The following is a 72,089-nucleotide window of genomic DNA, read 5'->3' on the forward strand; positions in this document are numbered from 1 at the left end:
TCAGCTTTACAAAATCAAAAGATCTTTCTTACAGAAGAGATTAATTTCTATTTTTAAAGGTTTATACAAGTATACATACCATTTATAGTTTTTGATATGGAGCCAACTGGGAATATGATGTTTCCCTCTTACATTACGATGGTTAGTTTTTTCCCCCAATAAAAAATTATTTATCAAAAGCAAGCCCTTTACTTTTGAGGTGGGATTTGTTTGCAAAAACCAAAGTCAATGTTGAAACCAACAGGGTCTATAATCAAGATATTTCTTTCTATTAATCTTGCCTTGAACTAACAAAGTGTGCAAACACTACAGTCAGTTCCTCACAGAACTCAATAGGTGTACAATTCACCAAGCACAGTTAGCGCACCCATGGGGGTTTGCAGGGGGGCAAATGCCTGAATATGTAAGCTGATGACCTCATGCAAATGCAGTAACTTACACAGTTGTGTGAAATTTTGGGATCCAAATATATATACAGGGTGCATTAAAAGGATAATATTTCCCCCTTCACTTGTTAACGTTTTACATCATGAACAGTGGTGGGATTCAAATAATTTAACAACCGGTTCTGTGCCCTAATAACCAGCTGGGTAGGCATGGCTCAGTGGTCATGTGACTGTGTGTGCATGGCCAACATCACTCAGGTCAATGGGCACTTCATCTTAGCTGTTACAATGTAATAAGGGTTAACCAGAGATGCAGTTTCTGTAAGCAGAGCAATAAAGATTAGGCTAGAAGCAACACCAGAATGTTTCCTTCCTGCCTTCCGTACAGCATTAGCCCTGTAAAGTGGAAAAAACCAAAATTGAGATTTCTTCCAACAACCAGTTCTCCAAACTGCCTAGAAAGTTAACAACCACTTCTTCCGAATAGGTGCGAACTGGCTGAATCCCACCACTGATCATGATGGTTGCTGCTGATGTGACTTAAAGCTCAATTAGTTTTTCAGTTCTCACACTCAAACTAGTTAAAAATTCAAGATTACCATAATAAACCCATTTTTAAACTTGAATGATATCAGAGAAAAAAAAGGTGGTGGAAATTTTAACTTGCATTCATAAAATAAAGAGTGCAAATAATCATGAAGTAGTCAGGCTTCCTTAACCAAATCAACATTAGTTAATGGTTGAAATCAAAACTTTCTTCTTGAAGTAATTTCTACAATTCTGCTAGTTATTAGGAAATAGGAACTGCATCAAAACTAAGCAGTGTTGTCAAGTCTGTCCTGCCTGGCTCATGAATGCAATAATAGAAAACCCAAGACTCCCTTTTTTCTATCACAGCAAAACAGGCAGTCCTTGACTTACAACAGTTCATTTAGTGTCCCACACTGAAAAAAGTGACTTATGACCATTTTTCACATTTATGACTGTTTCAGCATCCCAGTGATCACATTTTACATTCAGATGCTTGACAATAGGCTCATATTTATGATGGTTGCAATGTCCTGGGGTCATGTGATCATTTTTTGCAACCTTCTGACAAGCAAAGTCAATGGGGGAGCCAGATTTACTATGTTACTAACTTAACTGCACTCATTCACTTAACAACTGTGGCAAGTTGTAAAATGGGGCAAAATTCACTTAACAAATATCGCACTTGGCAACATAAACTCTGGGCTCAATTGAGGTCGTAAGTTGAGGACTACCTGTACATCAGATAGAAGACTTGAAACCAACATTAGTCTTAGATCTCACTTGGAAAGATCCAATGTTGCAGCATTTTTCATTAACAGAATGAAAAGTGGACATTCTGTCAACGTGTTAATTGCAAGACAAGAAAAGACGTTGCTTCTCAAAATAGAAGATATTCTATTCCTCTGACACATCACTGGACTAAGGGAGTAATAGATGCCTAGCAAAAACATATCACATATAAAGTTTGTTTGGAGCCATGTTAGCACAGTGGTTAGAAAGCAGTATGGCAGGCTACTTCTGCTGACTTCCTGCTGCCAGAATTTGGCAGTTTGTCTCACCAGGCTCAAGATTGACAGCCTTCCAACCTTCTGAGGTTGGTAAAATGAGGACCCAGATTGTTGGAGCCAATATGCTGACTCTGTAAACCATTTAGAGGGGCCTGTAAAGCAGTGTAAAGCGATATATAAGTCTAAGCGCTATTGCTGTTGCTATTATTTTATCCAACCTATACTTTATATACTGTATGAGCTAGTATTTGGAGCAATGTTTCTCAATCTTGGCAACTTTAAGATATATGGATTTCAATTTCCAGAATTCCCCAGGCAGGATGGGTTAATGCTGAAGATCTATCAATGTATTATAACCCTGAGCAACTCAGGATTGCACTCAGAAACTATAAAGGTCAGCAAAAATAATTATTTTATTTTTCCAGGATTGAGTCACTGTAAACAGATAAAACGGGTACAAAACAAATATATTCTTTCTCATCTGAGCAAATATAGAACACTGTTTTTCCTTAAAAAGAGGAGAAAAATCAAATAAATCAATTGTAGCACTTTTGGGGTGCTTAACATTTTTGTGAGAAAATGTCACTTGATAAAACTGGACAATTGATGTTTTACACATGCTATCAAAATATTATTAAGTATTAAGTTTAATAATTCAGTGGCGTGTATAATAAGAATAGGAATTATGTGCATGACTAACAATTTCCTTGGAATAAGGCAGGGATGGTAAAATACATTTTAATATGCATCATAATGGAATTTATAATGCATTTGTTCTGAGTTTTCTAGGTCAAATGGAATGTTTCTCCAGCTTATTGCAGCAATTAATGCTATATTATTGGGTATTTAGCACTCCCTGCAGGACAAAAGAAGTATTCCAAATAATTCTTATTACCTGTCATGCAAATAAACATGGGACATATTAAATAACATTCTGAAAACGTAATGCTTGGTATATTTTTAACAATTGCTTATAAATTTAATTTTATATTCTAATTTATGTAAAATTCTTTGTATAAATATTAGTGACAACTAAGGAAGACATGCTTCTCTTATTAATTAATCAGTATCAAATGTAATGAAAATAATAAAGACCCTAAATTCAAAAAGTATATTTTGTTGAGTGTAATATTTGGCAAGAACAAAGGACTCTGCATAATGTTTTAATCAATTAAGTTACATAAAACAGAAGCAAAGCACTGGAGTATACCTATTCAAGAGTTCCACATCCTGCAGCATTACAGATGCCTTACTCTGAATGGGTAAATTCAGGCACAGAGATGTTAAGTTCCACATTCTGATCAATATATATACAGTACACTCAGCATATTTAACATTTTTTGTGAAATATAAACAGATGGTATCTTCTAGACCTCAGAGCTTTCAGCGTATGTTTAAGAAAGATTTATCAAGCATGTAGGGCAAAACTAGAATATTAAAATACAAGCCATTCTGTACTACTGACTTTATAAAGCTATTTATTTGAGATTGGCTATTTGTGAGTATAAAAACTTACAGTGAAAAGCCCTCATATCATTTTTTTTGTAAATAAATAGCTTCTTTTCAACATGTCTCCTACTGACATCCGTAAACTAAACAAACAAAAAACAAAACCTAACCAGGTTTTTTTTAAAAAAAAATGTGAGCAGCCTGAAAATAAAAAGGCTGAAAAACACTTTTTCATAGTCGGGAGAATGTATTTTGTTTAAAGCTTCTTCAATCCACTTGAGAATATATTTCAAAGGAATACCTAGAAACATTTACGAAGTGATGCCTCTTGGCAGCTGAGGGTTTTTTTGACAATATGGTACAAAAACAATTTGGCTTTCAGTGATAGCTAATTGGTCTAAAGTGCATCCTTCGATAATAATTTGGAAGAAATATTTCAGATCTTGTACAAACTCTGCATCTACTATTCAGAAAAGCAATCTTTTTTCCCAGGCTTCTGTAGAGACCTGCAACAAAATGGCTATTTTAAAGGATTGATTCATCAACATTAATGTGATTCTTAAAGCAGCCACATTGCTTTTTAGGCTCACATGCAATAATTAAATAAACTGAGTTACTTTAAAAAACAGCAGAAAGATACTATAATGGCTTAAGGTTTGAATCATTTCTGTAATTTGCACAGCCCTAGTAAAGAATACTCAGTAAGTCAATAAGTCAGTAAATAAATAAACAAATAAGGAGTTAAGTATCTACCACAATGTACTGTATTAAGGAAAAGCATTGTGACTTTGAATGCAGGGCTTGGAATTATACTTTAGTTCAACAGTTCCCAAGCTGTGTGCGGTTAGCAAACTCACAGGGGCATCATGGAATATTTTAAATTTTTGCTCCATTTCTTTGTAAAGTTGGGGTTTGCAATGTCCAATCTTTGTGGAGCTGATTTTTTGGCAGTTGCTATGAAAAAAAAGCAGGTATTGTGTGAAAATCAATGTAGAACACAAAATGAGGGTGTAGGTGTCCAATCTGATTTCACGATTTGAGAAATTGTGTGTACAAACATACACAGACTCTTTTACTAATTAATTGTGGTTATTTAAGAATACTTTTTAAAAGTGCTTGGAATTTAGGTGTATTTTTCCCCCAATGTCTATTAAGTTGTTAGGACATAAAATCTTACTACTTGAACCTAACTACTTAATAAATGAAATTGTTAAAACATTTCCTTTGGTCTACAGCTGCCATGAAAAAATTACTGAAACACTAATGGCCCTTGTAAATCAAGAAAGATTAAAAATCTCTGGTTTAGTTGATGATATTTAAGCAGAATATATTTCTATCAAACAGTTACTGCCACTGCAAGGTGAGGGGTGGTGTGGTGTTGGGAATGAAATAATCACTAAATTGTTGCAACAATCTTTCTTGAAATTCATGAGGAGAAAAAAGGCACTACATCTTCTCAAATGCCAGAATTCATATTTCTTATCAAGGTAAGTATACTCAAACAACTTTAACAACACTTAACAGCAACAGTTATAAATGTATACATTTGTGACTAGGACAATACAAGCTTATATCCTCTCAACTGTTGAGAAAACTGTAACAGTATTTGCAATTCCTTTTATTTCTAGTCAATAAAGAGGTCAAGGTAGCTTAAACCAGTATTAATGTTTTTAGAATAACTTAAAGCAATTCATCCATTAAAAGGATGCACAGATATTTTATACATTTTCTACAAAACCATACATTGGCAATTAACATTAAGAAACATTATTTCACTAAGCTTTCAGTTGTACTGAAAATCTACTAAAAAACCAAACAATTCAGAAAGAAAGTTGAAAATTTGAGATAATTTTAAAACATAAATTAAAAGTACAGATCAAATTGAACAAGTTCACTTTTTAAGATCTATATGCATGCACAAAAATCCAATATGGAAAATGACTAACAATTTGTTACTTCATTTTAAAAACATTTTGCTGTATTTCCAGATGCTTTAGCCCAGCTGATATTCCTAACACACTTATTTATATGACTCATTGATTCCAATGTGTTCACTAGTGACTGTATTTTAGAAATATAATTGTCTCATGAATTAAGAGGAATTTATCACAGAATGAATACATTAACAGGGAAGGCATCGTGCTAGATTTTAGATATCTGGAGTATCTGAGTAATTCCCTAAATACAAAGTATATATTTCTGCTCCCAATGCCCCAGTTTGATTAGTCTCCAAGACAACCATTCAGAAAGTTCACACCGGAATCTGTCTCATAAGCCATTCAACTAACAAATGATAACTTCCCTTTCTGAAAAGGATCTTTACATAACAATATCTGCTTCCATCTCTAGCGTCATCAAAGTGTGTCCTGCTATCTCTTCAAAGTCTCCTTGAGCATGTCAGTTTGGAACTGAGAACTTTATATAGTTCAGCTTTGATAAGTTGGAGAATAGTCCGGCCGCCTAGTTTTAATAATTTTTGGCTTTGGTTTCTTGACTACTTTCCTTGTTTCTTCTGACTCAATATCCTCATTGCTTTCACAAACATGGACCACCACACTAGGAGTAGTTTCAGTTGCAGCATGAAGTTCATATTGAGCCCCTAAAATGTATTTAAAAACAGTAAGTGTTAATAATATACTTAATAGCACATACAATTTCCCAATTGAATTTATTGCATATCGCCATTGATTAAAACAGCCACAACATGATGAGGTGTTTAATACCTAGCTGCTTGCCTTTCTGAATCCAGAATGCTGCTCCCAGATTTCCAATAGAGAATTCAGAAATATCTAACATCTTCTCAATTTTGATAGAACAAAATATTCTCTTTTATTATTTGAGTTAAGAATTGCACTAGAACTGACTGAATTAGTTTTATTTATCATATGAATGTCATTCCCCCCTTTATATTTATTTTACTTTAATCAAAGTAAATCTATCTGGTTTCTTACTACATTATAACTGGTGCATAATAGGCCAAAAAAAGTTACGGATTCCATTGCTAGTTCCTGATTGTTTCAGTCACAAAAATGGGCTGTTTTTGGGAGGTTTGCAGAGTGCAAAAACATTTTTTCCCCTTTTAGAAAGCTCTTTAACTGATTGATGAGATTTAGATTTATCAAGTGCTGTGCCAGCAGAAACAAAGTCTTAGGTGCTGCAAATTGTCAGTGATTTCCTTCTCCAGCACATGGATAAATACACCTGGAAACACCTACCTACCTACTCTCTCTCTCCCTACGTACCCACTGTATTTCTCTCTCTCTCTATCCCTCTATCTACCTACCTCCTTTTTAAAAAAAAATTGCCTCTTCAAAACCTTGGTGCGTCTTATACTCCGAAAAATACGGTAAATTTTAAAGGAGTATTTATTTATTTACCTTACAACTATTATTGTGGGCTCAATTACAGTTGTAAGTCAAGGACTACTTGTATACAACTTCTTTAAGCATGTATTTTAATGGATAATAGAGCAACTTCTTAAGCAGCCTTTTTTTCCAGACTCACATGGAAGTCTAGAATAAAGTTCCATATTTTATGAGCATACATTTTATACACACACACACACACACACACACACACACACACATTTAAATAAATTAAATAGGAAAAAAATAACACGAATATGAGTTATTAAGAATTCAGATTTAAAATGTCTTACCTGGTCCTAATTTGGAAATTGCATATAAAAGATCATAATTAATAGCAGGTCTAGCATCATCTGCTTGTTCCCAACCAACAGGAGGAGAAGTTGGAGGAGAAATCAGGAATTGTTTATCTGGATCAGGTGGTGCTAAGTGTGTCCTTCCAATATGCAATCTCTATAAAGTTATAAAAAAATGCATTCCTATGTTTATTATGACCATTATATGAAATTAAATGAAAAAGATGGCATTCATATAGTTCAGCTTTTTTGCACATCACCTCACTTCTATTTATAAAAAGAGCTGGATCATATTTTAGGCTTTTGTACAAGTTTGAAAGAGCAATGCCACTGCTTTAAGGAATCTACTCATTAAAGTGACTCTTACAGCAGTGGCAACTATCTCTTTGTGTGAAAAACTAGAAAAGATCAGGCTCATATAATGTGCTGGGTTACTCATGGATTGAGTACAATAAATACTCAAGACATAAAAAAAATAGAATCTTCACAATATTAAGACCAAGAATAGAGCATCATAGCTTCAGTTAAAAACCTGACTAATTAAATAAAACTTCAAAAATATAAAAGGTTTGAGCAGTGGTGGTTTGTCAATTTTTTTACTACTGGTTTGGGTGCACTCTTGCGTGCACACGATTGATGCTTATGCACATGCACAGAAGTGTCCGGGCGAGTGGGCGGAGCCTTCCAATGCTACTACTACAGCTTTGCCTGATCCAGGCCGAATTGGGAGCAACCTACCTCTGGGTTTGAGCGTTGACACTAAATCATAGTTAATGAGAAAAGGCTGTGTGGGTTTTATGCAAATACTTTGAATTTGGCTTGGTAACAAGACAGGCAGTTAGTCCACTTCCTTTAAGCAGATTTATATGTTCAAGCAACGTCCTGTCCTTTAGTCTTTGGTACTCAGCTCTGGCATCTGGACCAACTTTATAGGCCTCTTCATGTAAAAGCTCACTGTAATAATCTCATTTTCAGGTTAACAGCTCACAGATCAATCTGGCCAAGTCTAAAACTAAATCTTGGTGATGTTCTGAAAAAGTTACACTTTTCCACTTGTCCCTTCGTGGCTACTGTGTTTCCCCGAAATTACGACATGTCCTGATAATAAGGCCATGCCACATTTTTCTGGTGGGCAAAAATATAAGCCCTCCCCCAAAAATAAGCCCCCTGGACAACCCCCCACCTCCAGCCAGCAGAGCGCCACTCACCAATCTAGTGGTATCCTAAAGGTGCCAAGCTGTGGGAACCGGGGGGGAGGCAAAGGTGATTGCGTTGCTTGGCACCTTCGGGATACCATTAGGTTGGTGAGCGGCTCTGTGCCCAGCTGAAGAGGGGGGTTGCCGGGCGGCTGTTCTCTTGTGAGCGGGCTCCTGAAGAAGCCTGGCACAGCCTCATGAGCGAAAGGCTGTGTTGCGCTGTCGGAGCAGCGCAACACAGCAGCCATGAAGCGACCACTCTCATAAGCAGCCACCTGGCAAAACCCCTTTCCAGCCGGGCACAGCGCCATTCACTGACCTAGGGGTTTCACCAAGCCACATGAGCACCTGTTCGCTGCCGCCCGGCTCCCGTGGCTTGGTGCCTTCAAAATGCCAGTGAATGGCGCTCTGCATGGCTGGAGAGGGGGAGGGGTTGCACGAGTGGCTGTTCTGCTCTCACTCACGTGCCTCCCAGCCTCACGATGCCCTGGCCCAGCTCTCTCCGCCGAGCCAGGGCACCTCCGCTGCCGCTGCCGGTGGCAGCAGCGGAGGTGCCCTGGCTCTGCAGAGAGAGCTGGGCCAGGGCATTGTGAGGTTGGGAGACACATGAGTGAGAGCTGAACAGCCGCTCACACAACCCCCCTCTCCAGCTGGGCAATGGAAAGGGGGTTGCTGGGTGGCTGCTCGTGAGCGTGGTCGTTTCATGGTTGCTGTGTTGCGATGCTGCCATGAGGCCATGAGGCTGTGCCCGGCTATTTGGGAGCCCATTCAGAAGAGAGCAGCTGCCCAGCAACCCCAAAACAATAAACCCTCATAATAAGGCCTAAGCCATATTTTGTGAGTTAAAAATAAGACCCTGTCTTATTTTTGGGGAAACACGGTAATGATTACTCCAAGAGCAATCACAAGCTCAGAAGGAATGAAACCCTGTCAAGAATGGACAACCTCTTTAATTTCATAGTACCTTTGTCTTGTTTTCATTCAGCACCAGCTTACTGGCTCTCACTCAACCTACCAGTGCATCCAGATGCTGATCAAATGTGTTTACATAATCAAGAGAAGCAGAGCTGGGCATCCTCATGATAACTCACTCCAAATCTCAAAAAAAGATGTTGATCTTGGCCAACTATTTCATACAGATATTAAATATTATTAAGAATAAAATGTGACCACACAGAAATTTACAGTTTAATTGTCCTGTGGCTGTAAATATAATCATCCAATATTATCTTCATATTGAATAATTTTGTTGAAAGAACTAGGCAAGAGCAAAAATAAATGAACTCTACAATCAGAGAAGACAAATGCTAGAACAATATTATCCTTGAAACATGACTTTATAGGTACAAACGGTACATTGTGACCTGAGTTCACAATCTACATAGCTGTTCTAGAAGAATGTCATAATAATCACTGAGGTTGAGGAAAATCAGTAAGAATGGCAGACATTACAGGTCAAGATGGCAAAGACTGATTCAGCTCCACAACCAGCCTGCATGCTAAGGTTGCTGGTTATGTTATTTGTACAAGACACTTGTCCTCTCCCATAGCAAGCATGGAAACCCAGTTGATCTTGCTATTAGCAGTTAGTAATGGAAATTACAGATCAGTATCTTATGTGTGCTTATTTAGAGGACAATTCAAACTAGAAAAACAATTCCAAAAGTAAGATAACTGATAGCTTCTGATAAAGCATTTTGAAATAGATCATCAGTACCAACAGACAAGAACATATCAATTTCATAACTCATTTTGGTTATAGCACATTTCTATTTTAAAAAGCATTCTAGATTACATGTTCCCTTAGCAACTCATGCAATACTTTGACTACTCAGACCCTCTCACTTCACAGCATAGGTGACTTTTGTTTCCCGTTATTTGTAAATGGAGTCTAAACAATATTATCTGTAGTGAATATTTTTGCAAATGTACAAATTGTCCTTTGGTAGATTTTTTGTTATATTCCTATTTATTTGAGCTTTTAACCATGCATAATTTATTTTTATTTATTGCCTCTGTTCTTATATTTTAATATTGATTTTATTACTTTATTGCTTGTGTTACCTAAAGAATATGTCCTGTTAAGTAGTCTACCGTATTTTTCAGAGTATAAGATGCACCGGAGTATAAGACACACCAAGGTTTTGAAGAGGCAAATTTTTTAAAAAGTTTTTGCACTCTGCAACCCCCCCCCCAAAATGGCCAATTTTTTGTGAAAATGGGCCAATCCCCCCCCAAAAGGCATGAATAGCCTTTAGGGGGCTTGCAGAGTGCTCCGGGAGTGGAGGTGGGAAAAACAAGCAAAAAACGGCCCGTTTTTTATATTAAAAAAAAAGGCATGGATAGCCTTTAGGAAGCTTATAGAGTTCTCCTGGGGGCTGGGGTAAAATTGAGCAAAACCAGGCCATTTTCCACTCATTTCTGCCCTCCCCAGCCCCCAGGAGCTCTCTAAAAGCTTCCTAGAGGCTCTGGACGGCCATTTTGGTGAAGGGGAGGGGTTTTGGGAGGCAAAAAATGCTGTATTCAGTGTATAAGATGCACCCAGATTTTCAGCCTCTTTTTTGAGGGAAAAAGGTGCATCTCATACTCCAAAAAATATGGTATATAAAAATTAAAACATTCAGGTATACTTATGTCCTAATTTAAATCCTGAGATGGAGTGAGTAAGATAATACCCTGATATCAAGCTCAATTTTCCTATTCTTTTTAGACATACATTTAGGGATCAACTGTGATAATTCCGCATCTCCCAGAATCCATAATTTATTAAGTAATTTTTAATTGCCAGGTTTTATTTCAATTCCTGAAGTAGGCGGCCAAACACCAAATCTACACAGAGTTTAGCTCTCAACTGGTGGTCTGGAAGCTCTACTTATAAAAGTCTCTATTAATATCACTAGAGAATCAATAGATAAGTGGAAAAGCTTTTTAGAAAAGCAGACCACACAACATGTGCCTTTTTTCTGAAGAATCTCTGAATGTTTTAAAATATCAGCTAACCAAATAAACCGTACATATGATAGATGAATAGATACATGCAAAGTAGATAGAAATAGTGAAACTTATGTTATAAATAATGTAAGTTTCACTGATTTCTAGCTCATATATTGAGTAGACATGATGTATTCTAATTGCAGAACACTAGAGGAATGGAAAACTAAGCAAAAAATAAAAATATAAGAACTGGTTAAAAAGCTTTTAAAGTATAACTGGTTACCTTGTCTTACCTGAGCAAAATATAGTTTAATTTCCTTTCCAAGAAATTCTGTCTTGTGTAACCGAATTTTAACCTCAGCTGCTGATAAAGGATTGCTGAAGTTTAGCCTTATTCTTTTAAAACTCTTGAAATAATGAAAGGTGACATCTTTGTCAAATGTTCTAAACAGAGCTTCAAATCTGCCCTGAAAAATAAACATGTCAACAGTTAACAAGAATACAGCATTTATGCCTATCACTTATTGATCTATAAACAAAGACAGAAGTATTTCAAGACAGTTTCGCTTTCTGAAGTAAGTACAATTCATAAATAATGCATCTACAAACCAAAACACAAGCACATTTTCTGCATACTTGGGCTCTTATGCCTCTAAAGTTTTGAGTACAGCTACCAAGACCTTGCCCAATTGTTGTTACTGAGTTATAATTTTTAATGGTTAATAACTGCATGGTACTTTAATTAAATAGAAATCCAGATAAAAACAAATGTAATGATCCAGTTCTCTCTCTCACTGTTAAAATCTCTTTTTAACCCTTTTGTTGTCATGTGCCGAAAACGTGTGCACACAATTATATGCAATGCGCGTGTAGCCCCTCACACTCCCCCACCCCGTGCATGCACATTCAACACCCTGTGCTCCCCCACCCCGCACATGTGCACACGACCACTGCGCATGCACAGGACTCGAAAACCAGTTGGCCGGCGGTAGGCACGTGTGCATGCATGGTGGAGTTGAGTTAGGGCAATGGCTCGTGTGCCCACAGAGGGGGCTCTGTGTGCCACCTGTGGCACGCATGCCATAGGTTCGTCATCACGGCTCTATACTTTATTTCCAAAATGCTTATGTGACAGCTTGCTAGTGCTCCCAGGAAGGTTCATTCCCTCTTCCTCCACTTGCCTGTATGTCTGGTAGCGTTAACCTCCAACCCCACCCCAAATTTCCCTTGCTATATATATTAGTGCAAAGAAGACCCATGTTCTCAAGATAGATTCAGTTTGGAGTGGCAAAGAAAAAGAAAAAGTTACACGATAATCTTCTGGAAGGGGCAACTGAGGAGCAGCTCAAAATTCTGTGACTACCCCATTCTAAGGTTCCCTCTCCCTTCTGGTCGCGTGACTCAGAGCATATGCTCCCCGCCCTGTGGTTTTCAATGCATACATGGGCAAAAACAGCAGACACAACACAACAGGAAAGCAGAAACACATATGGATATAACACAATACAATGATGTATAGGAGGAGGACTGGGAAAAATCTAAGAAGCCATGTTCTGCATAATTTCCCTACTTTGTTTTCTCTTAAGAACATTTTTGATCAGTACTAAACTGCACACACCTTTGTTTTAACTAGGTAAAGGGATCCTTTATTTCTATATAGAAATATAGCACCCCCAGTGGCAGGTTTCTATTCTAATTATACATGAACATCGATAAGGTATGGGCTACTACATACAAACCTAACCAGAATGCAGAGAAAAGACTGAAAATTGCATAAAGACACTCCTTTTCTTATAAACTAGTGACTCTACAACTCATGCATAACATATTTTTGTTTGTTTATTTTTAAACTGTTACAGTTGCAGAGTAGGGAACAGATCACATTCAGAATCACTTGGAGGAATCCTCCAATTATGTTATCCATAGTAGCAATAGCAATAGCACTTAGGACTTATATACTGCTTCACAATGCTTTTGCAACCCTCTCTAAGCGGTTTACAGAGTCAGCATATTGCCCCCAACAAGTTGGGTCCTCATTTTACCAACCTCGGAAGGATGGAAGGTTGAGTCAACCTTGAGCTGCTCAGAATTGAATTCCTAGAGTGAGCAGTGAGTTAGCCTGTAGTACTGCATTCTAATCATTGTGCGACCATGGCTCTTACAGTATCAGAATAGACAAAGGCTATACGATTATCCCATGACTTAGCATAGACCACAAAAATCACCCCATAAACTATTGGATTAAATTGAAATATTTTAATTTTTAATGTTGGGGTAGCCTGAAGAATGGGACAATAAGGCAACATATATACTGGTATTATTAAATACTACTACTATCAATACAATTGCTCAATGTCCTTTGGAAGATTATCTGTTTGGCAGGGCTGCAAATTTTATCTATATCATCCAATTCAAAGGACAGTTATTTCAAAAACAGTAACTAAAATGTAAAATTTAAATAGGAGCTACTTAAGCTATACTGAATGTGTTACTGACACAGACTTTAACAGATCTATGAAAAATGTTTAACAGATATATTTCTATCACCATCATCCTGTTCCAGGAAAATCAGCATCACGTACAGAGGTAGCTAGCTGCTTCTTACATAATCAGAACATCTAACTCACTCTTTGTCTTTCCAAGTCATCCCTTGGATGAAAATTATATGCTATTTTATTGACCTTCTTCTTGCTTGCTGTGCAGCTATAGCCACACCTATAGGATGGTTCTTGCAAGAAGATGGTAATGCTGTTTTGGTTGTATGAGCAACTCTATAGAAACTATATAGCACATCCTAATAATATGTGACAATATAAGAAATATGCAAAACTAGTAGATGAAGAAGATGCAGGGTAAAACTTGATATAGTTTAATGAGGATACTGGGTGCTTCAATATCTGAAGTGAAGTCTGTATTTAAAAAGAACTTCATAAATACAACAGTTGCTCGCCCTCCAAAATATAACTTTTACTAGTCTGTCTTTATATAAATAAATCTGCCAACAACTGCCTTTCCTACTGAGGCACTGCTATTGGAATAGCCATTAGAAATGTTAAGCACACATCCAACCCACATTTATGTTTTCAAGATTAATAAAAATAGTTGCTATCTTTACAATTTATAGTGAAGAACTAGGAGTGGAATTTAAAAGGAGAAAGCGTTTTTATATGTTACTTTTTATTCACCAGCAGGAGCAAAATATAATTATCTCAGTTTAGCTAACCTGAAAAATTAACCAGTAACTGAATGATTAGGATTTTAAAAATATTATAGCTGATAAATAAATATTCAAATCAACAATAAAATTATTCACATGGAAGAGATTATTTAATTGTATCTAAAATAATCATTGTAATTGTTTTAGTAATTATTTTATTTTATTTTAGAATTATTATAATTATTTTAGCATTTAAATGAAAATTTGAACACTAAAATATTCAGGAAAATGCAAGGTTTTCCTTTACAACTACAGCTATTTGAGGTCCAAGGAATGTAGAAATAGATGAAAGACAAATACAGCATAGAGTAAAATATTGGAACTGAAACAGAATATAACATAAAATATGGAAAAATTAACAACTAAAAAGATTACAATGCTAACCTAATGAAAATGTTTAATTCAAAAATACTGTTCTTGTATATGCTAAAAACCTCGAGTTATAATTAGAAAGCATCGCTTACTTTTATGTCCCTAGATAAATGTACATTTCTGCTGGAATTTGGGAAGTTGAAGAATTTTTAATATTAGTAGGCTACCAATCTATGACAATGAGAATATATCCCATGGAATTCGTAGATAGATAGACTGTTAATCTTTATTTCTTCTATTCCAGTTATTTGTATGGTGCCAACTAATATTGTTGCATTCCCAACACACTCAGAAGCATTTTGTGCATAACCAATGATAGCATTAAAGTTGTTAGAAATACTCGAGAGCTTGCAAATAATTAACAAAATATTTTAAGAGTGTTTACGATCTTGCAATCTAATAACACACAAAAACATCACAGGAACATCAGCTTCTTTACCTTAAAATGTTAACAATGCATCTGTTATTTTGCTTCACTCTCTAACCAATTCAATATTCTCAACACACTCACATTTCTCAGTATGCAATATAAACCTTTCCCTAAAGCAGTTTTTACATCCAAAAGTCTTACCCTAATTTCAGGTTGACTGAAAATCTTGTGGTCCGCAACACAAGCAATCAAGGAACCAAAAATGTAATCAAAGTTCCTGAAATGCATTTTTTGCTTTCTTGTAAAGATTGTCAGGAGCTCAGCACACAACCAAGAAAAGCTCTTTTCGAAGAAGCAGTTCAATACTGGAAAGACAGCTTATAAAAGAGACCAAGTCCAGCCCCTCAGCAGGCACAAAAAAACCCAACACCCCAAGTTTTAGAGCATCCTGTATGTGACAGCAAATTCCTGAGCAAAGTTCTGCCACATAGTTTCAGGCTATCAGGGACAAAATGTAAGCTTCAGCTGGAAAGAGGTGACGTAAGCATGTTAGTCAGTTTCCCTATGCTAATTAACTTTGCTCTGGAGTATGGAAAAATCAGCTGAGGTTTTCATAGGCAGCTGCTTTATCAACTCCTCTTGCAGCATAGTTTCCACTGCTAGTAACTCCATTTAGCACTCGGACAACATACTCTTCACTTGAATAGGACAACCCATTTTAAGATGGAAAAAGTTGCTATTTGAGGACTAAGGTTAGCTGCAATAAACAGTAATTAGCTGGCAGGAAATATTTCAAGACTTTGGAAAACCAAGAACAAATCTTAGTCACAATGCAGTCAAAGCCTATATACTTACTCAGAATTCAGAATATTCCGTCCCATGGGTCTTAATGAAACAAATATAGCACTCCTAAACTTTTATTTTCCATGACTGAAAATAAAATGACTAGTTCCATGACTAGTTTTAAAATGAATTCTAGGAAAAGAAATCAGTTCAAGTGTATGCTGGCTCTTTTGTGGCTAAGAGCATCATTTTTCTTTTAAGTTACTGGCCCAATACCATCCAATGAAGCCTGGGGTCAAGTGCAGGGGGCCCCAAACCCTGGGCACCAGTTTGCGGCATACCAGAAACTGGGCCACAGAATCAAGTGAGCCCCCATCCGCAGGATGCAGGCAGCACATGAAACCACACCCCCTCCGATGTGCAGAAAAGCTCTCTCCGCTGAACTGGTCCCTGGTGTCCAAAAGGTTGGGGGCCGCTGGTCAAGTGGAAACTTATCTGTACATCTGTCACTCCAACACTTTAACCACTACAATTACTATTCCATACCCTTTCACTGTGGTGAAAAACAGAGGAATGTTTCACTTGCTTTTAAATCACCTCATATATTCCTGTCCAATTATTAAAAGGTGAAGATTTTACGCTGTTGAAGCATTCAAATACTCTTCATTATATGCAAGAAATTTAAGATGAAGGGAAAGTCTTGCATTCCATCAGTTTTAATCAACATCAGCTTTAATTAAGATCATGTTAAAGCTTTCAATACCAGATTTAGATTACTGTTGTGAAATAAGTAGACAAATGTAAGATGCTCGCCCATTTAAAAGTAAGGCAAATGAATTTGGGTGGAGATCCTCTTCGGTTGGATACAAATGAATTTTGGCAAATTATCAATTATGTCTTTATTGTATTTCATCTAAATATTTCATATAACCCAGGTTTAGAGTCCACAAGTCCAGCAGACCTTTTAATTCTTCTGCATCACAGATTGATTGAAGGGCAGATATTACCTTATTGAAGAAACAAACTTGTCTGTTTAAATTTCAGGTCTGTTAACTCTAGAGACACAAATCTTAGAATATATGAAGATTAAGAAAAAAGTTACAGCTTTTACTGAATGCCTTAGAAAACACATTTTTATCTTCCTATACTTCTGATACTTATCTTCATACATTGCACTTTAAACCCAAACATTCATGGCATGTTAATTCATGTTTCTCTGAGAACATTTTCCATCCCTATTCTTGTTATTCGAGTTTACTTAGGAAAAAACAATCACAATTTTAAGGTGTACTTGATGAAGTAGACAAACTACAAAAATGAGCCTTACTAAAAGGAAAAAAATCACTTACAAATAACTTATTAAATACTATAAAATCTACCTAAACTTTCTCTAGAAAAATTTCAAAATTGAAAGACTCTCACCCAAAACGTCTTGCCTATTTTTATATTAAGCCTAAGCATGTATGTGCGTGTGCGCACGAACACACATATACTTATCTCATATATATATATATATATATATATATATATATATATATATATATATATATATATACATATATACACATATACACATATACACACACACACACACACACACACACACACACACACACACACACACACACATATATATATATATATATATATATATATATATATATATATATATATATATATATATATAGTGATCCATTAGCTAGTACCTATTTTATTTCACTAGCCTTGCAGTTTTTTGCTGACAAGTCCTTTGATCTTCTGTGGAGAATATCAGATTTTGGGTTTGGAGAAGGCATTTGTTATTAGAGGAATCGTGCAATACAGAATCTATTACTTGAAATTGTTTTTCATTAGATAGCCACAGCATGCTATTTTCAGAATTAACCTAAAACCATAATTTCAAAAATGAAAGATAAATTACTTTTAATTAGCATGATCTTCAAATTGTACACTTTGAGCTTTATTGCAAATATTAATTTAATTTATGCTTCCCCACGAATGGCTAGAAATTACCTAGAGAGCTAAGAAAATAATATTTATTCTCCCTCTCTAAACTCATCCCAATATATACAAACATTACAGTTTATTAAAGCGTTATTGGACTCAAAAGCAGAAAAGCTTCTTTGGATCCAAATCTATGTTTCCCCATTTTCTTTCCCTTTTCTACATATTACTTTATGGAATGCATTTTTTCCATCTTTGATTTATGTTTGACCCTAACAAAGGTTTTGCAGTGATTAGTTAACAAAATCATAAGTAATGTATCTTTCAAATAAAGTTTTAAACATTTTTGTGGGCTGTATGTTTTACTTTTTATGTATTTATACATGGAGAGCAGTAAATCTAATTTGGGTATTCTCTTAATGCAACAGTTTAGTTGAATTACACTTCTTTCCTGTTTCCTGTCCAGCAAATTGTAATTAGTAAGAACTATTAAAATCAGGGCTACTGCCCTTTGAAAACAAATGAGCTAATAATCAACCCTAACCCTAAATTCACAAGTGCCATTTCATTTTATTTATTACATTTATATTTTAAATCAGAAAAGAAAATTGTGACATTCTTTAGAGTTTTTAGGTTTAATTTTTCCATATTTTTTCAAACCCTGAAATAAAGGCCTCTTCTCTGAATCCTCTCAAACATAATATTGCAGGTGGACATTATAGTTTTCTTAGCTTTGGCTCATCAGCTGTCCTCTGCTTTCCCAAGAAGCTAACCTTGTGCCTACCTTAATATACCTTCAAAACCACGCAAATATCCTTTATTTTCTATTATATCAGGCTTTATAAGCTTTAATTCTTTTACTATTCTATGCTGTTTCAATAACAAGAATAGCAAAAATTGAATTTCAAATATTTATGCATTAAAATAAAGTTACTTTTTCTAGATTTTGTTTGAGTTTGGAGGAAGATTTAAAAAACAATAGCTATTTAGATTTAGATTTTAATAGCATTTATAGGCCGCCCTTTTCCCTGAGGGGACTCAGGGCGGCTTACAATAACAAGGAAGGGGAGTGAAGACAAAACATAAAAAGAAATGTGCAATAACTGAAAAATACTAAAAACACAACATTCTCTCAGCATTCGGGAGGGGCGGAAGAGTTTATCCCCAGGCCTGACGGGCTAGCCAGATCTTGAGGGCTGTACGGAAGGCCTGGACTGTGGTCAGGGTACGAATCTCCACGGGGAGATTGTTCCATAGCGTCGGAGCAGCAACTGAGAAGGCTCTCCTCCGGGTAGTCGCCAGTCGGCACTGACTGGCGGATGGAATACGGAGGAGGCCCGCTCTATGCGATCTGATGGGACGCAGGGAGGTTATTGGCAGAAGGCGGTCTCTCAAATAGTCAGATCCACTACCATGGAGCGCTTTATGGGTGGTAAGTAAGACCTTGAATTGCACCCGGAGATCCACAGGCAGCCAGCGCAGCTCGCGGAGGATAGGTGTTATGTGGGCGAACCGAGGTGCGCCCACAATCACTCGCGCGGCCGCGTTCTGTACTAGCTGAAGTCTCCGGGTGCTCTTCAAGGGCAGCCCCATGTAGAGCACGTTGCAGTATTCCAGCTTAGAGATCACAAGGGCTCGAGTGACTGTCGTGAGAGCCTCCCGATTCAGGTAGGGCCGCAACTGGCGCACCAGGCGAACCTGGGCAAATGCCCCCCTGGTCACAGCCGATAGATGGAAAAACATTGCAAATAATTCATCGTAACTTCCATTTATTTTCCTGACCCAGCTGATAAATAGGTCCCACTTATCAAATCTAGATTGATTAACTTTATATGGCATTACACTGTGCTCTGGCATTTCTTTAATTCTCAGTTGTAGATTGATAGTTAAATTTTTATTATTGCTATTGCTATTATTTTTATTATTGCTATCTACGTTTTTAAATTGATTTGGAAGCCACCATAACAAATACAGTTTTTCAAAACCCAGCATATCAAATTAAATAACCATCAATACCTTTCCCCCCAAAAGGTTACTTAAATAAACAAATCTTTTAGTTCCTGGAAAAAGTGAGCTGTCAGTTCTACTGGTGGCTTCTAAAATTTCACAATGATTATTATTAAAATCCTTCATCTCGACTACTGCTGTCTGTACCTACCAAAAGATGGCATTAGCAAAAAAGTCTACAACAACAACAACAACAACAACAACAACAATCAGCAGCAGCAGCATAGGTGGTCATTGAGATAAAAAAATAAAGAGAAATTTTGAAGGTTAAAACAGTAGTGAGAACATGGTCTGGAAGAAATAGATAACTAGTTTAATTAGCACAGAACAGCCTGAATTTTGCTCTATACCAGCCCTTCCACCGGAATTACTCTTAAGAGCAATTCCACAAAGAGAAATAAAAAGCTAGGAACCTATTGTTACATGAATCACAATAGAAAAGTCCAAAATGAATGAATCTAACATTAAAAAAAGATTTGATTCCAACCAGATTTTTCAAACTTTGCACTAGAACAAGCAATATTCACAGAATTTAATCTTATTAGAAGACAACTGAGATAGCAAATGTTCTCTGAACCACAACAGTTCAAAACAAAATATCAGCCTTCTTTAACATACTTAGTTCAAATCAAGGATTCATGTTTTTCATCAGAATTATCACTGTGAATTCATCACGGATTTGGTCCACTTACATTCATGGAAACAAGATTTCACCATATAGAAATATTCTTTTAAATAAAAGAGCCATATAGCCAAACAGCTTGGTAGAAGCTTCAGTTGTTGCTTGACTACTCTCCCAACATACCTTATAATTGGTCAATTTGATCTTCCAAAAATAAAGTTCAGAATCAACTAAAGGGCCAATTTTGATATAGATATTAAACTGCGGAAGTAATGGCATTGAGATGCAAGCATGCAGTCACCAGAAGCTGAGCCTAGCTCAAGGACACCTAATTAGGGAATTGCTTGGGAAAAGAGAAAAGAAAGCCTTCATATACACCAACCATAGTCTACCTATCCCATCTTCATTTTGCTTCATATGAAATTTGGAACAACTAAAGTATTCTGGGGTTTGGTAAACCCAGAATGGTATGGCAGAGTATACCTGAATGTATGTTTCATTAAAATGAATAAAGTCAATTGTTGAGGAGGGTTGTGTTGTGTATATATCCCTTTGAGTCAGTCTTGATTCTGGTGGCTAAATGAACAAATCCATGCAGGGTTTTTTGCAAGATTTTTGGAAGTGGTTTGCTGTTGTTTTCTTCCTTGGGCTGTGACAATATGATTGGGCCAAAGTTACCCAGCTAGCTTCATGGCCAAGATTGAAATAGAACTCATGACTGCCCAATTACTAGTTTGGTGCTTTAACCACTACACTAAATTTGAGTTCTAGAAGTTGATTCATAAATCCAGACATTTAAATAAATAGCCCCAGAAGCTTTTTATCTCATGTTCTTAAAAATAGCTCCACACAATTTTCCTAGGTTAATTAATAACCAAACCTGTTTGTGCTTTCCTTTACACTCATAAATGTTTCCTGTTTGAGGAAAAACTTAAAGCATGGCAAGCTGTATGGATTGCTGGAAAATTATAATAAATTGGAAAGTTGGCCAATAACTTGTGAACAGCCTTTTTAAATGAGTCACCTGAATGGCATAATACTATGGAAAGTCTCTGTTTCCTGATAACAACAGAATGGCAAATCACTTTCCGTATGTGCTTTACAATATATTCCAGTTTCCAGACATCTTGGAAATCTTCTCATACAAATTGCTCTTTCTATGGAAAAACCATGAAATATTTCCTTGAAGACCATTCAAATTATACGCGAGTTGTAGTTTTAATTACAAATTCTCCAAGGTATTAACCAGAGACTGCATTATTCCCAACATATTAGCTACTTTTTCCATTATTCATTGTTAATTTTTGTGGTAATGTAGGTATGTTTTGCCTTTTACATATTGATATTTACAACTAGCACCCTGAACTACAACTAGCAGCTGACAGGCAGCCGATGCAATTCCTGAAGATGCACAATCGTTGCTGGGGATATTGGAACACATTCCTCATTTCATGGATCAATACTTTGTAATTTCCAGGGGTGGACTGCTGGGGGCTCACAAGGGTTTGGGTGATCCTCTAGCAAGGATTCTCCTTAGTTCAGCAAACCCCCAAATGCCACCCCTGGGTGGCCCATTCATCATGCCAGGTAAGTGCAGAGCCCGTGTGGAGGCTCGGGGTGGGGGAGGTGGGGGGAAATGGGACTACCAGAGGTTCCGGAAGTCCAGAAATGGGCTTGTTTCTGGCCTCCGGAGTCCGGGGGAAGCAGTTTTTGCCCTCCCAGAGGCTCAAGGAAAGCCTCTGGAGCCCAGGAAGGATGAAAAATGCCCCCCACCCCCGTGGTGCAGGAGGCCGACTAGGCCATATCCGCCATGGCCATGCCCACCCACCAACAGGGCAGCAAACCTGTTGCTGCAATTTTTGAAGCCCATCCCTCCAAAGGGCTTTTGGTAGCCCTGTGCAAAGCCCATTAGAGTAATCTAAACAGAATATGACTAGGGCATGAATGATTATCAGTAATGTCTCTCAATCCCATACTCCCAATTGATACAAACAATATACTGAAAAAAGCAAATGTCTACTTCATGTTCACATGGCTAGCAGTTATAAACACAATTTTTTAAACAGTAAACACACTGCTGGCATATTGTTTTAGATAATTGATCACTTAGACTCCATTGGTTCATTAACACCACAGCTGCATTTGAATATAATGTAATGTAAATCTATTGTTTAAATGCAGGGATGAACAGCCTGACTTGGGGTCCTTCAGATCTTGTGAATTTCTTGGCAGTATGAGGATGAGGAATGATTGGCACAGAAGTCCAACAATAACTGGAGAACAAATTGCACCTTTCTGGCTTGAGAACGAGAATCAGCCTGGCTTGGACATTCTCTCCTCTGTTTTCATTTATAAAGATAAATCAGTTTACCATTTTAACCAGATTAGCCGAAACATTTCGGCTACACAATTATTGTGTACAAATAATTGGTTTGAAATCATTACACTTTGTTTGAACAGAAAAAACTGCCCTATTTCTTAAACCTTATGTAAAGGATGAGTAATATATGAAGGCTGGGAATTCCAAATTGACTTCCTGTTCTTCTAGAAGGCCAAAGGAGATCATATTCTGATGCTTTTATATCACTCTTCAGCCCATTTTTTTCCAGGATGGAATGGGAGGATTTCATGAGAAAACCATTTCCTTCCTCAAACTCACCTCTCCTAACAAAAAATATGAACAACAACAAAAAGTTACAAGTTGTGCTGAAGAAAGACATAAATTGAGTTGTCCAATTTCTGTGACACACTGCAATTGTGTGTTACAGGATTATAGGTTGCCTGCCTCTTTATTTAGTTTCACTCTGGCCTAGCTATGAAAGACTAACAGCCCTCCAGGTGGCACATAATAGTTCTAAGAATTGCTTCTACATGAGATGTGTGTAGCTATCATTGTTTTTTGCCTGAAAAATAAAAGGAAAGTCAACATAGTACAGTGGTTTAGATACTGGACTGACACCAGGAAGACTCGGGTTCAAGCTACATGGAACATGGAAGCTGGATGACTAACTTTGAGCCAGTCATTATCTCTTAACCCAAAGTACCTCAAAGGTTTGTTACTGCGGAAGGAATTATATTCCCAAACGTCTGAGCAAAAATCTAATATAAATCTAACAAATATATGAATTATTTTTCTCTTGTAACTTTCTTCATGTACTAAGCTGTTAGTTATAGGTCAGTGATGGCGAACCTTTTTTGGCTCGCGTGCCATAAGTGGGGGGAGCATAGGGGGGTCATGTGCGGGCATGCTGTACCCATAATGCAATGTGCAACCCCCCCAGTGCGCATGCGTGCACTACAGGCACGACCCCCCATTTTTTGCATGCTTTTTTCGCCCTCCCCAGGCTCCAGAGGCTTTATAGGAGCCTGTGGAGGGTGAAAACAGCCTCCCCTGCCCGCCAGGAGGCCCTCTGGATGCTTCAAGGACCTTCAGGAAACCTCCCTGAAGCCTCCAAAGCAGTCAAAATGACCCTCCGAACAAACCGGAAGCCCGTTCCCAAATTTCCAGTTTGCTCATAGGGATTTTTTTTTGCACTCCGGAGGCTTCAGGGAAGCTCCTGAAGCCTCTGGAGGACCTCCGTGGGGGTCGGGGGAGGCTCTTTTCACCCTCTCCAGGCTCCTATATAGCCTCTGGAGCCTGAGGAGGACCAAACATGACTTTAAAAAAGGGTGAACTCAGCTGGCCAGCGTTTGCATGCGCACTGGCCAGCTCACAGGGCAGCGCCTCACGTGCCCTGACAAATGGCTCCGTGTGCCACCTGTGGCACGCGTGCCATAGGTTCGCCATCACGGCTATAGGTGAACAGAAATCATAGAAAAGAAAGATCACTTCATTTTCCTCCCCACCTGCAGTTTTTAGCTAGCTGTAGAGAATATAATCGTGTTTTTATACCCTTGATATAAAAACACTATACATTAGTTTATTTGGCTCCATAACCATCTGTAACATTAGGCTGTAAAAGGGCATCTAGCTTACACTTGTAGGCCCGTTACAAGGGGACCAGCATAAATATCAAGCCCACCAGACCTTTCATATACTAAGATTTGGTAAAATAGACTAATCTTATAAATAACAGGGAAGAAAATAACTAAACATTTATTCACATCACTAATTATTTCAAGAGATAGTAGCATCCTGACATCTAGACAAACTTAATTAAAAAAAAAAACCAGAATTGTACCAGGGTAGCACTTGAATCAAAGATAATGAGGCAATCCTGATTAGGAAAGAGTGTGTGTGTGTGTGTGTGTGTGTGTGTGTGTGTGTGCACATGGAGTCTCAATAAAGGGGGGGGGAGAGGGGGAGATCACCTTTGCACTGTTGCCAAGAAAAATACATGGACATATCCATAGAGTCAGCAGGAGCTGAATTAAGTTTTACAGGGGCTTTATGTTTTAAATCTGTTCATTTTTATTATATCTCACATTTTATAATGCATACATATGAAAATAGTGGTTCAGTTTATAGCATACAATGAACAGTTAATGTAACAGACAATAGATTTTAAGGTGGCTACTAGCCACCTGAGAAGATAGCACCCTCTTATTATACAAATATTGTGCATGTTGGCCTTAACCAGTATAAGCAAAAATATTGTCTTTTAAATAAAAATTTCAAAAGCCATATAAACAACACTTGTGACACAATTTTGTGTATATTTTTATATTTCTTCCACAAGTTCAATTATTGCTAACATAAAAGGTTTTTTTTAATGTCAGCACTAACATAGAGTAAGCTTATAGTATAGAACCCTGCTATTATTATTTGGCTTGGTTGCACAATCAGATGTGACTGGATTTGGCATTTTTGTCCACCTATTGAATCCTTTCCAAAGATTTGGGATAGGCAGATGTTGTTCTTTGATGATGTTAATTATTTTTATATTTTCTTTTTGCCCCGCCTTTATTAATTAACAAGTAACTCAAGGAAATGAACATAGAATGAACATAGTTTGTCCTCCTATTTTTCCCACAAAAACAACCTTATAAGATGAGTTTGGCTGAGAGAAAGTAACTGATAGTTGGTATTGGTATATTGGTAACATATTAGTATGTTCTATAGATTCAATGCAGCGTGGACTGGATAACTATTGTCTTCGTTGCAAGTTTAGAAAATGGTTTCAGTAGCATAAAGGAATTCAGAGTGTTACTCTCAATTGTTTTAGTAATTCTTTCCCATTTTCAATGGAAAAACAATTATTCATTTAATAAGTTACATTCTTACATCTTTTTTTACTTTGGTTCTTTATCCAGATGTATATATCTTGTTTAAAATATCCATTCATATCTTTCCTACTTTAATAGAAAATAAAAAATATAATCGCTAGGATTACCTTTAACATACATTTTATTTTAGCTCCTTTTAATTACAAATGTTAAGATGATAGAAATAAAAGAATTTGCAGCCATTTTTCTAACTAGGCAGAAATGAATTTAAAAGACAAAGATAATTTCTCTACAAAACTTATAGTTTATTCTTTTAAATTTCCAAATTATAGTCACAAATAACTAAAAATAATATCAACTTACTAGAACTTTCAATAATGAAGTATTTATACTCCCAGCATACTGCAGCACCTTAAAATTAGATTTTCAGAAGATAGAATCACGATACACAGAACCATTAGCAATATACCTAACTACACTAGAACTTCAGTATATTTACTAAATTAATTTTAAATACTTAAATCTTTGTTTAATTTTAATTTTGAAGAATTACCTGTTTATCTAGTTTACTATTTTTTTCAAACTCTGCCCTATATTTTCCCATGTAGTTATTTAAAACAAACACCCAATTCTATAAATAGTTTCTTAATTACAACATACAGATCAAATTTTCAAGCTTGCATCATTGCTACCAGAGTCAGTGCCAGTTATGTCATAAGGGCTTCAAGTGATCCTGTATCCATTCCTATGCTGTAAAGCTTTCTTCTCATACTATCATAGCTACAAATCCTATGTTCGCAATTGATTTCTTCTTAATTCTAAAGTAAATGTACAACTGCAATACCAACAACAAAAACAAGCAGTGCATTGCTATCAGACAATTGGTTCTTGTTGAATTCTGTCTTCTACTGATCTAGATTGTTTTTATCATTGTAATGTAATGTAATATTGTGCATATAAGTAGGAATGAACTTTGCATGAGTTTCTGGGTTGATGAGTTTGCATGTTCTCTTTCCTCTTCTTCTGGGACTGAGAGAAGATGTAATTTGAATTGTTTTGCTTTAGCTGATTGCTGATTCCTCATATGCAAACAAAGAATTGTTTGAAAGAAATAATCCAATTATTAAATAAATATATTTCACAGCTAATTGTTTCTTCTGGGTCCTTTAAGAAAATATTTAACACAAAGTTGGAAATCTGTTAAAGGAGAACTAATTCTGGTTTGTTTATTTATATCTATAGGAACAGAGTTTGAACTTGCCATGCCTTGATGCATTTTTTGTTCATATATACAAATTTTGATTTGCTTTGTATATAAATCTTCAGGATCTCTGCTGCTCCATGGTGTAAATTTTAAAACCCTAGTAGCAATTATTTTCCTGGAGCATACTATTGATCCAGAGAACCCTGATACAATATAAAAAGCAAGGAGCTCTGAAACTTCTCACTAGGTGCATATCTGGAACTTTTGTCTGGTATGACACAACCCAGGTTGTCTGTTTCATTTCCAGATATTGCTAAAAGCTACTGTCCAAATTGTTACACAAGACTTTGAAAAGTGATTTGAAGCAAGTGTGATGGCAACATTTACACACATGCACACACATCCCTTCTAGGTAGATACAAATTAGTTCTAGATACAATTTAGTATAAAATCAATGTTATTAAAATAGTTTGATATGCATTCATTAACATTCCTGCTTATCATTTGAACCTCAAAACTTTCAGTGTTGTTCTTAGATACTTTTATTTTTTTAATAATTTCTTCTTTATTTGCCATTTTAGAAAAAAAAAGTATTTATTTTATGTATAGCACTGCCATTAAAATAATAATAAAGTGTTATTCAATGGCATTTATTCTATTAAGTGCCATTAAAGGAAAGTCTCTCTAGAGAACAGCGCTTCACTGTACCCGCTATCTACCCATTATCATGTTATATGATACTTCACAGAATGGAAATTAACTGGTACAAAGAAATAAGTGGAACAATCTTCTTATAACTTCAAATGGAAACTTAGAACCATAAAAAAATGCAAAACTATAAATAACTTGTTTCCTTAAGCAAAAGCAAGAATCCAAAGTATGTTAATGATACTTGGGAGAATTTCTTCAGACTTCCTCAATTATCCTTTTAACCTCTATACAATAAAATTGAGGTAAACAAAAATAAAAGAGAAGCGGAACCTGGCAGACAGATTAGTTTGAAAGAAAAAGGAAGGAAATATTTTAAATATAAAGCAAGGAACTTAAAGTAAATATATTTCCACTTTCCATTCATCATTTCTTTGTAATATTTCCATATTATTATTTTAATTATAATTTGAAAATATTCCCCGAAACACTTGTCAAAAACTATTTTTAAACATATAAAATAAATGCCATCAATGGGAAGATTCAATGGGAAGATTCATTCTCCTCCACAACTGAATCATCCATTATTCCACAGGAGAGCTAGATCTTAACTATTAACTCTGAAATGTCAATAGTGATGAGGTCATACTTCTCTCTGAGGATAAACTGTACCAGAATAAGGGAGCCTTCACCAAGAAGACTTATTCCCAAGGCTCCCTTTGGCCAACTTTCCCTGGGGCAGCACCTATAAGATATGTTATTCGTGACCCGTCAAAACCGCGCTCGACTAAACCACGCCCGATTAAACCGCGTCGCTGACGTCATCAACAGGGCGACAACAGCCAGCGCGGAGAAAGAAGGGCGCTTTAAATAGTGCTTTGAAAGCAAGCCGATTCAACTTAAGGTAAGGGTTAGGTTTAGGGTTAGCTTTAGGGTTAGGTTAAGGGTTAGGTTTAGAGGGGTTAGGTTTAGGGGTTAATTTTAGGTTTAGGGTTTACAGCGTGCTTCTGTCTCCGCGCTGTTGTCGCCCTGTTGATGACATCAGTGACGCGGTTTAGTCGGGCGCGGTTTAGTCAAGCGCGGTTTTGTGGTGGAACCGTGTTATTGAATCAACAGAATTCACTTGAATTGGGCTAGCATCTTTAATTGAACCTAGAAGCCAATCAGTAAATAATAGTGCTCACACAAAAGAGGCTATCATATGCAGGATCCAATCAGGTTGGTTATTGGGACCAGAGGTTTAGTCTTCTGAGTTTTTGGATTCATGCTAGAGCCCATCTTCAGGGAACTTTCTTTAGCAGCGTGTGTGCTTTGGGCTATTCTGTGTGTGGTATTTATGTGGTGCCTGTTGTATGTCTGCATTTTTTGATGCAGACTGGGGTGTTGATGGTTGGCTATTAAGTTGTTGACTATTGTTTGTGCTGCCAATCCCTCACTTCTTATCCTGTTTCCCTGAAAATAAGACCTCCCCAGATAATAAGTCCAATTGGGCTTTTGAGCACATGCGCTAAAATAAGCCCACCCCTGAAAATAAGCCCTCCCTGAAAAAATATTGCAATACAGCAGCAGCCATGAGGTGACCACACTCGCTGCCTCCTGCACCTCAAAAATAATAAGACCTCCCTGAAAATAAGGCCAAGTGCTTATTTTGGAGGTCAAAAGAAAATAAGACAGTGTCTTATTTTGGGGGGAATACAGTAAGTATTTGATAGGCTGGTGGTAAATCAGCATATTGACTGACAAGAGGCCCGTTTCCCAGACTTCTATCACTTCTCTGGCTGTTTGTGTGCCTGCTTGTCCAACAATCATAAAATTGAATGTACAGTGTGTCCTTGTTCATTGCAATGTGAGGCTACCAATGAGTTTGAGTCTCCTTGCCTGACCACTCGCTTGTGTTGTTGCAATCTGATGGTTAGTTTTCCCCCATCTCCCCTATATAGTCACAGGAGGATCTGATAGATTACATTAGAAGTATCTCTCACCTCCAAATGATCTTTAAGATTGCTTGAAAGTGGGAGATGCTTCCAATGTAATCTACTGGAGCCCCTGCAGATTGCTCCTGTGGCTATTTAGGACAGACGGAGAGACAGTTAACCACCAGATTGCAAGAACATAAGCGAATGGCCACATAAAGGGCCCAAACTCATTGATAGGCTCCGATTGCAATGTACAAGGACATACATTCAATTTTGCAGAACTTCCATTATCTCCATCAATGTCACCTTAGTTGCTCATCTCATTCAAGATCCATTACAACAATAGAGAGAAGATAAAGTACCCAGGCGACACGTTATTAAATGGAAAGGGGGGGGGGGAGAAGGGGAAAACAGAAAAGAAAATACTAAATATACAAGTAGATATTCCAGAGCGAGATATAAAGTTTGTGTGTGTGTGTGGGGGGAACATATCCAGGGTAGACTAGTGAAGGTAAGGGAATAAGAAATGATACTAAATTATATTTGGGCTGACGGAAATACCATCCCAAGGAAACATAAACTGAGTTTTGAAATATACACCAACAATAATAGAAAAAGAAAAGGAGAGAGGAGGAGAGATTGAAAGGAAGATGGGGGAAAGAACAAAGAGAGGAAGATGGAAGGGAGAGAAAGAGAAGGAGAGCCGGTAGGAAGGGGAAGGGGAAGAGCAGGAATAGGAGAAAGGTAAGGGAAGAAGGGAGGAGGAGAGGAGGAAGGAAGAAAGTAGAGAAGGGAGTGAGGGAGAAAAGAAAGGGAAAACAAGGTGTTACAAAAGGAGGAAGGGATAGTAAATACAGCAATCCAAATTGTACATCATAACTTATTAAATGAAATAATAAATGTATAAGTATGATAAATGTAAAGAATACCAATTATGTGAATGTATACTTAAAATGGTATGTAAGAGAATAAAAAAATAAAAATTCTTTGGGGAAAAAAGATCCATTACAACGAGAGCAGTCAATGCAATCACAGAGGCATACGCCAGACAGAATCCCAACTAACAAGGGTTTAGATAATTTGCTTCATCAAGAGTCTTATACAATTCTGCCCCACCATCTTTACTGCAAAGGAAACATACTAGAATTTCTCTGGATAGCAGTTAATTATCACTGCCTCTTGCAGAAAGGTGGCATCACCCTCATTACTAAAGAAAAATTCACCATAGCTTCAACCTGTTACTCCCCTGACAATTTTGACAAAGTGGGTAGGAAGAGATTTAGTCCATGGGGGCCGAACTAAAACCTATTTTCTCTATCAATAAGTTTGAAACAAAATCAGATGACTCTACAAAAAAGTCATAGTGTCAACATATTTTGACCAGCCAACGTTTAGCCCTAAAATTAGAATTATTTCTAAACAATGTATGGATGAAAATACTGCAGAAACATATTGGTATTCTGCAGTGGTGGGTTCCTAGCGGTTCGCATTGGTTTGGCTGAACTGGTAGTAATTTGGTGGCCTGGGTCGCTGCTGGTTCCAGATGCCATGCCCCTGAACCAGTTCTCCCAGTGGCGCCATAGGTGCCGCCATCTTGTTTTTTGCTTCTGTGCATGTGCAGAGCAATTTTATTGCTCTGTGCAGGCACATGCAGTGCGCATGCACATGGCACACCCACTCTCTTCAACCAGAGCTCTGTACCCTCTAGGACTGTGGTGGTTAACCTTTTTGGCACTAAGTGCCGAAACTGGAGCACCTGCGCCTGCACCCGAACTGGAGTCCCAGAACCCAGAAGAGAGCAGCTGGTCAATGCGCATGCGTGCAGCGGTCAGCTGCTCTTCTGGGTTCCATCACGTGCATGCATGCCAGCCAGCAGGTCTGGAGCAAATGCATGCCGGCCAGCTGCCCTCTTCTGGGTTCTGGCACATGCTTGCATGTGCCAGACCCTGGAAGAGAGCAGCTGTCCAGCACATGACGAAACACAGAAGAGCAGCTAGCGATGGCACGCGTGCCCACAGAGAGGGCCACAGGTTCACCGTCATGGCTCTAGGGTTACGTAGACCTTCATACAATCTCTTGATGGCTACTTCCAACAGTCAGGCAGCATCTACTGCACTAGTAACCAATCTGTCTCATCTGATATATCTACCTTCATATTTCTATGAAACTCTTAACTCTGCCTTCCCTGAGTTTAAAGGGAACATGTACTCCCACTCTAGCAGAAAGCATATAGTCGTTTCTGTTCCCTCACCTGATGAACGACTGTTCCAATTTCCCTTCCAATCCTTCTTTGAAATGCCTTGAGATTTGACTGTGGGAGTCCAACCTGTTTTCCAACAAATAACCCACAAAATTCTCAGACTTGGCCTGATCATTCCATGTCAAATAAGTGGAATATGATTCCTCTCAAAATTTATAATACAGTTCCTCAAGTCAAATGGCAGCTCATTTTCACTGGAGGCTTGGATTTGATGATAGCTCATAGCTCCAAGTGGTGGCAGTCTGTCTAAACATGGCATTACCCACAACACAAGGTACTCTCCTGAACATGGTGCTGGATCCCCATATCTGCTATCCATGAAGACATCACTATAAAACATACCTGATGATTCTCAAACTGTCACAGTATCTGCTCACAAGCATCCTGAAGCCCATCTCCCTCTTCATACTCATGCTGTACTCCAGGGGTGTCAAACTGGCGGCCTGTGGGCCGGATGCATCATGTGCAGGCCACACCCACCCCAGCTCCAGGAAGAGAAAAACATCATGAAACATCACGTGACGACAACATGATACTGCTAGTTTGACACCCATGCTGTATTCCATTACTACTTCTTCCCATATTTCTTACAGTTCCTCTGCTGATCATCTTATCACAACACCAAAGCTTTAAAAACTACCCATACTACCTTCATTTTCACTTATCTTAGAATCTTTTTCAGTGGTTGCTTCTAGAACAAAAAACCTCTGGATTACAGTGCTATAAACAGCCATTTTATGGCGCATATATGTAATAATAGAAATCCCTGCAAAATAATTTTCAAATAAATTAAATATTGTACTAAACTTCCAGGTTTTATAGAAACTGGGTTTTTAAATCAACTTCTTTGGAAGACATTTACCAACCAAGTGGTGTTATTTCACCCTCTTGTGGCAGATCCAGGGATGATTTCATTTTAAAGTCTTGAACAGCATGGTATTGTCAACAACATTGCATTTCTGTACTGTGGCTTATTTAAAGTTTCCAAGTTTTTTTAAATAGTCATTTACATCCTAATTAAGAATATAAAAATGTTTATTGGCTCAGAGTAAATTTTAGGTAATTTCTTAAAACCGTAATCTTCTAAACTGTAGAGTGAACTGTTTCAAAGTAATTTTAGAAAAATCTCTTCAGAACAATCTCACTGGTAAGAAGCATGAAGTGGTATGTTAGAAGCCAGGAATTTGCATGAAATTGATGCACTCTAAGTGTATGGTCACAAGGTTTTTAAGGTTAACAAAAGGTCTTTGATTCATATGGATTCAAGGCCACCTCTAATTTGCTGCCTAGGTGCTTTTTTGGGTTCTGCAACCACCAAAATATTGACAGCAATGGGCCTTTTAATTCTGATAAGAGGGGAGATGATGACTGTCCCATTCCGATTTTCTTAAGTAATGCACCTGAGGGCTAGAGCTATTCTGTTCAGCTAAACTGCTGAGCATATTTTCCTGGGAGAAGTGGGGGGAGGTAGTGTGTCTTATTTTTTATTCTACCAAAAGGATACAGACATAAAAGGTAATTTCTTAAAATATTCATGAGCTGCTGTACAATAAAAGTGGTTTGCCAAATTAGATTGAAAATTTATCAGATATTAATCTGAGAGCAGGACAGACTGCAGTGTTACAGGGCAAAAAAGGTGTATAAAAGCTAGTGTGCTTCTTAAGCAAAAGCCAGAGAACATGAATTGACAAATAAAAGTTGATTAAATGGTAAAGCAACGCGAAAGTAGCCTTTTTTAAACACATTGTAATGGTATATCATGAGGGCATATGATCATGAATATTTTTGGATTGATAATTAATGATTTAGTAAGTGGAAGGAGCATATCATTTACAATGGTAACAGTATCCAAAAAGTTAATTGAAGATATTTTTCCCCCACTGAATAACATTAGCATATTTATTTGGCAAATAACTGCTCCACTGTATTCTCCCTCCACTGAAGCACTAGCTGTAAAGTAGCAATGTAGGATACCCAGAAGTGGTCAGCACTTCTTAAATTGGAAATGGAAATTTTTAATGAGGTGGGAACCAATCTATATCTTTCCAATGCAACCAATCTAATCTAGCTGGAAATTTTTTAAAAAGCACTACATTCATTTTATCCAAGAAGAAATGCCAAGATTAGAAAGCTCAAAGATTTCTTTGCGATGCTGCCACAGCATTCTGTGCATTCTGTTTTGCCCAGCTGTTTCCCCCTTCCTAACTATGTGAGGAGTCAAAAGATTCTTATCCAACTCAAATCGTTAAGATGTTCCTGGGTGCACACCGTCCACGCAGAATGAGCAGCTGACATCTAAACCAACCAAACTGTTGCCTTAAGAATGTTCAAGCGAGGATTTCGGGCGTCCTTGGCACATTTCTTTTCCCGAAGGGCATGAACGCTCCCGCAGAGAATGTTCACCACCACGGAAAGCCCCTTTCGGCCGCTAACCCCTTATTTCAAAGCGCTGTGTTCCTGGTCCACGGCAGCAGCTCTACCGCCTTCCAGATGTTCACCTCCTGCGGGGTCATCTACCACCGCGGCTGGCTTTCCTGGACGGCGGTCAGGCCTGCCTTTCGGCCGCTCTCTCGAAGCCACGATCCTCCTCTCGGCCTGATCTGTCAGTTCTCTCCCGGGCAGACACCCTAAAACACGCGCCTACACACGGCCACCCGCCCGCCGCCGCCCTCGGAAAGCGAGGCGGCTCCTCCACCCCGCTTTTCCCCACCCGCTCGCCTTTCCCGCCGGTTCACCCACCCTGCAGGGGCCATCGGCGAAGAAGACGGCCAACGGCAGGTTACAGGCGATCAGCGCATGGGGCAGATCGTGCAACGAGACCGTCTCCATGTCGATGAAGTTCCAGTCCGATTCAAGCTCCACCGCCGCTTCCACCTCCTCCTGCTCCTCCGCCTTTTCCTCGCTTTCTGGCTGCGTTTCCCCAACGGGAACTGCTGCCTTTGCGTCTTCTGCGGTTGCCGCAGCCCTCTTCTCGCCTGGGTCGCCTTCTTCCTCGTACGGCTCCTGCCGCTCTTGCCAGCCGCCCCCCCGATCCTCCATGCCGAGGGGAGGGGAGGAGCCAGTGGGTGGCAACATACACGATCGGGTTGGGCCCAGCTGCGGTAGGAAGAAACAGGGATTAGCGTCGTCGCCGCCCACCCAAAATTAACCCCCTCGGCCCCTGAGTCGGATGGGCGTCACGTCAAGGCCTGTCCCGAGCTAATCAAACCCCTCGACTCCACTTCAATAGGTTACCTATCGTGAAGCGTCTCGGCTCCACAACAACCATTTTAGGTGAGGGCACTGCCCACTTTGCTTCTCCGCCCCCTTCTCGGTTTCTTGCCTTGCGAAGGACGTGGCTTTGGTCTCCTGCGACCCGCGCTCAGAATTTCCTTCACTTTCGTTGCATAGACTCAGTAATTATGAGTCCCGAAGGCCTTTTTTGTAGCTGAACGGGAAAGGCGTTTTGTAGCTTCTGTAGGCCATATTATTGCGGCTTAAGGCAGCATTTCAGTTATTTATCTAGTTCAGTGGGTCTCAACCTTCCTAATGCCCTTTAATACAGTTCCTCATGTTGTGGTGACCCCCAACCATAAAATTATTTTATGTTTTCCGTATTGTTTCAAAAGTATGTGTTTTCCAATGGTCTTAGGCGACCCCTGTGTTGTTTGACCCCCAAAGGGGTCCCGACCCACAGGTTGAGAACCACTGATCTAGTTCTTAACCTAACGAGATTGAGACAACCATTCAAACAATTTCCATATACTGTAAGGCTGTTTTCAAACTTGATCATTGCCTGAAAATACACTTATAAAGATAAACCTCCTCCTTAGGGTGCTGTGTACTGAGTTCACTACAACAGCTTTTTGTAAAGATGCTCAGTTACAATGATTAGATTGCAGTCCTTAGCCTCACTCATTTGGGAGCAACTGCTTGACACTGTGGTTCTCAACCTTTTCTTCAACTAGGGACCTCCTTTAAATACCCTTTGGGGCCACAGACCATGGCCACTGGCTCCCAAGACTTAACTCAAGATTTAAATCATAGCATTTCTTCAAGTCTTTGCGGACTCCCAGTGATGACATTGCGGCCACCTAGGGGTCCGCGGATCAGAGGTTAAGAATCACTGGCTTAATACAAAGAGGATAGTAATAGTGTTTCCTCCAAATTGTGGATGACATTTTTGTATCTTACCTTATTTTGCATCCCCTTTTCTTGTATTCCCACAACAATAACTATGTGAGTTAGGTTAGAGCTAAGAGCCAAGTCACTTAGCCAGTGAGTTTCCTTGGCAGAGGGTTGATCTGAACCTGGGTGTCCCTGGTCATAATCCATAAAGGCTGCATCATAGTCCCTGTGTCTATGGAGATCCTCAATTATCTAGGTCATGGTTGTCCAGGTGCTTTTCAAAAGGGCAACTGGACTTTCTTGTTTTTTTCTCTTGAAAATGTTTCGCTTCTTGGTTCATCAGCTCAGATCTTAAAAACCATGAAAATCTAGTTGCCATTTGGAAAAGTACCTTTGGGACATACACTATATTGCCAAAAGTATTCGCTTACCTATCCAAATAATCAGAATCAAGTACCTCGGCATGCAGACTGTTTTTACAAACATTTGTGAAAGAATGGGTCGCTCTCAGGAGCTCAGTAACTTCCAGCGTGGAACTGTGATAGGATGCCACCTGTGCAACAAATCCAGTCATGAAATTCCTCGCTCCTAAATATTCCACAGTCAACTGTCAGCTGTATTATAAGAACGTGGAAGTGTTTGGGAATGACAGCAACTCAGCTGCGAAGTGGTAGGCCACGTAAACTGACGGAGTGGGGTCAGCAGATGCTGAGGCACATAGTGCGAAGAGGTCGCCAACTTTCTGCAGAGTCAATCGCTACAGACCTCCAAACATCATGTCACCTTCAGATTAGCTCAAGAAAAGTGCGCAGAGAGTGTCATGGAATGGGTTTCCATGGCCGAGCAGCTGCATCCACGCCATATCTCACCAAGTGCAATGCAAAGCGTTGGATGCAGTGGTGTAAAGCACGCCGCCACTGGACTCTAGAGCAGTGGAGACGCATTCTCTAGAGTGACAAATCTGGCAATCTGATGGACGAGTCTGGGTTTGGCGGTTGCCAGGAGAACGGTACTTGTCTGACTGCATTGTGCCAAGTGTAAAGTTTGGTGGAGGGGGGATTATGGTGTGGGGTTGTTTTTCAGCAGCTGGGCTTGGCCCCTTAGTTCCAGTGAAAGGAATTCTGAATGCTTCAGCATACCAAGACATTTTGGACAATTCCATGCTCCCAACTCTGTGGGAACAGTTTGGAGCTGGCCCCTTCCTCTTCCAACATGACTGTGCATCAGTGCACAAAGCATGATCCATAAAGACATGGATGATAGAGTCTGGTGTGGATGAACTTGACTGGCCTGCACACAGACCTGACCTCATCCCGATAGAACACCTTTGGGATGAATTAGAGCATAGACTGAGAGCCAGGCCTTCTCGTCCAACATCAGTGTGTGATCTCACAAATGCACTTCTGGAAGAATGGTCAAAAAGTCCCATAAACACACTCCTAAGCCTTGTGGACAGCCTTCCCAGAAGAGTTGAAGCTGTTATAGCTGCAAAGAGTGGACCGGCGTCATATGGAACCCTATGGATTAGGAATGGAATGTCACTTACAGTAAGTTCATATGCGAGTAAAGGCAGGTGAGCAAATACTTTTGGCAATATAGTGTATTTCTATGACTATCAGAAGGATAGGGAGAAATGAATAATGGCAGTCAGCTTGAATAGTTTTAAAACATACTGTAGGTGGTTTTTTTTAATTAGATGGAATAAAAATAAGGTATGTATAGTTAAATCTATGGCTACAAATGATGAAGTCTTGGTATCTGAGGCAGTAAGCCTCCTTAGCAGTTGCTAGGGAACAAGCGTGAAGCTCTGATAAGAGCCTGACTACTCTGGAAACCAATACCCATCAGTTTTATGTATATATAATGGAAGAGGGTATCTGTGAATTATATTGAGGTCTATATGCTGACATAAATGTGTCCCTACTAATTCCACATTCAGGCATTTATTGCATAAAAAGCTACCAGAGGCAGTAAATGTGTTTAAGGCAGGGATATGAAGCCTACAAATGGGAGCAACTAAATTTGTTTATTTATTGAGATTTCTATCTACTTTTTCTCAAAAGAGTTCCCCTCCCTTTAACCCTACAACAGCAAAGTGAACTGGATTGGGATAAGAAAGAATGATTAGCCTTCAGTCATCCATTATATATGATACACTTCTAGATTTTTTTAAAAAGAAATCAAGAGAATGCAACATTCAAGATAACATGCTTAGATGATACAGAATGAAAACCGAGGAATGAAGCAACAACAGAAACTCAATATTTTGTTCTTTTCTAGACATCAAATATCACTTATTTACGTCTGATAGTTCATTCTGACTATTTTCTTCTGATAAATAATTGTATTAGTATTTCTGGACTAATATTTAAGCAAGTATTCTGGGCAGAGCTACTTCCAAGATATCTGTGGGAGGTCTGATCACCAAATCAGATGTTATCAGGAAAATATTGAAACTTTTCTTAATTCAGAATAATATGTACTACATTATTAGATACTAATGCCAAAGGAATATTGATCCTTCTGGAATGTTCTAAATACAAATATCTTGCAAATTATTAATAATACCTGTACACATGAACATTAATATGTTCATTTTGAAGCAAGTCAGACAGATTTCAGTGTCGAGAGAACAAATTGGAGTGAGAGCAGCTTAAATTGAATAAACATTCAGACTATCAGAATATCATGTATGATCAAATACTACCATCTAGTGGGAGTTGGTGAAGTATACAGACAAATGAAATTTTGTTTATGCCAGAGGGGCTACTATAGAATGGAACAGAATGTAATAGAATATTCTTGATTGGCCAAGTGTGGACACACGGGGAATTTATCTCTGGTGCATAACCTCTCAGTATATATAAATACAAACAAGAAAGTGATAAATCATAAATCATAAAATGCAATAATAAATCAAGCTATTTTTCAAGGCAGCTGAAGGTCATACAAGGAATAATGGATGAAAACTGATCAAGGAGAGATTCAACCTAGAAATAAGAAGAAATTTTCTGACAGTGAGAATAATCAACCAATGGAACAGAAGTTGCCTTCAGAAGTTGTGGGTGAGGGGGTTGGACTAGATGACCTACAAGATCTCTTCCAACTCAGTTAATCTGTAATCTAAAATCATAAGATATAACCAACAAAGTGATAGTCATAACATACCAATAGGAGTAGATAATAGGAAGGATAATAATAATACAGTCTGGCTTCATAGTTCAATATTCTTAGGCATAGATAGTGCTGTGTGAATTATGTATTTAGCAGAGTAATGGCATGGGGAAAAAACTGTCTTTGTGTCTAATTGTTTTGGCATGCAATGCCCTGTAGCTTCTCCTGAGGGGAGAAGTTGAAACAGTTTATGTCCAGAATGTGAGGGGTCTGTAGATATTTTCTCAATTCTCTTTCTATCTTGTGCAATATACAGGTCATCAAAGGAAAGAAGGCTGGTTGCAGTTGTTTTTTCTGCAGTCCTAACTATCCATTGAAGTCTATGCCTGTCCTGTTTAGTTGCTATACCAGCAATGGCGAACCTTTTTTGGCTCACGTGCCATAAGTGGGGGGAACGCAGAGGGGGGGTCTTGTGCAGGCATGCCGCACCCATAATGCAATGTGTGACACCCCCCCCCCAGTGCACATGTGCGCACTACAGGTGCTCCCCCCCCATTTTTTGCATGCTTTTTTCATCCTCTTCAGGCTCCAGAGGCTTTGTAAGAGCCTGGGAAGGGCGAAAACAGCCTCCTCGCCCCTTCCCCCGGATGCCCTCCAGAGGCTTCAGGAGGCTTCCCTGAAGCCTCCGGAGCAGTCAAAATGACCCTCCGAGCAAACTGGAAGTGACTTCCGATTTGCTCAGAGGGTTGTTTTAAGTGCTCCGAAGGCTTCAGGGACCTTCAGGAGGCTTCCCTAAAGCCTCCGGAGCACTCAAAACGACCCTCTGAACAAACCGGAAGTCCGGTTTGCCCATAGGGCCGGTTTTCTGCACTCCAAAGGCTTCACGGAAGCTCATGAAACCTCCGGAGGGCCTTCGGAGGGGTGGGGGAGGCTCTTTTTGCCCTCCCCAGGCTTCTATAAAGCCTCTGGAGCCTGGGGAGGGTGAAAAATGGCTTTAAAAAAGGGTGAACTCAACTGGCCAGCGCACCCATGTGTGCTGGCCAGCTGACGACAGCGCCTCGCGTACCTTCACAAATAGCTTCGCGTGCCACCTGTGGCACGCGTGCCATAGGTTCGCCATCACTGTGCTATACAAAACCAGGCAGCTATAGAAGTTCAAAGGGTAGAATCAATTCCTCTGTAGAACTAACTATATCAGCAGCTCCTTGGGCAGTCTGTGCTTTCTGAGTTGACACAGGAAAAACATTCTTTGTTGTGCCTTTTAATGATAGTTCTAACGTTAGGTGTCCATTTCAAGAAGTGGGGTCCATTTCAAGAAGTGGGGGATTATAGAACCCCTAAACTTGAAGGTCTCTATTGTCTTATAATGGACAACACAGTTGATACTGTGTTTCCCAGTATAAGACATGTTAGAATAAGAGGGCTCCTCCTAAAATCTACTGTCATTTCTACAGTTTTAAGTGTGTTCAGCTCTAGATTGTTCTGGCTGCACCACAGGACCAGTTATTCAACCTCCCATCTATATGTAGATTTATCACCATCTTGAATGAGACCAATGTTGTATCATCTGCAAAATTCAGTACTTTAATAGAGGGATCCTTTGATATGCAATCATTGGTAGAGAGAGAAAAGAGTAATGGAGAGACCACATGGAACACACCTGTGCTAATTGAACAGGTATTTGATGTGATTTTTACCTAATTTCACCTGCTGCTTCCTATCTGTTAGAAATCTTATAATCCACCTACAAATGTGGCCAGGGAAAGCTAGTTTACAAAATGCATTTAAATTTACAATCTATAATAATGTACAGTTTGATAAATATACCTTTGTTTAATTTTATCCACTTAATATCTGGTTATCCAAAATGCAGAGGAAATATAAAAAACATGGTATAATTTTTGTGTTGTGTGTATACACACACACACACACACATATATTCCAATTTTCACTTGATTTGCCTGTTGTTTGAACCACTATTCTTTTTCCTCTTACTTTTTCACTTCTTTTTATCCCCACTTGCTCTACTTTTACTGATGATAATCACACATAGTTATGAGCCTATGATTGAAGATAGTGAAGTGAAGGTACTTCTAGAACATCATTGCACATGGCCATCAGCACTGGTTTTTTGTAGTGTAGACAAATGGTTGGAAGAAATGTGAACCACTGGTCAGACATTTTATAGATAAAGTTGCTCATATTTGCTAAAAGCTGTAAAACCTGATGGTTAAAATCCAAGCAATTGATATGATGGTGTCCTGTAGCATTATCTGGGAGATACTGTATTTGAGCCTGTGGATCTTGAAAAAGTGGATAAGGTCCTTTGTGATCCTGCCTCCTGTTGGAAAGTTCCTTGCTCTAGATCAGGGGTGTCAAATTCACGTCACGGTGGCATCACATGACGTATCAGGACTTTCTCCCTTCCTTAAACCATGTGTGGGTGTGGCCAGCATGTGATGCATTGGGCCCATGGGCCGGGAGTTTGACAGCCCTGCTCTATATTCAATTATAGTAACCATTAGTGCACCATTAAAAGAGCTGAAGCATCAGGTTAGGGACAAATAACTATGGAGAAAATATTTTTGGTCACTAAGAGTGCAAGAACAATTTTATGGCCTGTAATCAATCAGTAAATCATCAAGACTTAAAATGGTGGAATTATAGTAACTGATATAACATTAAACTGTATATAAGATAAACACTCTGATTATTTGCAACAGCAGTAGCTGGTCATTACATTCTTTATGCTAGTTTTGCCAAACTAAGTTGAACATTTAATACTGTTGTCTACATAAACTAAAATAATTCAATTCAAAGGAATAAATGTCATCAATACAGACAACATTCAGAGGCCATGGGGTAAAAAACCTTAAACTTCTAAAATACTTTCTTGTTCAACTAAGAACCAACATTTTAAGGGTAAAAACTTGAATATTTCAACATTATACTACATCAATTAGAATTTATCAGTAGGTCTGACTATAGTTATTTGAGAACTATCAGAAGCATTTTTGTGTAACCCAGGAAAATGAAAAGGTAGCACTATTAGTATTGTATGCTATTGTGAATTGTGTAATGTTTCATGTTTATCTTGTGTATATTTTAGCTTCATGTACAAAAACAGCAGGGCTGCACTTCTTTCTTAGTCTTCTATCCCATTGTTTACGTTTTCTATTTCTCATGAAAAGAAAAGGAGACAGGATAAACTGAATTAAATCAGCTTTAATATATTAAAGGTTAAACTGCCACAAGTTTTTCCATTTTTAAACCTAAAAATGACATAACTTTTAGTTAGTTATACTTAGATGAAAAAAATAGTAAAATCAATGCATATAGTTTCCTTTCTTTTATCAAAATAATAACATCCTCGGATGTCCACATTTCCGACATCATAAAATAATTGAATCTATGAACCATAAGAAAACACACAGGTCCTAAAATACTGTTCTGTGCAGGAATCTACTAAATTATCACATACCTTCCCTTCTATTATTCTCTGGATATAAAAATATGGAATAGTACTAAGGATTATACCTTGGAAGCCCCACTTAATATTTTTTTCCACATTGCTGCAAAATTATTTATAAGCAGAATACTTTGAGTAGATGAGTTGCAAAGCCACTGTCTGGCTCAAATTTATCCAATGGCCATGAGCGTATCATAAGATCTAAATGATTTATTGAAATCAAGGTTCACTACCTCCACAACAGTATCTAGGTCTACCAAATTAATTGTTAAAAAGATAAAATCAGCCTGACTTTTCTTCTCTTTAATAAATCCATGCTGGCAGCATGCTTTTCTAAAAAGTCTCAAATAATCTATTGTACATATAGTCCAGTTCATTTAATGACTGTTCAAGGTTACAACAACACTGAAAAAAGTGACACGATTATTTTTCACAGTTAAGAACTTGCAGCATCCCCATAATCATGTGATCAAAATTCAAACGCTTGGCAACTGATTCATATTTATGACCTTTGTTGTGTCCCAAGGTCATGTGATCATCTTTTGTGACCTTCTGACAAGCAAAGTCAATGGAGAGACCGGATTCATTTAACAACTGGATTACTAATTTATTGATTGCAGTGATTCATTTAACAGCTGTGACAAGAAAGGTTGCAAAATGAGGCAAAACTCACTTAAAAATGTCTCACTTAACAATATAAATTTTGGGCTCCTTTGTGGTCGTAAGTCGAAGACTACCTGTATTCACTTGTTTAGCATAGACATTAAGCAAACCAGACTGCAGTTTCTTGGTTTTTCTATCTTTCAGTTTTTAAATAGTGAATTTATGTTTTCTTTTCTGTAATTGTTCAATACTTGATTAGTTCTCAGAGAGTTTTTATTCAAATAAATACTGCATTTAATATATTGTGCTAGTTCATCCAACATCTAGCCCTGGAGACTTGCATTGTTTAAGATAGCATTGTATGTTCTTATTACATGTTGATCAATCCTGAAGTTTATTTCCATACAACCATATTAGGCTGGGGTCTCTCCTCTTCTATGAGGAATGAAAGACATAAAATTCCTTTTCTTTATACAATCACCACCTTTCCTCCACAACAAACCATCTTATTTATTCATTTATTTCTGCAAACCCCTCATTATGTTTTTATATCCCATCAGCCTCATTTTACTTTGAGGTTTAGCTTTTCACATTTTATCCTGATAGTCTTAAAGTTTAAACTATGAGTTTGACTTGCTCTTTAGTTATCAATCCTTCCTTCCTTGTTTCGTTTTTGCTTCTCAGTTTGAAATTGAATTTCTACATTAGCAATGTTCCTAACCTTCTGCCTAAACAAAATGTGTTCTACCACGTATACCCTTGTGTGTGAATAATTATATACAAGTCTTTAATAGTAATGGTAATGCTAGAAGACTTGCACTTCAGCCTTAACCTTTCAATATAAGTATCTTAATCAAACCTGCAAAGCAGTGGTGGGATTCAAAAAATTTTTACTACCGGTTCTGTGGGCATGGCTTGGTGGGCATGGCTTGGTGGGTGTGGCAGGGCAAGGATACTGTAAAATCTCCATTTCCTCCCAATCAGCTGGGACTCAGGAAGCAGAGAATAGATGGGGGAGGGGCCAGTCAGAGGTGGTATTTACCTGTTCTCTGAATTACTCAAAATTTCCACTACCAGTTCTCCAGAACTGGTCGGAACTGCAAAGACTCCTGTTTAAAATATGGATCATTTTCTATTCTACTTCTTAGATCCATATTTCAAGTACATCTCAGATTTATATAAAAATTGGGCTTGTTTAGTGTTAAGCACTTTGCAGTTTTCAGAATGAGTTTCTATTTTTTTTTTTAAAAAAAAAGAGGGGCTTATTTTGCTTGGTAATATTATAGCTTGTTCACATATTATAGGACCAAAATAACCTCAAAAGTTAGTTATTGACCTTTCCTGAAAAACCCATGTCTGCATCTATGTCCTACATTGTTTCACTTGTTGCAAAGGTAATTTTTAAACCACTTTCAAACAACACTTTGCCTGACTCTAGCAATTATTTGTAAAGCTAATCTATTGTTTCACGAAACCCCTCTGAACATTCATAAGCAAATACTGCTAATCTATTTAAGATTGTATATGTCTGTCCTTGAAATTCTGTCTTTCATTGGTAACCTACCACTACTTAATTAATAATTGTAGCCTTCACATTTTTTTAGGAAAAAATGGATTTTGTTGTAGTATATATATGAGTTAACTAATTTGAATAATATAAGAATTATAAGAATTTATAAGAATTTTATATCAATACCATTGCAACTACTTGTAGGCAATCACCTCTACATTAGAACCTTTCAAATTTTCTTCTACATGTTATTGTGGAAAGTTATCACCCAGCCCTCTCCCAGAGAAATGAAATATCCTAGGAAATCTTGAAAAGGCAGAATGTTATATTTCCCTGGATGTGAAAGGGAGAAACGTTTTAAAGGGAAACTTCCTGCAGCTTCCTGCCTCCCCCCCCCCCTTTTGTCAATGGGCCATTAAGAAGGCCAAGCTAGTCCCTTTACATAATAAAGAGTTCTCCACTTCAGCTCCAGGGGGATGAGATTAAGGCATGATAATATTGGCACTTTACCCAACTCACCACATGGCATCTGAGAACTCAACCAAACCTGGATTCAAAACGCAGCCTAGAGAGTTGTCCCTACATGGCCCCATGGGAGTCTGACAACCAATCAGAATACGAGCTCAAGATCAAAGGCCAGAGAGGGCATAAAACCAGGGACTCAGCATCTCAGTCCGCCTTCTCTTTTCTCCACCAACATTGAAGCATGTGATCACCTTTTCTGTTCAGGGCTCAAGCCATGTGGTCCTGTCCACCAATAAACCATCTTTCCAAGCAGCCTCCATGTCTCCAGTGTCTTTTTCCCCACTTGGAGCCGAACCCAGAAGGACATTTCTTTCAACAATTTATTCTCTCCGTTATTCACAGCAGCTCTTCTGTAATGTTTACATGTCAGAATGAAAGTCAATTAATTATCCTACAATCTTATTATACTAGCCACTTTGCTAATAAACAAGCAACAAGGTTATCAATGATTCAGTGGGAATCCATAGCATGTACTCTAATATTATTCTGCACTTTCAAATAATTCAGTGATCCCTTGTTAGATGGGATGTGTGAAGGAATGTTGTTGGGAATGACATTATGTGTTGCCCCAGCCACATCTGTAGTTAACAATGCACTATATAAACCATTATTAACCACAAAAGATTCTGCCATAATAGTGCAATTGTGTGCAATTTTACTCAATATAAATCTTTCTTACTTTGGTGAACTCTGCTTAGAACTGCATTTTAAAACTGTTAATCATTTGGGTATTTCTGAACTTTATACTACAAAACAGAAAAGGATGCAAACAAAAACAAAGTGTAGAAGCATTAATTGTGGCACGTTGGAACTCTCCTCTCATTTTTGCATGCGTACTTGCCTTTACCATAGGTTTCATTTCCTAATTATACCTCATTTTATAAAACTTGAACTTTCCAGAAGAAAAAAAATATTTTGGATTCTGATGTGCATGACATTAAAACATGATTAAGCACAAGTGACAGAAATCAACACATTAAAGAATAGATGCAGTCTTTACTGCAAACAATATCAGCAATAGAGCTTTCTATCTCCCTGGAATTCCCATTGAGTTTGATGGATTGGACATTTGTCTGGAATAATGCAGGGTCTCCTACTCAAACGGGTTGAAATAGAAAACTGTCCAGGCTCCTTCCAACGCTAATATTATATGTTTTATGTCCTATGTTCTAGATTTTATTGATTACATTGTGTATATTTTTAGCTGGGAACATTTCTTGGTGCATGTGACTGCTCCCAGGTCAAAATATTTTATTTATTCAATTTCTATAGCTGCCTATCTCACTCAATGACTCTGGGCATCTTACAATTCAAAATGGTATTTGTCCTTGTAGTCCAATTTTTTGTACTTTGATTGACAGTGTCTACCCAATGTTTCAGTGAGAAATCTTTTTTATCTTTGAAACAAACATGACAATAGGAGCTAAGCCAGATTCCTTCTGCAACCAGTGATTTGTTATATAATTAAATCATGGCACATTTCTCTTTTGTGAATATTTCCAGGGCTATCCTGAAAGCAATGAATAAGAGAGATTGCCAGTAAATCCCCACATACTAAATTCAGTCTCCTACTATGTAATTTATGTGCTAAGCAATCATCTGCTGTGCTGAGCTTTAATTTAGTGTTTGGAAACTCCAGCTGTTTTGCTTTGTAGTTAAACTGACAGTGGCTCAGTATAATTCTATTTGTTTGTTCATTTATTAAATATCTTTTGTACTGCTTTAGTATCAAGTGACTTGTAATAACTTAATACACAATAAAGCAATAATCATACAGTATTAATTATATTGTATTACTATGAATAATTTAATGCATTTAATGTATAAAATGTTTAATACATGACATTTAAGACATACTAACATAATGAAATAATAATTATAATAATAAAACAAGAGAACTAGAAATCATATGAACTTATTGCAAAATTCATTGTATATTCCCTATTAACTTTACCCACTCACACCTCACTTCCCAAATACTCTTTGAAAGAACCAGGTCGTCAGTATCTAATCCCAGGGGATGGATCTTAAATCTAGGGAGCTGGCATTCCACAGGGAAGAAGCTGCTATAGAGGATATTCACCTCTTTGTATCTTAAGAGGTGTGGAGACATTAAGCAAACAGTCGCTACAGCACAACTTGCTGGTCTGGTTCTCTTTGAATTAGGCAGTATCAGATATAGCCAGATGGCAAACCATGTAGGACTTTAAAGGTACATTACTATCAGCACTTTGAATTGCACCTGGAATTCTGCTCTTACAGAATTGCTGCTATATGAAAATAGTGAGTTGCCTCAGTTTAGATTGGACATGGCAATTGTCATCAATTGCAGCTTCCAAATGTCTTCAAGTACAGCCCCATTTAGGGCATATTATAGTAATCCACTTGTGAAGTGATGGTGGTATTATGTTGAGGCACTTAGCCAATAATTATGAACCTGAAGGGAAAACCATTTCTGACGAACTGAAATGGATAGCTCTGCATTACTGATGAAGCCGTTCTACCTTTATCCTTAGCCAGCCCTATCTATACATCACAGGCAGTTCAAGAAATCCAGATGGAAAAATAGGAGTTTTATAACATACATACATACACACACATACACCCACACATATACATCCTGTACAGAGGTTCTAAGTTTAGGGTGTAAAGTTTCATTCCATTTTATTGCCACTGCTTTTAGGAGTAAGTAGCAGTGATATTATCAGAGACAGAGGCAATTTCTCTTTTGATTAGGACTTTTTTTTTTTTTTAAAAAGCGAAGTAAGTGTATTAACACTACTCGAAACTTCACATTCACATTGTCATACTACTCTTCTTTTAAAAAAAAACAACACACCGAATCATTCCCCATCCCTGCCTATAGTTTCCAAGTTTGTAAGTAGCAATCTATATGCTGTAAATGTGCATTGAGTGCCATGTATTTATGGCACATCAGAAAACATCTCTTTTAATGTGCCTTCAGTATTTATGTAGATGAAGACACAAAGATCTGAATCCAGAGAGGGACAGGGCAACTCAAATCTATTCAAACACATTTCATACCAATACCCCCCTCCCCAAAACCATTTTATAACAGGTTATGGTGATTGTCTCTACCTCTATAGTTACAGGCTTGTTAGCATTTTTAAAACAAGATAAAGAACGCAAAATCAGGTAGAATCCTAAACACTACTTGGAAAAAAGTGCAATCTTAACTAGGAAGTTTGGGGATAAAGGTTGCCCTCCCCCTTCGCTCCCTTCCCTTTTTAGTCTTTTCTCCCTCAGTGCCCTGGGAAGGCAAAGGTGAGGTGAGCTGCCGCTTTGCCGGTTGCTTTTGAGCATGCGCGCACCCCTCGGGTAGGCTACCTAGCGGAGAGTAAAGAATGTGACCCTTGGGGCTGGGCAAGTCTTAGTCTTAATCTCCACACAGAGCGCGGGGAGGACAGAGTCGCCATTGCGAGAGGGCGAGCCGGCCAAGAGCTCGGCCCTTTTAACAGCGAGGAGGCAAACCTGCCACCTGCAATTGGTCCGTCTTTTTCCTGAGGAGGTCAGCATGGCAGAGGCGCGAGGGTCGCTCGAACTGCCAGCTCCGGCCGAGAATAACGAAGAAGCGTTCAAGAAAGGCGCGGGCGAAAATGGAGCGCCGGTGGGCTCAGACGAAGACCAGGAGGCGAAGGAGCGCCCCGCCTGCACACCCGAGGAGGGCGACCCTCTGAAAGAAGCGTCTGAAGAAACAGCCCGGGAGGAAGAAAGTGGGAGCCACGGGGCGAGTCCTCCGAGCCAGAGCAGCGGAGAGACGACCCCAAAGGCCGAGGAGGAGGATCAGGAAAGTTTAGCGGGGCCACCTGCAGAGCAAGTTGGACCACAAGGCAGTCCGAGCGCAGAAGGAACAACTAGCGCGGAAAGCCCCGAGGAAAAATCTGAGGGTAACACCTGGGCCGAGCCTCCTGTCCCCGAGGAGCCTCTGCAGCCGGCGGGAGAGTCGGCCAGGGGCCAGAGGGCAAGCCCGACCGGCTCAGAAGACGCCTCCGAAGGAGAGGAGCCCGCGGAGGAAAGGAGCACAGCTGAGCAAATCCCAGGACTGGAAGAGTGCGCTGAGGATGAGAGAGAAGACGGCGCGGCCGAAAAAGGCTCCGAAAAAGAAGTTGCTGAAGAAGGGGGACAAGAGGAGGGCGAGGCGGAGACTAATATCCAGCTGGAGGAGCAGTGGCGGACCGGAGAGGAGACTCTGCGGGGAGACAGCCCTCCTAGCGAGAGCCCTGTTGAAGAAACTCTGGCGGCAGAGGAGGATCTCGCCGTGGAAGAGACAGAAGTAAACCAGGAAAGCCCACCAGCGCCAGATGCCAGTGCAGAGGAAACTGGCGCCCAGGATAATCCTGAGGCGAGTGCGGAGGAAGAGGAGGAGGAGGGGGAGCAGCAACAGGAGGACGGGGAGGTGCAGCCCGATTCTGGAGAGGTGGGATCTCCGGGAGAGGCTGATGAACTCAGCAGCCACATACAACAGGGTGAGCCTGTTGACGGATTCCCTGAAGGGGCTGAAGAAGCAGATGCTCTGGGGTTGAATGGCCTTCAAGGAAGAGAAGAAGAAGAAGCGACTGTAGAAGGGAAGCAGACCGTCCCCCACGATGCGCCTCAGCAAGAGAAACAGGAACATGACATTTCTCTCTTTGTAAAAGTAAGGATACTACATAAGCATCTGGTCCTTAGCCATCCCAGAATATTGCTCTCAGAGAGGCAGCCTCTGGTATAAAGAATAATAAAAATGGTGATATTGTAGGTTGCTGCTTTTTAATGAAACTACTTGACTAAGCTACAACTTTGGGTCAGTTAGGTAACTGTAGACTTTTGAATCAGGGAGCTCCTCTTTAGTTAGCATTTTTTTCCCTTTAAACTGCGCTGTGTTTGCTTGTCTATAGCGAATTCTTTTGAGTAGGATCTTTTGTATCTGCACGGAAGTTACATATTGATGGCTTCAATGTTTTAGAGATCAAACCTAAAGTTTTGATAACAAAGTCATGCTTGGGGATCTAGTTGAGAATCTCCACAGCATAATCAATTTATAATTTAGTGAATTAAATATAAAGTTTTGAAGTAGGCGAGAAACTAAATACTGTGTATTTATTTGGATTCTGCTGAACTTGCCAGTAAGATTGTAAGAGTTTTCATTGTTGGTTTTGAACTTGGGGGTGGAGCATAGAGCAAATGTGGGACCAAATTCTACTGCTGAGCTTCAGAGAGATCTATGGTTGATAACAGTTTTTAGTTAATTGTTGATAATAATTTTGTTTTTCTAGAGTGTCAATAATTATCATTTTGAATCCAAAAGAAATATTTAGAAATAAGCTGAGTGGAAAGCATCAGAAGTGTACATCAAAATGTTCACTAAAAATAGTAGAAAACTTGGAAAAAATTCTAACATACGTAATTTGTTTATGCTGTGGGAGACATGGTGTAAACATGGGATGTTTATCTTTGTATCATGTCTTTAAATCTGCTATCTTCAAGATGCATTCAGAATAAAATGCCAACATTTCCAGCAGTAGGTATGGAGAACATCAGACCCTAGAAGACTGCAATGCAAATCTATTCTTTTTTCTTCAACTTGATAGTTTGGGACGTACCGTAAGTTCATGGTAGTATGAAAAACTTACTTATTCTTGCATGGAGTATATAGTCTATTACAGCAGAAAAGTAGTGGAAAATATGAAAAGTTTTAACCCAAATATAGGCAGATTTATATTGTTGAGATTAAAGTTTTCAAATCTTACCAATCATCATCTTTTCTTTAGCTTCAAACCATCATTAAATGAACCCCTGTTTTGGGGCACCTCTCATGGCATTTGTCTTGTGAAGCAGCTTCCCCCTGATATTTAGATGCCCCTGACTTGATAGGCTTCCTCAGGGACACAAAGTCCTGGACTTTGCCCTGGGCACTGGACCAGGATGCTAATGGAGCTTTGATGTGGGTGCAGATTTAGGGGCCTTAATTGCTATTTCTTTTATGTTATTTTAAAATGTTAAAGATTATAGCAATAGCAATAGCAGTAGACTTATATACCGCTTCATAGGGCTTTCAGCCCTCTCTAAACAGTTTACAGAGAGTCAGCATATTGCCCCCAACAATCCGGGTCCTCATTTTACCCACCTCGGAAGGATGGAAGGCTGAGTCAACCCTGAGCCGGTGAGATTTGAACCGCTGAACTGCTGATCTAACAGTAGCCTGCAGTGCTGCATTTAACCACTGCGCCACCTCGGCTCTTATGGTTGTTGCTGTTACCTGTCTGCTGCCCGGAGTGCCTTGTTGAACAAATTACTATATATGTTAAATAAATAAATACATGCAATAATTCAGAAAAAAATATTTGGACCATATGCAAGCAGAGCACCTGTCCATTCTAATATTTTTCAGGCTGCTGATAAAAGCACTACTGTTTTAAAAGTTTCATTAGCTTTAATGAGTTGGTTTCTTACAATGTTGTTGTCTTTCTCTTTGCTCATTGGAAACATGAAAAAAGTTGAGCAGTTTAACGAACAGTAGGCAGCTGCTGCACATACATGCAGCCAGAAGCATTTGTTTCTGAAGCATTTTCTCAAAGGCAGGAAAGCCATGAGGACTAATATTTCAATTAAGAGGCATGAATTGCCTTGCTTCAAGTAAAGAAATAATTAAAGGCTTGTAACTGGCATAGCAGGAGTAGGAAAATGCAACACTGTTAATAGCAATAGCACTTAGACTTGTATGCCGCTTCACAGTGCTTTACAGCCCTTTCTAAGTGGTTTTACAGAGTCAGCATGCTATGTGCTAAGTATGTATAATAATACAAATTCATTAAGTTAAGGGTAGGGCTTTGTAATTGTCTGATTACCTGAAAGTAATGATAAGGTAGGCATGGCACACTGACCATAAAAGTGCTGGTTCCTGTTAATCAAAATAACCTTCCTGTTATTTTGAAATGGTAGAATCAATTTCCTACTGACAAAAATTGAGATCCAGGTGTACTCTAACTTCAAAGTAAATCTTATACTTGGTGGCTTTTTGGTATATATATGGTTGTAATTCAGGGGTGGGCTGCTATGGGTTCGCCCGGGTTTGGGGAACCCATAGCTAACGTTAAGGCTGGTTCGGAGAACCTCCAAATCCCACCCCTGGCTGGCCCCACCTACCATGCCCCTCCCCTCCCACCCCTCCCCTCCCAGGAGTCTCCCATTTTTGGTGCGAGATAAGTGCAGGGTCCATGCAGAGACTCGGGGAGGAGGGGAAACGGGCCTCTTGGAAGTTCTGGAAGGTTGGAAATGGGCCTCCGAAGGGTCTCCAGAGCCTGAGGGAAGGATGTTTTTGCCCTCTCAGAAGCTCGAGGAAAGCCTCTGGAGCTCTGGGGAAGGTGAAAATGCCCCCCCACATGGTGCAGGAGGCCGACTAGGCCATGCCCACCATGGCCACGTCCACCCAGCAACCAGGCAAAGAATCTGTTGCTGGAATTTTGAAGCCCACCCCTGTTGTAATTTCCCAGAAATGATATGGATTAGCAGTTTCCACAGGCACCACATAAAACATATATTTTAAAATTATGGTTGTGCAAAACTTCAATCTGCCCCATCTAAGGTGTTTGGGATTTTGTGGCCAGCTTGGCCATAACCAAGTTTATTGATGACCTGATTCACAAAGAGGTCACACACTGGATTTGGTTTTTATGACAAGGCAATAATAAAGTGATCTGGAGTTGGGGGATGTTGAGACCAATTCCTTGTCATGGACATACTGCGCAAAGTTCTCTGTGGCTGCTTATGGTGTAGGTAGGAAGGACCTATTTGGTCCACTCGTTTCAGAAGATGCTTAGGAGTGTTCAGCTTAATTGAGGCCTTAGTTACTGTTTGGAATAAGAGAGTGATGGTTGCTTGGATCCATATGGACTCTCAATGTGAGTTATCCTGTAGGTTCAAGGTTTTTGTAGGAATTTCAGAACTTAAATGGAAGAAAAGATACCTACAGCACTGTTGAAAGAAAACAAAGAAGAAATCTAACTGATCGCAGGTAAGGAAGGAACTTTCTTAAGAGTTTCTTTGGGGTGATAAATACTGCAAAATATGCTTATTTATCCACTGATTGCATTTGTAGATAACCTGCCATCAATTCTGTCTTCAGTGACTTGAGCTCTCTTTGATAAAACTTTAGGAAATCATTTTGAAGACTACTTTAGCCATTTATTGAATAAAATCACTCAGACCTCTTAGAGCTATACTATGGTTGTGTAGGCCTAATGGAACATTTACATGAAGCTATTAGATAAGGTCACTTATCAGCAGGTTAAATGTCATTAGTATGCTCATGATAACTGAACATCTGCCTCTGGCCACCCAAGGGATATTATCAAGAACACTTCCAGTGCCTGGAGGCTGTGGCAGCTGGATATAATTGAGCCAATGGACATCCTACATCTAGATGTCAAACCCATCAATTTTATGTTTAATCTTTCACAAATATTAAGCCTGTATTAGAAAATGCAAAAATTCCAACAGAAAATGTGGGGCTTCATAATGCAGCTTAGGGAAAGCTGGAATTATAAATTCCTTTCATAACCTTCATGTGATTGTGGTATTTTAAGCTCTTTGGGCTGCTTCCTATAGCATTATTTATTTCATTGTTAGTTAGTTAAAATAAGAGTATTTTCTCAATGTATATTAGGCATAACATATCTGGTCATTATATAATCTGTTGGCATTTTTGAAAATTATACTTGTAAATTGTTAAAAGTGATTTGTTAGATATTGGAAATTGACATTTTAAATACTTACAGATTTATTTAGAATTTATATTGAATTCACATTTAAGTTAGAAGTAAGTTTCTTTGGAGAGAGCCAGTTGTGTTGTTGTAGTTTAGGCATTGGGCTAGAAAATGAAGAGACTGTGAGTTCTAGTCCTGCCTTAGGCACAAACCAGATGTGTGACTTTGGGTCAGTCATTCTTTTGCTAAGCCCTAGGCAAGAGATAATAGCAAACCACTTCTGAAATGGTTTGCCAAAAAAACTGTAAAGACTTGTCCAGGCAGTCACCAGGATTCAATAATGACTCAAAGGCACCCCCCCCCCAAGTTTCAAATAAAGTTTTGATATGATTTGATAGAAAGTACCTTTCCCCATTTATGGAAAATGTTAAAACTATCATCTTGAGATTGGTTGGCTTATCCAGTACAGTATGCTTAACCATATGATTTAAAACTCAACAGCTGTGTTCATGGAGGATGATATTAGGAAATGCATCCTAGGGAATTAGTTTTAGCTTTGTTGAATCTGAAGACTTGATTCTAAATTACCAATTTGCTGCGCTAAAATAATCCAAATTTTGTGACATTACTAAATTGTATTGCATTATGTCCATTAAAAAATCACTGTTTTCTTTGGTGTACATCAAGACATAAATACATAGTTTTCTCAAATATTTCCTCATATACCCCCTGAAAATATTTAATTGCAAGATTTAGGTGGAAAATAATGGATTTTATACAAGATTGGCTTAGGTGATTTGAAAGTACTTCATTGACTTCTAAAAATTAAAATGCTTATGGGTTTGAGCCAGTACATAGCTTTATAGTAAGCATTAGCAATTTTTTAGATGGTGGGCATCAATTTGTTTTAAAAATGTGATAGCCATGACCTGAACATTGACATCATGTAAGATTTTTGACATTTTTTTAACAGTGTTATTTAATTATGAAGTTCTAGAATACCAAAGGAAGGTATTATAGATGCCATGGCAGCCACAGGTGCTATGATGCTTATTACTGTTTTATAAAAGTTGAAAGATTCCAAAGATTCCACTTGAAATTCAGTCCCATTTGCCTTGACAGGAGCTTTCTCTCCCCAATGGGATTGTCCTGACCCACTCACTCCAGCAGAAGAGGCCTACTTTGGATCCTATCAGCCAAATAATTTCAGCTGGTGAGATCCAAGAGAAGTGCCTTTTCTGCTGTGGCCCTGCCCCTTGGAATATTTGCCCTCCAGAGAAGACTTCTGGAAGGAGAACGTGACTCTGCCAACTGACCTGATGCCCTAATAGGGATGTTCTATGCTGGAGTTGACTGAGGGAGTAATGAGAAGATCCCCACTCCCATGTTACCTATTCTCTTGGTTTTTATCTTTATTTAATCTTACTTAATTTTTAACTTTTTATGTTATATTTTTATTATTATTCTATATGCTTCCCTGAATCACTACAACAGTGAGATGGATGACATATAAATTAAACAAACAAACAAACAAATAACAAGTATTTGGGAGAAATTTGGTACTTCTTTGTACCTACCCTGGAAAAAATGATTTCCCATAATTTAATCTTGTGACAGAGGAATAGTATCAGGATCACATGAAGTATTAATACTGCTATATATTGCCTTGGTAGGACCACACCTGGAATACTATTTCAGCTCTGGTCACCATGTTATAAAAATGCTGAGATTCTAGAAACAGTGCAAAGAAATGCAACAAAGATTCGTGGCACGACATAACCGCGAACGTCAAAAGCGCGCCGACAACACCGCGGCGCTAAAACCGCGATGTCAAAAGCGCGCCGACAACAGCGCGCCGACAGAAGCGCGATTTAACTTAAGGTAAGGTTTAGGGTTGGGTTTAGGGTTAGATTTAGGGTTAGGTTTAGGGTTATGTTACAGCGCACTTCTGTCGGCGCGCTGTTGTTGGTGCGCTGTTGTCGCACGGTTTTGACAGTGCGGTTTTGTCACCGCGCTTTAGTCACACGCGCTTTAGTCTACCGCGGTTTTGTGGTGGAACCACAAAGATTATTAGGGGTCTGGAGGCTAAACCATCTGATGAACAGTTTTAGAAACTGGGTATGAGAAAGTGACATGATAACAGTATTCCAATATTTGAGGGGCTGCCACAGAGAAGAGGAGGTCAACCTATTCTTACTTGAAGGCAAGTAACAGATGGAAACTTATCAAAGAGAGATCCAGACTAGAATTAAGGAGCAAACAATTAATCAGTGGAACAACTTGCCTTCAGAAGTTGTGAATGTTCCATCACCAGAGGTTTTAAGAAGAGATTGGACAGTCATTTGTCTGAAACAGTAGGGTCTTTTGCTTGGGCAGGAGGTTGGACAAGAAGACCTTCAAGGTGCCTTCCAACTTTGTTATTCTGTATTTTGTAGTTCTTCTAGATTTTCCTTCAGATATATTATTAAACTACAGCAATCTTCCTGGACTTGATACTGGACAAAATTGTTGGGTGTTACTTTTAGAGATTCCAAACTACATCTGGCAGGTATCATCTTAAAGATTACTCAGTATTTACAGTATGCAACTGATTTCTGCTGCTGCCTCTGTTCTTTGAGAAGTAAAAGTATAGATTTACTTTGTATGTTGGGGAAAGAATTAGCTTGCCCCATCCCTAAATGTGTGTAGAAATTTAAGAAGTTCCTAGCTCAATAGTAGGAAATGCTAACAAATAAAATGTTCAGAATCATTGGAAATTATAATGAACTCTTTAACAAATGGGTTTATTTATTTGCAGCCAATAAATATTTGGAGCCATGTAACACAGCATCTTGTTGTCTGAAAGGATCACATAGCTTTTGTTCTGTACAACCTAGTTATTTTAAACTCTGTTATAGAAATAACATATGAAGGTTATCTGATTTTTGTGTTGATAATAAAACCCATGATGTAGTAAAGAACAGTATGGATTTTCATTTCTGCTATGTTTACACCTGTACTAATGAAAGGTGAAAATGTTTTCTGCCAAGAGATTACTAAATCATCACATCTGCTGCTGATAAACTTGTTATGCCCTTGTACTGGGAATAAGAGTCCTGGGAAACAAATGCTTTTCCCATAAGATTTTAGGCCACCAGATCTGGGCTGTCAAGTCCGGATGACTATTAGATTGCAGCACAGAGATACAGAAAATTATTTGTTGCCTTCTAGTGATTCTCCAGATTTTTTGTAGCCGAAATCTCTATGTGAAACATCGTATCTCATTGTATAAATATTTTTTTTTAAAAAAATCATGGGTAAAATACTCTGCCAGATTTCTAAATTATAGTAGGCTTAATTATTTTTGTGCACATGGAAGTTTTTCTCTTCACCTTTTTCTATTGAGTAGCTATGGATGCATTCTAAGTGTAATATACATTATATCTTAATCAACTTTGCTCTATGATTACCTGTTATTATGTACTTTATGTTTTATTTAGTAAGTTTATACTGTCCTGTAATTCTGCTGCCAACTTAGAAATGTAACAAAACCCATTCCTTTACATTTATTCTACAGTAAATGCTATTCTTCTGTGTGCTAAGTAATTTTTTTGTTGTACATGAATAATTTGGTTGTCTTTTAGATTGGATTATAGTTATATTTGTATGTAATTTCTAAATTAAACTTATCTTTATAATAATATGTAAGTGAATGATTGAGAAATATTGTTGCTAATCATACAGTCATCCAGTATTTCTATCTGTTATTTCTGCTTAAGAGACAAACTGTAGGCTGTACAATATTGATGCAGGGGAGTAATTAATCTGATCTTTGTGTTCCCCTCCAGGGAAAATGAAAGCATGAAATTCAGTTGGGAATAACATAAATAAAGTGGGTTGTTGTCAATTAAGGCAGGAAGGGTTGATTGCCTAATATCTTTTAGCCAATGCATCTTTTTGCTATATTAAAGAATTGTTGTGCAGCATTGGAAACATTTGTAGCTATCAAACTCTGAAGCATATATTCCTACTTCTTTAGCTTACTCGTGTAAAATATATATTATGGTTGGAAGAATGAAACTGAAACTTTTTTGATTTGGGGAGAGTCAATTCTGACTCCCAATTTGAGAAAAAGGAAGCAAAGCTGGATCCACCAGTATCTATACACAACCATTCCTCTGTAGGGTGCTGCAAGGGAGCTATTCTGGTACCCAGATACATCTGAGTGTATCTTTATTAATCTGTTAGCTCAGAATCTGAAATAAAGAAGTTACATCTCTCAGATCCACTGGTCCACAGTATTCATGCCATATACTGTACTTAAAGCACAATTAATGACACAAGTAAATTGTGAGATTATACTGATACTTGCTTAAAGCAATTTTTTTTTTTTTTGGCCTCAGGATTTAAACAGAATTTCTGTAGGTCTTTTCATTTGGCAGCACTTTTCAGTGTTATACTACAATATTTAGTCTTTGTATCTTAGAAGACAGGCATTTAATGTGGTATTGATGATAGCAGAAAAGCTAAAAGTCATGGTGAGTTGAAGTTGGCAAAAGTGCTAAAAACTATAGATAGATTTCTTCAAATATGTTTTTTTTTAATCACCAAGCCAGCTATTTGAGAACCAGTTTGGTGAAGTAGTTAAGGCACTAAGCTAGAACTGGAAGGGGGTGAGTTCTAATCACACAAAAGTCAGTTTGGTGAAGTAGTTAAGACACTAGGCTAGAACTGGAAGAGGGTGAGTTCTAATCACACAAAAGTAGTTCAGTGACTGGGCCAATCACTTTCTCTCAGCCCTAGGAAGCAAGCAATGCAAACCATTTCCAAAATCTTGCCAAGAAAACTGCAGGGACTTGTCCTTACAGCTGCCAGGATTCATAAACTAATTTGAAGACACACACACACACACACACGAAGTATTTGTGAATTGCATTCATCTTTCATCATTATAATGCCAACTATATTTTCTGTTTCTATGGATATACTATGAGATTGTGTCCCAAAGATATTAAAAAATAAATGACAGATCGGAAAGATACTGCCTTAGAAGATCTACAGGATAAAGACTTGAAACAAACCTTATCTGATGGAGAAAAGTTAGAAAATACAAATGATAAACCAAGAGAATGATCTGGAAAGTGACTTCTTGCAGGCTTGTTAAAGCCCTGAAGATGGGTAGTCGTTTTTGGGAGGACATTGTAATCTAAGTTCTTCTGAGCAAAAGATTGGATTAGATCCTACATGACCCCTCCTATATCCTCCCAGCAGAATAGTGTCAGAAACCGTTATGCTTGTAACCTTTTATTGATTACCTGTAATTATTTTCAATTCCTTTCTCAATATTTAATTTTTTGGTGAAAGACTATTATTCATAATATATAACCAAGATAAGTAAAAACTTTAAAACTCCAACTCACAAGCAAAGACTATCTGCTTTTCATGTTTAATTTCATCATTTGGTTCTTGAGCAGAGGTTAGGATATCAATCTTAGATTGTTTCCCCATTTTTGTCTCATTGCTGTTGTTTTCAACTTTCTACTTCTCATATTATTAAGGGTATTTATTCACAGTTCATTACAGATTTTTATTTTAAATGATATTTACATTAAGGATAGTGGAAACCGTATAAAGGATATGTAATTAAAGGACATGTAATTTAAATACCAGTTAATCTCCTTTTCCCAGTCCTATAATGTGTTCCAGAACACAAAGCTCTTTTGTTAAAATAATTCCCTTTAAGAATTTAACAAGGCTATATTTTTTCCTTATTGATGTGTGATCTTTAGTTAGTTTCCTAGCATGTTATTAAATACGGATTAGAAATAGCATTGGTCTGTTGAAACCATAATCCTCGTAATAGGATAAATGGCAAATAATATTAATTTCTTGCTTGTGTACTTCTGACCTTGTTGTACCGAGTTTAAGACCAATACAAACACGAATGGTCCTCCTGTGGGTTTTTCTTGGGGAGATGGTGCCCAAGCCAGACAAGAGGCAAGTCTCTTCAGAAAAAAAAATTATTATCTTTCAGCATAAAAATTCCTCTATAATGAAAAAAGTTTGTTTTGTTTTTTCCTTAGACTTTATTTTGTTTTTATTATTCCCTGAAATTATTCCCTCTCCATTTACTTTATTCACCATTCTGTAGTCTGTCCACTTATTATGGCCCCATGCTTCCAACACAATATCTTCTTTCTATTACAAATATTTTAACTATTCTAATGTATTTTTCCTTTTAACTCTCTCTGGAATCTTGACTCTTGAGCCCTTTAACTCACCCCCCCTCCCAGTTCTTCCCATCCATTCTGTATCACGGTTACTTGTATGGCCTTAGTTGACTGGATGCAGGTGGCCCTCAACTTATTACCACAATTTAGCCCAAGATTTCTGTTGTTAAGTGATACATATGTTACTTACTTGTCCTGTTTTATAACCTTTCTTGCCTCAGTTGTTAAGTGAATCATTGGAATTGATAAGTTAGTAACCCATTTTTTAAAGTGAATCTGGTTTTCCCATTGACTTTGCTTGTCAGAAGATCACAAAAAGTGATTACATGACCTTGGGATACAGCAACAGTCATAAGTATGAACCAGTTGCCAAGCACCCGACCATGGGGATGGTGCAAAGGTCGTAACTGAAAAACAATCATAAGTCATTTTTTTCAGTGCCATTGTAACATTGAATGGTCACTAAAGGAATTATTATAAGTTGAGGGCTACCTGTACTAAGTGGAGACTGGTGACTATGAGGAGGATGTCCTCTGTCCAATTTTTCATTTTGACAGCATTTGGCATCTGGAATGTCTGGCTTCTAGAATCCTCCTGCCTTTCACAGCACCTTTAGTTCTGCAAAATTGCTGAGCTAGTTGCAAGAACACTGACATTATTGTTACTGCACCTTCCAGTGTTCACCTGTCATCTGTTCTAATCAGAAATTCTGTTATTTTTGATGGGGTGGAAAGCAACAGCCCATCCCAAGTTTACTCCACCAGCTCTCTCTTTTCCCCACAGTGTGGCTTATCCACTTGGCCTTCATTTTGGGGGGGGGGGGTGGGTGCTTTTATTTCTGTTAAATGCTGCTCACTATTCCTCCAGGGCTAAGGAAAACTCTTCATCCCCCAAGTTGTTCTACTTGATTTCTGTTTCTGTTCTCTCTCTCTCCCCCCTCCTCCCTCTCTTATCTGGCTATCTGCTTGCCTTCCCTCAATTGAATTCTGCCCCCCCCTAAAAAGAAACCTCAAGAGGAAGGAGGGAGAACAGGGACATCAGCTACTGTTTCTTCCTTCCACAAATGGTCAGGGCAATACATACATAGAAGTTGTAAATCCCTCCAACCTCAGTTGAAGTTAGCTATAAAATGGTGATTTTATAAAACAGGGGGGATTTGTCAGTCCATAACTATTTAAAATGCTTAAAATGTAGTTTTGATGCTGCTTTATTTGTTTGTTTGTTTGTTTATATTTTCCCTGCCTTTATTATTTTTATAAATAACTCAAGGCTGCAAAATAGCCAACATACCTTCTTCTTCCTATAAAGGCAGCTTTATAGGAAGAAGAAGATCCCACAGTAGCAACCCTGTAAAGTGGGTTGGGCTGAGAGTGAGCGACTGGCCCAAAGTCACCCAGCTGGCTTTCATGGCTAAAGTGGGAATTGAACTCCCACTTGCTAGCCTGGTACCATAAAACTCAAGACAGAGAGTGACATATCAATGAAAGTTTTAGCATGAATATGCCAATTAGGTGTTGCTACACAGTTTTAGTGGATCCCAAAAAGTGTAATAATTAATATACATGCATTTATACATATCTCCTTATTTAGTCCCCCTGTAATGCATTTCTGACCATCCCAGTATATACAGTAAATCTCCCCAATTACACTGTAGGCTTTTAGGGGTGAATTTATATATACAGTGCATACTACTACATTATATACATAATTAATATTTGAAATGATAGTGGTTTATTTCTGTTTATTATCTATCAAGAAACCTTGATTAATTCATCAACTTGAATTTTCTGATTTTACTTTTGAAAATGGTGCCTTTTACATTATAGTCCAGACACTACAAGGAAGACAAGAACATCTCCTTGAAATGTATATATTTCATACTTAATTCATATATTTAAGAAGTGAACACTTCTTTCTGTAGTTTAGAATATATAACTAAAGAATAGCAGCTAGTAAATATGTTTCTTCATGTATAAATGTAAAACTCATAACTGACAGCTAATGTCTTCTCTTCCATGTTGGTATCTCTGGTCCTTGACATAAGCTTTTTGGCAAGCATCACACATTACTCCAAGTCATTTTAACTGGTTTGTTGTATAAACTACAACTGATAGAGTTTACCCAACAAGTAACACTATAAGCCAGGCATGGCCAACCTGAGGATCTTGATTCAGATGCCAACTCAAACTATTTTTGCAGACTTTCAGCTCCCAAACCTTTTATTGTGGACCACACTCCCAAGAAGTGTGAAGGGTCTAGGCATAAGTTACATTAAAATTAAATTAACAAATCAAGTTTATTATTATTGCAGTCAAAGACCAGAGACTAGAACAAATAAAAACATTCAATGAATATCCAGTTAAAAATTCTAGAATAAAATAATAATAGATAAAATCTATATTAAAACCACAATTTGGCATTGAGTCTGTCAGTTATACATGGCCTAATTATATCAATCCTTAAACTAATAAATTTGATTTAATAAACTTGATTTGAACAAGAAAATGATTGCAAAGAGACATGAATCTCCAACATTGTATATTTTATTCTGAAATATTCCTATCTTCTGTTTAGCTGAAAAGATCTAGAGAAGAGTTCCCCAACTTTTCCAGTGGGGGGGGGAGAAAGGGGATGGTTCTCTGTGAGTGCTGGGCAAACATGCACACAGTTTCATTTGCGTGAGTAGCGGGCACGCTCGCCCACCACTCATGCAAATGGAGTACACATGCCCACTGCTTGCGCAAGTGGGGATATCTGCTTGCCCATCACTTCCGTGGCCTGGTTCTGAAAGGCTCAAAGCCCGGTAATGGGCTGCGGCTTGGGGATTGGGGACTCCTGGTGTAGAGGTGAACCTGACAGGAAAAATGGTACAGTATTGCTGTCATTTAATTATGTGTCTGGAAGAAACAAGGGAAGAAACTTCAAGAGAGCACTGAGGCTGCAATTATGGGAGAATTGGACTATGTGCATCTTGCAGTAATGATTGAGCATCTTAAATTAATGCCAGTAGTTTAATTAACCTTCCTTCTTGCCATAGGCTGGCAGTGATGGGGAAAGCATTGGAAACTGCCCATTTTCTCAACGTCTCTTCATGATTCTCTGGCTAAAGGGTGTTATTTTTAATGTTACCACTGTGGATTTGAAACGGTGAGTTATAATGCTTTTTCTCCATTTAAAAAAAATATTTATTTATTTTTAATATTAAATCCAGGCCCAGAATTTATATTTCTAACTACTTAGAGAGGTATTTGTAAACTTTCACTAAATCCAAGTGACTTCTTATCGGTACTTTCACTGTCATGAAATAATTGCATATTTTATATATAACATAATTTTAATACAGTTTTAGGTATAAATTTGGAATGATGTCTTCTGTCTGTTTAGATAGTATCAACTGTCTATTTTGGCTGCAATTCCAGAATTATAATAAAGACTTAGTTCCTAGCCACGTTTGTCTATGTTTGAAAAAAAATTGGGAATTTTTCCAAAACAATGACTATTATCAAAGCATTTTAACCTCCTTTAGTACTGTATGACATATCACTTAAGCGACTGTTTTGATCTGTTTTGGAAAAACAGGACTTCAACAGCACCATTGAATGAGAAATGGTTAAACTTTCACAAGTATAAGGTTTCAGGCAATTTCAGAAAATCTTAAGAAATATATTAGTTTATTAACACAATACAATTTTTAATAGATAAAAAACTGGTAATCCGTTTCACGTTTAACTTTTATCTGCGTAACCAACACTTCCTCCCCCCTCTCTGCCTCACCCTTAATTAAATTCTGTGTTAGAATAGTCTTTTTATGTGTCTGATAAAGGGAAATCTAGATTAATAAGCTTATGCTTTTGGAGAATATGTATCAATTGGAAAAGATGCTACCAACATTTTGCCATCATAGACTCGTATGGCTTTCCTCATATGATTTGTTGCTGTGTCAGGAGCTGACATGAGGACTGACATTCTGGTAGTCATTTTCCCAATCAGTTGATCATTTCTGGATATTATCAGTTCTTGGTTCCCAAATATTTCAATGAAAAGAGAAAGTCACATTTTTTTGTAATCTTCCCTCCTGCCATGAAGAGAGGGAAAACTATTTTTCTCTATTTCTTTTCCCCCACGTTTCCCAGAAAATAATGAAAAATATACGGTGTGTTGGTTAGAGTTGTCACATCTAAAGTGTCAGAAGGAAGATTAGTTAAGCTATCGGAATGCTAAGAGAAGACATATTCTTCCAAAGCCATATTAGTATAGCATCTTTCCACTTCCACAAAGAAGAGTTGTTTTGCTATTAACCCTTTTGAATCTCCTTGAATGACATAATTGATAGGTTTTACTAACTCCCTCAGCCCTAAACAAGAAAAAAATGTCTGCCAAGTCTGAACTAAATATGATTTACTTTCAATAAATGTACTTAAATACTACATTGGCAATCACAATTTTAAATTCCAAGATAGGTAGCTGAATTAAAATGCAATAATTTGTACAGTTGATCAGTTTTTGTTTTTCTCAGACAAGATATTTCTTTTTTGTATAGGAAACCTGCAGACTTACAGAAATTAGCTCCAGGAACAAACCCTCCATTTATAACTTTTGATGGTGATGTTAAAATAGATGTAAATAAAATTGAAGAATTTCTAGAAGAAAAGTTAGCACCACCAAGGTACAGTATTCTTCTGTGCTATAATTAGTTTGATGTTATATAGAATGAGTGTTGAATATTCTTAAATCATTGGTTATCAAGAGAACCGTGGATTGAAACAGATTAAAGATGGCTAATGGATAGGCAAGAGAGATGATTGGCACAGACACTTTAGTTCTATTACAGAGTTTCAAATGCAATGCTGAAAAATAATTAGATGGCAATAAATTCTTATATGTTACATTTTTCAGATATCCTAAACTTGCACCAAACCATACAGAATCTTACTCTGCAGGAAATGATGTGTTTGCTAAATTTTCTGCATTCATAAAAAATACAAGGGAAGACGTCAATGAACGTAAGTATTATAAACTTTGCTTTGTTTCAGTTTTCATGGACTCCAGGTCCTCCGTGTTTGGCACCTATACCTATTAACTCATCTGCAGGAAATCCAGAATTGCAAAGACCAAAAAGCGATAATTCTATCTGCATTAATAATTTTTTTTTGCAAAACTTTCAGATTTGTTTCTTTTCATAAGCTTCTGCTAATGTAGCATTCAAGTCACAGATCCCTTACAAGAGAAAGGTACCTTGATTTACAGGCCTCCACAACAATACTCAAAATTCTTGTTTACATAGAACTAGAGGAATAGACAAAGGCAGCTCGGATTGATCTGGGTAGCTTGACTCTGTACATGTTCTTGCAAGTGTTGCAGTAAGCCCAGTAGCCTATGTAAAGAGAATTGTGGGAAAACTAATAAAGAGGATCCCCCCACCCTTGTTTTAGCAATGGACTAAAAACAAGCTGTGGCCTCTGGATTTTTTGTTTGCTTGTTTTTTGAGTCATTGTCTCAAAAACAGATAAGATGTGTTTCTGTTCTGATTTGATAAAAGCAGGAGGTGGTGAGATAATTTTCATTGCCTTAGATTATTTATTTCACAAGTTCTACCCTTGAGTTAACTTTCAGTGCCCTTTTCAAGATGTAGCCATTTATCTTGCTCCTGCCTAGATTACAGTCTTTCAGCAATATGCAACCTTGGTTACAGCTCCTGGGAGAGAAAAGTGCTTGGTTGCATAATTGTCCCAAAGCTATCTTATCATTATAGCTAGCCAAGGATTTTATATGCAATAGCAGCTTCAAAAACACCCCTTTATAGTAATTTATTTTATTTGCTTTTCTCTTCCCCCTGCTTTTATTAATTTAGTTTCTTTTCTAATTGGTAGCTAATGTTTTGTGGCTATTGATCATGCTTCATTATGTTTAGTAGCTTATGTGTTTCCTTTAGGTTATTATATGTTACGACCACCCAACCTGATTTATTTTCTATTTTGCTACCTGAATACACCTATTTTTTCTCCTTTATTCTGTTTTTTACCATTAAACTTGATCCATTTGTCATTGCATGTAGATCAGATTGATAGTGCAAGAGCTTGGCTCCACTGTTATGAAAATTATATCTTCTCCTTTCTCCCAAATGTTCAGCTTTGGGGTGAACATGTGGAGAGTTGAGTGGGATGGACAGTATTTTTTCAAGTTATTTTCTTAACATCTTTCTATTATAGCACGGATCAGATCTCTCCCTCAAAATATACAGACAGTTATCTTTCTCTTTATGGATGTTGCTGTTTTGGCTACTTAATTATCAGTGAACAAATAGTGAATTCCATTATTCTCCCTTTTTACTTTAGATTTAGAAAAAACATTGCTTAAGGCTTTAAATAAACTGAATACTTACTTAAACACCCCCTTGCCTGAAGAAATAGATGCCAATAGCACTGAAGACTTCACTGTTTCCTCAAGGAAATTCCTAGATGGTGATGAATTCACATTAGCAGATTGCAATCTCTTGCCAAAGCTTCATATCATCAAGGTTTGTTTGTTTTTCTTTTATGTAAAATGAGTAACACATGCCACAATAATTCCTTCTCTATATTTATTTCATACTGAATAATTCAAATTATGTTTGCTTGCACGTTAATGTAGTATTTATTCTAATTTGTCATATAAACCATGTCCAATTTTTTAAAATTTCAACTCATATTTGCCTCACATTTAATATTTTAAAAATCCTTATTTTAATTGGAGTCTATTTTATCCCTTTAATTCAAACCAAGCAATTAATGAAGACAAATGACCAAAAACTGTAAATGTCCTATTTTTTCCAGATTATCTGTTTTTTAAAATGCAAGATCTAAAATATCTTTTAGTGCTACATTAAAGTTCAGTTTGTACAATTTCCTATCACCATATTTTTGTTTTCTACTGTTTACATAAAAACAGTATTCTATTGATAATGATTTCATTTTTTTTTTAAGGTTGTGGCAAAGAAGTTTAGAAATTTTGAATTTCCATCTGAAATGACTGGTATCTGGAGATATTTGAATAATGCATATGATAGGGACGAGTTCACAAATACATGCCCTGCAGATCGGGAAATAGAATATGCCTATCTGGATGTTGCAAAAAGAATGAAATAAATCAAGAAAGTTCTGTGTCTTATATTTCTTCTATGAGAGTTTTTTTTAAAGAATCAAAAGCAAAGCATCCATTCGTCAGCAAGGTTTAAAAATGGAGACTTTTTCTGGGAAAATTATTTTATTAATCTACTTATAATCATGTATAGTGTGTAGGGGATTTTGTGTGTGTAATTGTGGATATGCAAAGGAACTAGACATATGTATTGTATGTTAAGTTTTATATACACTAAAACATTCTCAAGAACAGTGACATTTACATTTATAACAATTAAGTGTTAAGCTTCTGGTAATTATTTTCTTGCATCACAAACATGAGAGGTTAAGTAGAACTAAAATTTAATGAACTTAACTGAAGCCATATACATTTGCTATGCTTCCAGATCTAATAAGAACACTGAAGAATAATTTATATGTTGTTCTGTATATAAATTATGATTGCTTAAAGTCATTCAATTTTATACACAGAAATTAGGGCACAGAGGATTTGATACACTCCAGCTTCTGTGGCATTGGGAATAACAACTAAAAGACTTCAGATATGTTTATATAGCCCCAGACACCATAAAATTAAATATAAATTAATAAATACTATATAAATACTTAATTTTTAACATTGTCACCTTTGATATATGAGATTTGTTTTCTCTTGTTACGGGAGGATTTCAGCTTTTTCATCTGAAATTTATATATTAATTGTTTTGCTATTCCTTTGGTCTAGTGGTTAAGGTACCAGGCTTCAAAACAAAAGACCATGAATTCAAGTCCATCTTAGCCATGAGAACCAGCTAGGTGACCTTGGGCCAGTCACTTCCTCTCACAGGAATCCTCACAGGATTGATGTAGGAAAAATAGGAGAAGGAATGTTTATGGAGATTCTCAATCAACCAGGTCATGGTTGTCCCAAAGGTGCTTTTCAAAAGGCAAGTGGACTTTGTTTCCTCCCTGAAAACATTTCACTTCTCATCCAAGAAGTTTCTTCAATTCAAGGAAAAAAAACCAACGAAGTCAAGTTACCTTTTGAAAAGCACCTTTGGGATAGGAGGAGGAGGAGGAGGGTGTTTTGAATAGGTTTGCTGCCTTGAGTTAGTGTAAAAATAACTCAATACAAATAATAAAGGTGGAATATAATAAGTAAGGTAAATAAATAAGTAAATGAATAAATGAATGAATGAATGAATGAATGAATGAATAAATAAATAAATAAATAAATAAATAAATAAATAAATAAATAAATAAATAAATAAATAAATAAATAAATAAATAAATAAATGCATCATCTTGCAAATGATTGGACAAGTTCAGTTTGGCCTTATTTCAAATTAATATTTTTTATTTGGTTAGATGCTGGGGAAAATCTTTGGTGTCTGCAAATGCAGGACTTGCATTTCTGATCTGTTGTCTTTCATTCATTCCAACCACAGATAGTTGCACTTGTGCTCTTGTTTCACAGAGTTCTACATCTCTTTAGGCCATTTTGGTTGCAGATGTAAATGCCCATTTTTGTATTATGTGTCATATAATCACAAGCACTGCTGCATCAATTCCCAAGTATTTAATAGTTCATTGACCTACAAGACAGATGTCAAAGCTCCTAATCCTACTGTTGCCTGCAATGGAAGTTATTCATTAGTGAGGGAAAGCCAGACAGCCACCGAGACAGCCTTATTGTTGAACTCATAATCTCTTTAACTATGAGGGTACATTTATGGCTCTTAAATGGAGACATAGATTCCTGTTCTCATTCAAATGTGTTACAGTCTCTGTTTTTTTTTTTCCAGAACTATTGCCAAATTGAGTCTGAGTGAAGTCTTATAAAAATTACTTCTCTCAAGATACATGGAACAGTAAAACAAATGCTGTTTATATAAACTTCACCAAATATGAATTGGCTTTTATGGAAAAAGAAGCCTTTCAATTTCATATTTGGTACATATGCAAGGTTTAATGCTTTGACATAAAGACAAAAAGAAGGTACTATGAATTCTCTATAACATTTGCATCAAGGACTTGTCGGAGATATATTCACTTTCAATTAACATTGAATTAATTCTGTGAATGTAGCAACTCCTCTCCAAATATTTTACTTAAATAAACCAGTTTCATTACAGAAAACATATAATTGATTTGGTGGTTCACATTCAATAGGAAAAATATGTTTAAAATCCATAGAGGTTATTAAAACTGAACTTGTTGAGTACGTTGTGGTAGCTAGGAATTACCTCTATGGCAAGAAATTTTACCTCAGAAATAAAAATTGAGATGTCTATTTTGTTTCCATTTTTTACTACTGGCATAACATTTCCAACTTTTGCACTTTATACTCATGTCTTATTTTACACTCATTAATTTAGCACATAATGAAATTATTTTTCCCTTCCCCTATCTGTAATCAAATCAAGATTAATGCTATATTTATTATATTACACAAAACAAATATTAGGATGAGATGATTGGCAAACAAATTTAACAAATAATAATTCAATCTATTGAAGCATATACAAACTATAATTAAGTATTGCAGTTAATATACTTTATATAGTTGAATATAAAATATGCAAATTAAGATTTAAATATGTTGATCTGTATTTTACATTTGTAGGGAAAGGAAACAATTAAAAACTATTAATTATATGCTTAACATTTTTCCATTAGCTTCAATACCATTTCAAAAAGTGTAATCATGGTTTATGGTGAATAAGGAGGAGGACATTGTGTGTTTACTAGACTTATAGAAAAAATTAAGCAGTTCATTGTACAAGTTACACTTCTTGAAAATAATATTTTATTAGTTTATTTCATACTTAGAAATAAGAATGATAAAACAATTGAATCAGAATATTCTTGAAGTAATTTTAGTAAAAATATAAAATGTTCATATATAATTCAGCTCAAAGAAAACTACTGTCACAAGTCACTATCCAATTCTTAAGGTCCTGTTAATCAAGTACCAAACCAACACCTTGTCACTCTGCAAGCACTTTACAGCCATTTATAAGTAAAATCTAATTTTTAAAAAGAAGATTTTGAAAGGTGCTTGTGAATTCTCATGTCCTATGTTTTATATTCCTCAATATATACTTACCTTGTAATACTTTTTATTCCTGAACAGAGCTGGCTGTTTTAACAATGCTCAAGGATTGATGAGTTTCCTAATGCCATCTGACTTGAATGTGTCCAGCTCAAAGTATTCAGCAATATTTACTAATTATTGCATTTTTCCAAGCCCAGTAAATGTCTTAGCAGTGCTACTGTTGTTACTACTGATGTAGTGAATGACAACATTTCACATAGCATGGAAATATAATTTTCCAACCAAAATTGTATGGGCCAAAATACTATATTTAGGTACAGCTGTCATGATACCATTTAAAGCACAAGAGCCTGAAAAATTATTTTCCAGACACACAAAGTTCCATGTAAACGATGCACAATGTTATACCAACACTAAAATCTATATTTCTCAAAGTTCTTGATGTATTTTGCGATATTAGCTTTTTAGACAGGAGCAAAGAGACTTACAGATTGCAAACCAGTTGAACTCTCTCGAACATTAAGGCTGCTACTGCCAAAGAAGTAGAAAGGATGAAGATGGTGGTTGACGGTTCAGAGATTTGTGCATGGACTTCGAGTGGCATTTAGATCACATTGCACAAGTATAAAAATGTCAACATTAAAAGTACGGTGGTTTAACTGAATACAGAGAAAAAGGATGGAGGCTAGTAATTTTCTGAGTCTAATTTCAAATTAAGCTGCATGAAATTTGCCAGTCATAAATTTGGGATGAATAGAAGACTGAAAAAGTACCACAATATGTGTATAAGCAGTATCTATAATTCAGATCTGTTTGGACATAGATTTGCTGCATCTAAAAGCCTGTGGATAAAAGGAAGTGCTATGAATAATAACATTCCAAGCTACGGACATACAAATTACTTAGGCATCCTTTGGATTTCCCAGTACCTTCTATGGATATCCTCGGTCCTAGAGAGCATATGTTTTTTTTCTTTTTGCATTATTTGAAGAAACACTTAGTTTGGCTACCTGTGTAGTCTTGACAGTTGTCATCTAGAAAGATTTAACACTTTATTACTGACAAGATTTGATTCATATACCATGGTTCATATAAAAATTATTTTATTATATTATATATATTTAAAAATAGTACAAGCCTTAAATACTGAGATGTGTTTTAAATGTATATGAACACAAAGCAAAACATGCTCAAATTGTTATGTGCACTAACAATGTTGTGGAAGAAGTCTTCAGATTCTGAAGATTTCATTGTCAGGCTTCAATTCTGTAATCACGAGAATGGTTTGATGAGTCAACACTTTCAAGAAATTACTTGCTTTGCACACAGTATTTCCAAAAACAGGCTGGAATAGAAAAAAAGAGGATCACTTTAAAGGCTGAGTTAAAGTATGATTCATATGAACCTCTCTCAAATATAGCTTTTGTTTACCTTTGTTCAAGGAATACCGTACTTTCAGTCAGCCATTCACATCTACTGTATTTGGTTTTTTTAAATGTTACACGGGATAGTTGATTATCTTCTGTCTGACATTCTCCAACCTGGAACTTTTCAGATACTCTGAATTTGTACTTACTCGCATTCCTACCATTCAGCCATGATTACTAAAATTCTGGGAGATTCAGTTCCAATGTATCTGGTTAGTACCAGTATGATTTACAACATGTGTTCTCCTCCAGCTCTGGCTTATTTTGATCAAGAGAAAACTAGCAAGATTCTACCAGTCTAACTGATATTGCAATAGTGCTGGCAGGAATATAAACTTTTAGAATAGGAATGGTTTTTCTGCAATCAGTGGATGAATGCAGTAATGGCTGCACCGGAACGATGATTCCCAAGATCAATTATAATTTATCAAAAACTTCAGAATCAAGATCTCTGTATGCAACATGATCATGGCATTTCTTAATTTTAATTCTTTTAGTGCTTATCTATCAAGCTGACATTGTTCCCTGTCAAAAGATATACCTCTTTTCTTTGATTTATTGGAAGGCTGGAGTGCTGCTTTTTGGAAGTTCT

General features: G+C 37.6%; 2 protein-coding genes across 3 annotated transcripts; one reads left to right on the top strand and one right to left on the bottom strand.

The window, feature by feature from the left end:
• Nucleotides 1-2,319: 2,319 nt before the first annotated feature.
• Nucleotides 2,320-34,742, bottom strand: RCAN1 (regulator of calcineurin 1). Of its 2 annotated transcripts, none has more exons than XM_032219597.1 (4): nucleotides 34,413-34,742; nucleotides 11,458-11,631; nucleotides 7,032-7,191; nucleotides 2,320-5,972 (listed from the first exon to the last, which is right to left on the bottom strand). In XM_032219597.1, exons 1-4 carry the CDS (start codon nucleotides 34,710-34,712, stop codon nucleotides 5,800-5,802), a joined length of 807 nt encoding a protein of 268 aa, XP_032075488.1. In that variant the 5' UTR covers nucleotides 34,713-34,742; the 3' UTR covers nucleotides 2,320-5,799. The 2 variants fall into 2 exon arrangements, with proteins under 2 accessions (XP_032075488.1, XP_032075489.1); XM_032219598.1 differs by lacking the exon at nucleotides 34,413-34,742 and adding an exon at nucleotides 15,325-17,354.
• A 28,219-nt stretch (nucleotides 34,743-62,961) lies between these two features.
• Nucleotides 62,962-67,039, top strand: CLIC6 (chloride intracellular channel 6). Its single transcript, XM_032220115.1, has 5 exons — nucleotides 62,962-63,062; nucleotides 64,456-64,581; nucleotides 64,812-64,918; nucleotides 66,251-66,432; nucleotides 66,878-67,039. Exons 1-5 carry the CDS (start codon nucleotides 63,007-63,009, stop codon nucleotides 67,037-67,039), a joined length of 633 nt encoding a protein of 210 aa, XP_032076006.1. The 5' UTR covers nucleotides 62,962-63,006.
• The last annotated feature ends 5,050 nt before the right edge of the window (nucleotides 67,040-72,089 follow it).

Source organism: Thamnophis elegans, chromosome 6 (assembly GCF_009769535.1).
Source record: "Thamnophis elegans isolate rThaEle1 chromosome 6, rThaEle1.pri, whole genome shotgun sequence".
NCBI classification, from domain to species: Eukaryota; Metazoa; Chordata; class Lepidosauria; order Squamata; family Colubridae; genus Thamnophis; species Thamnophis elegans.

What these genes read in the sequence shown, in the direction of transcription:
- RCAN1 (XM_032219597.1), bottom strand. Translation starts at nt 34,712, where the DNA reads ATGGAGGATCGGGGGGGCGGCTGGCAAGAGCGGCAGGAGCCGTACGAG. An exon ending in TCGCCGATGGCCCCTGCAGG is followed by an intron (nt 11,632 to 34,412) that starts GTGGGTGAACCG and finishes TTTATTTTTCAG; the next exon opens with GGCAGATTTGAAGCTCTGTT. An exon ending in TTAAACTATATTTTGCTCAG is followed by an intron (nt 7,192 to 11,457) that starts GTAAGACAAGGT and finishes ATAACTTTATAG; the next exon opens with AGATTGCATATTGGAAGGAC.
- CLIC6 (XM_032220115.1), top strand. Translation starts at nt 63,007, where the DNA reads ATGATTCTCTGGCTAAAGGGTGTTATTTTTAATGTTACCACTGTGGAT. An exon ending in ACCACTGTGGATTTGAAACG is followed by an intron (nt 63,063 to 64,455) that starts GTGAGTTATAAT and finishes TTTTTTGTATAG; the next exon opens with GAAACCTGCAGACTTACAGA. An exon ending in CAAAGCTTCATATCATCAAG is followed by an intron (nt 66,433 to 66,877) that starts GTTTGTTTGTTT and finishes TTTTTTTTTAAG; the next exon opens with GTTGTGGCAAAGAAGTTTAG.